Genomic DNA, 72,089 nt, shown 5'->3' on the forward strand with positions numbered 1-72,089 from the left:
CAAGACCTTCATCTGCAACAGCAACAGACCACAGCTCTGGAAATTGCTTCAGAGGAGGAGGAAGAGAGATGGAATAAGGTGCCTTCTTCAAAACTTAGGGACATTTGTTCAAAGTGGAATGAGGTGCAAACATTTATGGAGGAACATCACCCTGACAAAGCTGTTGCAAGCCATGTCGGCAACATGTACAATGACAATGTCTTGTCCTATTTGAGGCAAATTTTATAGAAATGCCAGAAACAGAGCTGTCTGCAACAATTTTTTGTGCAACAGGGGTCCAGTGATTCTCAAGCTGTTCCTAGTGGCATTAAAAAGCAAAAAAGGTAAGTAACCCTGGATAAGGACTTGGTACCTGAAGTCTTTATGGAAAGGGATTACCCTTCCAAACAGTAGTTGTACTTCTCCATCCTCTCCCTTCCTCCTGTCTTCCTACCACCAAGAAGAGTCTTCAATAAAGGTAAGTGTGATATTATTGCTTATACTTCATTTCTCATTCTTTTCTGTATATAAATCTATGTTTAATCTAAAAACTAAATATTTTTTGTTAACACTTTAAGGTGTATGGAACGGATTAATTGGATTTATATTATTGCTTATGGAGAAAATGGTTTTGAGTTTCGTGAATTTCGACTTTCGGCAGACTTTCTGGAGTGGATTAATCACAAAACTCTGGGGCCCACTGTATATACTGCAAAGCATGGTAAACAAGGCCTGCTGAAATGTGTCTCCTACAATGCATCACTGGCCCTCCAATTTTTTTTTTAATACTGCACACATTGACCACACAAACCCTTTCTTTCACATGTAGGTGTACCAGCTTTCTCCCCCTAGATTTGAAGCCACTAGAATTTTGGCGTATTAACCCGTAAACTGTCCAAGCAGATCTATGTTCACATGTGTAGTGCTACAAAAGTAGATCTATGTTTTTTTACATATTTTCAAATATAACAAAAAAAAAAAGTAGATCAAAGTTTTTTACACATTTTCAAATGTAAAAAAACAAAAAGAAGATCTATTTTTTTTACATACTTTCAAATGTTGAAAAAACATATACGTTTGGACCGTTTACGGGGGTTAATATGTCACCAACACTGGCTCGTAAGACGTATCTATATGGCACCGACAGTGAAAGGGTTAGAGTCAGACCTGTAGGTGACTTGTGGCTCAAGGTTCAGTTGGGGTACCTTGGACTCAATTGAAGTGCATGTATTTGGGTTTGATCCTTGAGCAAGTGGTGATGGTGGATATGTGTCCTTATATCTGTTTACCTAGCAAGCCTACTGGGTAAGAGTGACATATAAAACTATGGAAAATATACCCCAATAATTGGTTTTCTTGGGTTATCTTGGGTTGCTAACCTTCAGGGTTAATTATTCCACCAAATACACACTCACTCAGTCACCCATCATCCAATCACCACCCACACCAGGCCACCGAGAACCACACCTTTCACCCACACTACTCCCCTACAGCTTCATGCCCACATGGCCCCACATCCACACCTTACCCATACTGTCACTCACCCACCCTCAACTTCAAGCCCATACAGACCCACTCTTACCAATGCTTTCACTCACACCACTTCCTCACAGGTTCGAGTCCATACAGCCTTACCCATACAGCCCCACTCCCATGCCCATGCCTTACCCATACAGTCCCACACCCATGCATCACCCATACAGCCCACTCCCATGCCAATACCTTACCCATACAGCTCCATGCCCATGCATTACCCATGCTTATGCCATACCCATGCTTCCACAGCCCACACACTAGTCATGTAGCCACCCACCACCCTCATTACTGCCCAAACTAGCAATCACACTTTCACCCACCCAGTCACCTGCCACCACACCAGGCCACCGACACTGCCACTCACACAGTCATCATCACATCACCTAGTTGCTTCCATCCCTCCACCACCCAGTATCCTCCACCTCTCAATGCCAGCTTCCAACTTCTGCCCCCATCCCTCCACAGTTCAGTCTTCACCAGTCCTCCATTCCCTTCCCCTTCTTTCCCCTCTCACTCACACCAAACCCTCTCAGCCCAACCACTTTAACACTTCCTATGTGCACCCCAACCACCCTAACCCCTCCCATGTGCACCCCAACTGCCCTCACCTCTCCCATGTGCACCTCAACCACTCTGACCCCTCCCACGTACACTACAATCATTCTAACTCTTCCATGTATACCCAACCACTCTAACCTCTCCTTTATAACTCCCATACAGTTGAAATGAGGACAGCCAAACAATACGGTACTTCAGTCTGTTAGCAGAGATGTGTTGTAGGATCTTTCATTGATGCACATTACATCGATCTACAATTACATTAAATTTTCTTTTACAATTTTAAAACCTATAATTTTTTTTTTTTTTTTTTTTGGGGGGGGGGGGGTAATGAACGTAATTTATTTTTTCCTTATGTTCTTCAGTTCCATTTATGCTCATTTTTTATTACATGCTGTTTCTACAAACTACTGTGTTATCTAATGGTCAACGATTTGAACAGAACTACAACTTTGATAAAAGACAATAATACAGCTGCCTCTTGCTTACACATGCTGCACCTATTTTATATTTTCCATAATTACTAACATATATGTTAATTTTTGAAGCTTAATTTTTTCCAAGACCTATGGTTGTCTTACATAATGGATATAAAAGATTAGGGTTTGGGTACAAGAGAATAGATTGGGTTATGTTATTAAATTTACTTAATCAAAACAAAGCTTCTTAATTTTTTGCAAAACCTACTTAATGACTAAGAGTTGACATAAATAATATTCTTATTTTGCTTATCACCTAAACAATTTCCAAGAATAAATCACCATTTTTCCATTAAATCGATAATATTCTCTTATAAAATCTGTTAAATAGAAATGACACCCAAATTTGCATGACAGTGTCATCCATCGATGATACTGCAAGACACCAAGTGAACATCAACCGAATCTTTAAATGGGCCACAGAAAACATGAAGTTACAATAAAGCACCTAAATTATGGATGAAGTCCCTTGATTTGTATTCCCTGAAATGCAGGCAAGAAAGATGCATGGTAATATACACTTGGAAAATCCTAGAGGGACTCGTCCCAAATTTGCACACGAAAATCACTCCCCATGAAAGTAAAAGACTGGGCAGGTGATGCAACATCTCCCCCTTTAAAAAGCAAAGCAGGGGCACCACGAGTATGCTAAGAGACAACACAGTAAGTATCAGGGTCCCAAGACTGTTCAACTGCCTCCCAGCATACGAAAGAGGGATTACCAATAGACCCCTGGCTGTCTTCAAGAGGGCCCTGGGCAAGAACCTGAAGTCAGTAACTGATCAGTCAGGCTGTGGTTCATACATCAGTTTGTGTATGACCAGCAGTAACAGACTGGTTGATCAGACCCTGATCCACCACAAGGCCTGGTCACAGACTGGTCAGTGGGGGCGTTGATCCCCTAAACCCTCTCCAGGTATAACTATAATATCCATTAAATGGATATTGTAATATAAAAAATAAGGAGATATTTACACCAGAAAAAGAAACAATGAAAAAAAATGTTAGGTACCTAAAAATATTACGAGTTTAATTACAATAATATGCACTCCTAAAAGTTCTTATGATTTCCTAGTTACACAGAATGTGGAAAAAATTAATAAGTTCTTTTTTACTTCTTAAAAGTTTTTTTTAGTAAAAAAGTAACTGATAATGGTATAAAAATTAAAGTAGATAATATTTCAATATTTCCCCCCTACAATCCGTATGTATGAATTTCCTTTAAAACAGTATGCTAAATTTTTTGTTCTTGCATGATCTTTCTTTATATTTCAGTGTATGAATAAATATATTTAGTTTAAAATGTAGGCAGGAACATTAATTTTGTATGGCTTTTGGACCAAGAAACCTAGAGCTAAGTATATCCCTAGGAATCTAAGAGCTAGAGTCCATCCTCTTTGTAAAAGATAAAAGCTGAGATCTTGTGAGGAAAAAATAAATTGACTGGGGGTAATATAAACTATTTAGTTTTCTGTGGCTAATAATATTTTAATAATATTATTAAAAATAATCAACAATAACAAGTTGTTTGGGAGGAAACATACAGACAGCATCAACTATACTAGAAATAACACACGGAAAGGATACATAGCACAGAGACATAAATCAGAAGAGGTAATATTACTGAAATTGTTAGCAGGACGAATTACATATACCAGTCGTTAAAAATGTCATTATTTTCCAAAACCTTCCCTGCTCACCTCCCAACAACTGTTTCATACACTGCTGTTGATGTGATTGGGTTTGCAGGTCTCATCTGCCCAAGGAGCTGGTACTGGTCTGGTACCCTACCATCACATGTACCCTTGATGCCGCCCCCATGAGGCCCAGGCTATGCTAACCCTGTTAGTGTTTAGTCATATGATTAAGGTACCTTGCAGGGTGCACCTTGCTACACTCATGGCTCCCATGCTCTAAATTAAGTTTCTATGAACAAGAATACATAGGTTGTACCCTAACCTAATTTGTACACAAATTTATGTTCTATAATATCACAAGAATACTCATATGCAGATACATCAACCACCTTTAACACCCTTCAATGAAAAGCTTGCTAACCTGTCAATCCTTCCCAATTGTCCCAGACCCACCAATACCCTCTGTAGCCCTGGCCTACCCATAGGATTTCCACAGTCGTCACCTTCACCTCTGCTAAAAGTTGAGGGTTTCTCAGTCTAATCTTCACTTCCTCTCACCGTATGGCAGCTCTGGGCCAGTTTAGTCATCTTCACTGGATTCTTACTTTCCTCATCTCCTGTGCTCAGTGGATAATTATAATCGAATTAATTAAGAACTAAACCTGTAAAGGTTATATAGTGCTGCAAGGAGGAATGTGGGAAAGGAGGAATGTGCAGAGGTGATGAGGGAGTGAAATATAAGTGTGCCAGGGTAGGGGAGAGAGCAAGCGTCAAAGTAAGATAGAAAGGAGGTCAGGGAGAGTTAGTGTTTTGGGGCAGTGAATTTTGTGTGCCTGCTAAAAGGCTGGACAATCTAATAAGATATGTTGAAGCTGACAGTACAACCCCGAAACTTCGACGTGTTGAGGTAACCAGCATACCTGAAGTCTTTGAAATTTTCTAGAATTACAGCATTACTAAATTTAAACTCAAAGGACGACGAAATCAAGGGGGACAAATTTTTGAATAGCCTGGAATACCCTGTAACTCAAGACATAGTGAATAAGCAAGTACACATCGATGTAATGTGCACAATACCTGGAGTTTACCTGGAGAGAGTTTCGGGGGTCAACGCCCCCGCGGCCCGGTCTGTGACCAGGCCTCCTGGTGGATCAGCGCCTGATCAACCAGGCTGTTGCTGCTGGCTGCACGCAAACCAACGTACGAGCCACAGCCCGGCTGATCAGGAACTGTCTTTAGGTGCTTGTCCAGTGCCAGCTTGAAGACTGCCAGGGGTCTGTTGGTAATCCCCCTTATGTGTGCTGGGAGGCAGTTGAACAGTCTCGGGCCCCTGACACTTATTGTATGGTCTCTTAACGTGCTAGTGACACCCCTGCTTTTCATTGGGGGGATGGTGCATCGTCTGCCAAGTCTTTTGCTTTCGTAGTGAGTGATTTTCGTGTGCAAGTTTGGTACTAGTCCCTCTAGGATTTTCCAGGTGTATATAATCATGTATCTCTCCCTCCTGCGTTCCAGGGAATACAGGTTTAGAAACCTCAAGCGCTCCCAGTAATTGAGGTGTTTTATCTCCGTTATGCGCGCCGTGAAAGTTCTCTGTACATTTTCTAGGTCGGCAATTTCACCTGCCTTGAAAGGTGCTGTTAGAGTGCAGCAATATTCCAGCCTAGATAGAACAAGTGACCTGAAGAGTGTCATCATGGGCTTGGCCTCCCTAGTTTTGAAGGTTCTCATTATCCATCCTGTCATTTTTCTAGCAGATGCGATTGATACAATGTTATGGTCCTTGAAGGTGAGATCCTCCGACATAATCACTCCTAGGTCTTTGACGTTGGTGTTTCGCTCTATTTTGTGGCCAGAATTTGTTTTGTACTCTGATGAAGATTTAATTTCCTCATGTTTACCATATCTGAGTAATTGAAATTTCTCATCGTTGAACTTCATATTGTTTTCTGCAGCCCACTGAAAGATTTGGTTGATGTCCGCCTGGAGCCTTGCAGTGTCTGCAATGGAAGACACTGTCATGCAGATTCGGGTGTCATCTGCAAAGGAAGACACGGTGCTGTGGCTGACATCCTTGTCTATGTCGGATATGAGGATGAGGAACAAGATGGGAGCTAGTACTGTGCCTTGTGGGACAGAGCTTTTCACCGTAGCTGCCTCGGACTTTACTCTGTTGACGACTACTCTCTGTGTTCTGTTAGTGAGGAAATTATAGATCCATCGACCGACTTTTCCTGTTATTCCTTTAGCGCGCATTTTGTGCGCTATTACGCCATGGTCACACTTGTCGAAGGCTTTTGCAAAGTCTGTATATATTACATCTGCATTCTTTTTGTCTTCTAGTGCATTTAGGACCTTGTCGTAGTGATCCAGTAGTTGAGACAGACAGGAGCGACCTGTTCTAAACCCATGTTGCCCTGGGTTGTGTAACTGATGGGTTTCTAGATGGGTGGTGATCTTGCTTCTTAGGACCCTTTCAAAGATTTTTATGATATGGGATGTTAGTGCTATTGGTCTGTAGTTCTTTGCTGTTGCTTTACTGCCCCCTTTGTGGAGTGGGGCTATGTCTGTTGTTTTTAGTAACTGAGGGACGACCCCCGTGTCCATGCTCCCTCTCCATAGGATGGAAAAGGCTCGTGATAGGGGCTTCTTGCAGTTCTTGATGAACACAGAGTTCCATGAGTCTGGCCCTGGGGCAGAGTGCATGGGCATGTCATTTATCGCCTGTTCGAAGTCATTTGGCGTCAGGATAACATCGGATAGGCTTGTGTTAGTCAAATTTTGTGGCTCTCTCATAAAAAATTCATTTTGGTCTTCGACTCTCAGTCTGGTTAGCGGCTTGCTAAAAACTGAGTCATATTGGGACTTGAGTAGCTCACTCATTTCCTTGCTGTCATCTGTGTAGGACCCATCTTGTTTAAGTAGGGGCCCAATACTGGACGTTGTTCTCGATTTTGATTTGGCATAGGAGAAGAAATACTTTGGGTTTCTTTCGATTTCATTTATGGCTTTTAGTTCTTCCCGCGATTCCTGACTCCTAAAGGATTCTTTTAGCTTAAGTTCGATGCTTGCTATTTCTCTGACCAGTGTCTCCCTGCGCATTTCAGATATATTGACCTCTTTTAGCCGCTCTGTTATTCTTTTCCGTCGCCTGTAAAGGGAGCGCCTGTCTCTTTCTATTTTACATCTACTCCTCCTTTTTCTTAGAGGAATAAGCCTTGTGCATACATCGAGTGCCACCGAGTTAATCTGTTCTAGGCATAAGTTTGGGTCTGTGTTGCTTAGTATATCTTCCCAGCTTATATCGGTTAGGACTTGGTTTACTTGGTCCCACTTTATGTTTTTGTTATTGAAGTTGAATTTGGTGAATGCTCCCTCATGACTAGTCTCATTTTGTCGGTCTGGGGCTCCATGCATACATGTCTGAACCTCAATTATGTTGTGATCTGAGTATATTGTTTTTGATATGGTGACATTTCTTATCAGATCATCATTGTTAGTGAAGATGAGGTCTAGTGTATTCTCCAGTCTTGTAGGCTCTATTATTTGCTGGTTTAAATTGAATTTTGTGCAGAGATTTAAAAGCTCGTGTGAGTGTGAGTTTTCATCAGAGCTGCCTCCTGGTGTTATTTCTGCAACAATATTATTTGCTATATTCCTCCATTTTAGGTGCCTTAAGTTGAAATCCCCCAGGAGCAAGATGTTGGGTGCAGGAGCTGGAAGATTTTCCAGACAGTGGTCAATTTTTAACAGCTGTTCCTGGAATTGCTGGGATGTTGCATCCGGAGGCTTGTAGACTACCACAATGACTAGGTTTTGGTTCTCGACCTTTACTGCTAAAACTTCCACTACGTCATTTGAGGCATTAAGCAGTTCTGTGCAAACAAGTGACTCTGCAATGTACAGGCCAACCCCCCCCTTTTGCCTGTTCACTCTGTCACATCTGTATAGGTTGTAACCTGGGATCCATACTTCGTTGTCCAAGTGATCCTTTATGTGGGTCTCAGTGAAAGCCGCGAACATTGCCTTTGCCTCTGCAAGCAGTCCACGGATGAAAGGTATTTTGTTGTTTGTAGCTGGCTTTAGACCCTGTATATTTGCAAAGAAGAATGTTATCGGACTGGTGGTATTGTTGGTACTGGGGGGGGATTTTTTTTCCGGCATTAGTATCTGTATCTGTTGGTTTGGAGTGGAGGCCATCGACTGTGGTTCCACTCCAGGAATGACTGGATTTGGTGTACGATTTCTGCCATTTCCTGCCAGTTTTTTTTCCTTCCTGGCACTAAAAAACCTCTCCCTCTTGAGTGGCTGTGGCTACCCAGGTTTTCCCCTGGCCTGGATGTTTTGTATCTTTTTGTCCCCTTTAGATGGTATGCCTGGCAATTTAAGTTATAGCACAGTCTTTCCTGTACTGAAGAGGTACACATTTCAGGGTGAAAAAGCTTACAGGAAGGGAGTTTGCATTTTCCTGTTTTCATATGGGCATGGCATTTTCTAGGGTGGTCATAGTTGCATGTCCCATCTGTTTTTCCAGATTTCCCATGCCAGCAGATACCAAGTGCATAGTATGTGCACAGGCTTGGTTTCCGCTTGCCTTGGGTTTCTGTGACTGTATTCCCTGTTGGTGCATGTTTCCCTGTCTTACTTCTATCCTCCCTAGCACCAACAATGGAGCTCCCACCAGTTGTTTTTGGTAATTTATCCTCACTATTGCTATTGGAGTCCTCTTGTTTGCTATTTCCTGCGGTATTTCTAGTTTGCAATATTGGTTTTATCTTATCTTTGACTACACTTGTTTCCCTACTATGGCTCCTGTCCCCTATGAGGTCATTTATATGTATTCCTTCCTGCGTATAATTCCCGACTCCCTGGACAATATCTCCAGCTTCACCATTTCTGTCTCCCAGGACAGTATCTCCAGCTTCACCATTTCTGTCTCCCAGGACAGCACCTCCAGCTTCACCATTACTGTCTCCCAGGACAGTATCTCCAGCTTCACCATTTCTGTCTCCCAGGACAGCACCTCCAGCTTCACCATTTCTGTCTCCCAGGACAGTATCTCCAGCTTCACCATTTCTGTCTCCCAGGACAGCACCTCCAGCTTCACCATTACTGTCTCCCAGGACAGCACCTCCAGCTTCACCATTACTGTCTCCCCGGACAGCACCTCCAGCTTCACCATTACTGTCTCCCAGGACAGCACCTCCAGCTTCACCATTACTGTCTCCCAGGACAGCACTATCAGCCCCACATTTACTGACTACCAGGACATCACCTCCAGCCTTACAGTTTATGACTACATGGCCAGTATCAAGGGCAGTACCATTCAGCCCAGACATTTTATGTTCCCATCTGTTGTAGAAAGCTTCCAGGTTTTCTATGAAAGCAGCTTTGATGTTGTCCTCTTTTAATACCCTTGTGATTTTAGTCCACAGTTTTTCCTCATTTGAGCATACCCAAAAACACTTCTCTGTTTTAATACTGCTTGTAGCTAGTTCTGGGATATCTGCACAAGGGGCGTGACACCAATTTCCACAAAAATGACAATTTATCCATGTGGAAGCCCGTTTGTTTGACTGACCACAGACTACACAGGGCTTCATAATGATTTGAATGGTTGATTTACTGCAATTCTACTAGCAACCTCTTGAAAATTCTATTGATAACCTTAAATGAAGCTCTAGCTATTTGTATTTCTGTTTCTAACTCTTTTTGTATATTGGACAGCTTACCGTCACGTTCCTGATTTTTAATGTTTGTGTTTATAGGGCGCCTACAACCCCATCCGTTTACAGTCTGCTTTATTGTCCAACGAAACTGTTTGAAACCAGTCCCGGGTTCGGACCAGTCAAGGGTTCGGACCAGGCAAGGGTTCGGGCCAGACGATCTGCTCTGATCAGTGGGTCACTTATTTAAAACATACTGGTCGGTGATTTGAGCTAACACATGAAGGATCTACTGGAAATTATCTACCCGAGTAATATGTGATTTGACTGATACAAAAGTATAACTTGCGTGTTGAAGAGCCGGTGATATCTGGCAGCTCCTACAATGACGAACGGTCACCTCCTTGTTTATCAATCGCTGTATCTGGCCATGATATTGCATATAACTCTGCTGTGAAAACACTGGCAGTCATGTAAACGACCTCGGATGATTTTGTCAGGAAAAACTGGAGCATATTCAACACTGTCAGGGGACTTGAAACCATTGGTGTACACTGCATAAGCATGAGTGTGAGAAATAACTTACCTGTATGACCCTCATTTCTGCATTCATGTAAATAATTTGATTAGAAAGCAACTCAGTAGAACTACTTACATTTTGTTGCACCTCTGAGGAAATAATAATATCCCCTCCAACACCCCTAACTCTCTATACACATCTACCGGGACCTAAAATAATTTATATTACAATTAAGAAACAGCCAGTAATTCTGATACTAATATTTATTGATGTGGACCGTTTGATTTGATGTTGACTTGCATGGGGGGGGGGGGGAGGTACACTCTCAATAACAATACTACAACAACTTAATTGACACTTACCAAATTTTCTCTGGAGGTCGCTTGACTGTTACTGCATCACCCACAACCTGCCTAAATACATAAGACACTAAACTGGCCAGTCAGCTATCTATTAGAAAGACGGCTATACTTAGCTGTGAGTATGAAGACAACATCCTCTATCTTCCCCCTACATCCATTCTCGAAATCCATGCGGTCGCACCTCATATTTCACCATATATCCACTCTGGTTTAGTGGTTTCTTCACAGTGTAGTGCACCACCGCATTATTTGCTGCTCATCTGAGGCCATTTCACCACAATTTGTCCTCGATGACACTTGATTTAATCCGACGGGTTATTACCCCACCCCCTCACTCTACCCGGCCGTACATGCAACACTCCCCAACACACCAAATTTCGAAGGGTCAAATCTGTATCATTTTTCTGCTCATTTGCATTATAAAAATTTATACAATATAAATTTGGGAAAATTACATCAAAATTTTCCACACAGAGAATAAGAATGGAAGTGATAAGGAGTGAGCATGCAGTTATAGCAGGCGAGTGAACTTTTGTGCATGGAAGAGAGGAAGAGCAAAATCACTGTGACTTCCCAGAGGGAGAAATGATTAAGACGCAGGATGAACGTAGAAGGGAGGTAAAATAAGGGAAGACAAGATAGAACGAATACGGAGAGGAAAGGGGCGTAATGAATGGAAACGATGATTAAGCAAAGAAGGTTTACTAACATATGGAAGGATTGTGAAGGTCGTGAAAACGGATAAAATGACCTGTAATGATAAATGTGATTAAGTTAGAAAGAGGAATGCGGGAAGATTAAATACGATGAGTGTAGAATGAAGGCGGAGAATGGCGCATCTATCAGTCCCTCAAAACAGGGGGACAAGAATTTAAAGAAAGTTCAGGCAGCTATGACATGCAGCCTTCATGGTGGTTATGAGGCTTGCAGGGTAAGCCTCATAACCACCATACTCTATTCAGTGATACTGGAACTATACAGGTATAGAACAGTGAGGGACAACATGACTTTTGTGAGAATAAGCTGATGTGTTTTAATAACATAAAATTAAAACCCATGAGAAGTGGCCCAGTGGAGACAGGCGGCTACAAGGTGACAGCGCTATAGCAAAATCGTCTATATAAACAGACAACCAAATATTGGACAGAAAAACAGAGGTAGTGCTAGAAATACAGCCTTGAGCATGGGTCAAGTCAGGAAAAAATATTAACGTGGGCACAGAAGTGCCACTCTGACAAGAATTCCTTAAGAAAAAACTGCAGATTACCTCGAAGACCTGAGGAATGGGCTTGGGACAAAATGCTGTAACGCCTGGTGATATAATTATTATTATCAAAAAGAAGTGCTAAGGTGATATCATAAGCGTTTACGAGATCAAAACAAGACTTCAGTAACCGAGTGATTATTAGCAAAGGTATTGAGAACATAAGTATTTAAGAGGATTAAGAAATCTATTGTAAAATGACCTCTACGAAAGCCTAACTGACGAGGGGGAGAGACAACAATGAGCTTCCAAGTACCATACTGTGCATGTTTACCAAGTATTCTAACAACTTATAAAAAGTGCACTAGTCAGATTATTATTATAATCAAGGGGGAAGCACTAAACCCGTAGGATTATACAGCGCCTATGGGGGGATGGAAGGCATTCAGGCTTAATTCAGGGAACTGGAGCACAGATCCAATTCCCTAGATCAAGAGCCCCTCACCAGCGTCAAGGAACCTTCCTTGAGGGGATCTGCACTAGTCAGAACAATGGGTTTGAATGAGAGGGATCATGGGCCAAAGTACCTGTCTTATGAAATGGGAGGACAAACGATATTGAAAAGGTCTACGGAGATTGAAGCATACAGACAGTTCCGGAACGTCATCAGGCTTAGCTGCTGTCGGGGTGACATGATAAATGCTGACGTAAGTTCACAGAGCGTGAAAAGAGCGTTATCAAGTTTCTCCTCAATGGGAGTAGTCCAATCCAGAGGGGACGACTTCCTCTCGGGTTTGGAGGAAAGAAATAACGGGGAGACATCGAGCCTTTAGGATAAATGGACAAGGTGATGCTCAGTTGCTGTAGCAACTCAACTGAGTCTACAATGTTAGCACCAGCAACCCTAAGAACAAATGCAGGGTTTCGAGAACCTGCCGGTCAATTGCGTACCTTTCTCCAGTCTGCACATAAAAGTAATGGAATTAACAGCGAACACTTAAGCTTGCCAGCAAGAACGTTTCGTCACTTTTAACACGATGGGCAAATACCCTCACCTGTTTAAAAGCCAGGAACCGGTTGGTGGTTCTGTTGTAAGGAGGCCTGGTCACAGACCGGGCCGCGGGGGCGTTGACCCCCGGAACTCGATCCAGGTAGAGCCCATACGAAGCACGTTTCACTCGCATAGCATGAGCAGTCAGATCATCAGGGTTGTGAGAAATTACCTGTGTGAACTTCACTATTACGTTCATACAAGTAATTTGGGTCGGATGCAACTACGATTAATATTATTTACCAATTGGTGTTGCACCTCTGAGGTAAGTGATATTTAAAACACTATAGGTCACAGGAGTGTCTCCTTCGATACCCACAACCTCAATTCGCTCTCACTAAGCCGGGACCTAAAATTATTTAATATTTAATATAACATAACCAGTAATTCTGGTATTATATTTAAAGTGTGGACTGTGTCAATTGGGTTCGACTTGATAAAAAAAGGAACGGGGGGGATGCGGGTCTTGTTACACCTCAACATTATACCAACATATGTTGAACATATTACATTACTTTTAATAATTAACACTTACCAGTTTTTCATCTGGAGGTCACTTAATGCAACTGGATCACCCACAACACCTGTCTTACTATATAGAAACTACACTGGCCAGCTAGAATCTACATAGGTAGGTGGTGGTGCCTTATCTTCCCCATTCACACGAAATTGTTTGCTGTCTTGTTAGTTTCTTGTCCTTATTTCTTCAGCAGGACCTTATCACCAAATTTCCATTACAATTTTTAGGCCTGTTCCCCATTTAGCCTCGGAAAATGCCGAATTTCTGACACAAATTACGAAGTGCCCCCACTCATTGAATTTCAATATGGCGTCCACCCTCTCCAACCCGGCCGTCCCCACAACACCCCTTCTTTTTCAAAAATTTCTCAAAGGGTCAAATCAGCATCATTTTAATACATAATTATTATGTACAAATTTGCACATGCTGACTTCAGGAAAATTCAAAATTTTCTACAAGGGTACAAACTTCATCCGATAATATCTACCTAAGATTTGGGAGATGGCAAGCGATGCTGTAGTAAGAACAATGGTGATAGAAATAACAACTCATTTGAAAAAAAAAACTGAAGAAAAGAAGTAAGGCGTGAATATAGTGCCCTGTCATGGAGGTGATCCAGCTGATGTAAATAACTATAGGTCACGATCTAACTTGCCATTGTTATCTAAAATCTTCGAAAAATTAATACGCAATATACACAATCCCTGCCACTTTGGTTTCAGGAAAACTAAAAACACAAACGATGCATTTATATAAATGCTAGACTTATTTTATGCAGCTCTTGAGAATAATGAATATCCACTGGGCCTCTTCATAGACCTTAGGAAAGCTTTCGCTACAGTAGAGCACAACTTCCTGCATCTTAAACTAGAACATTATAATATCAAAGGTCATGCACATGTTTTCCTAAAATTCTAGCTTAGGGCTACTGACTGCAAAAGCAGCCTTCACCTGATATACAACCCATCGGTCTTACTGATCTTTTGCTATATGAAGTCTATCTATGAGAAACAACCCTTCGCAGCTTGCTTCAGGATTCGAGACAAAATTATAAACAAGTAAACTACTCCAGCCCACTTGGTCTTGACACGCCTTTAAAATGCAATACATGAGGCTTGTAAACAGCTGCAAAAGCCCACACCACCCTGCTGGAAATATCCAGGTACTTTGGATCATGCCTAAATTGCTACAGACCCCTACAAGCCAAGCATGAGATAAAGGACAAAATGTTTAACTGAACATAATCAGACCCCCAACTCCACCACTGGATTCTCTCCCCACTTTCTGATTTATGATAGAGAGCCTAGATTGCCTATGTCTCTGTTGTTAGCCGAAGCAGAGGGGAATGATGGCTCTTGTGATGACTGGGTAACAGCCCAACGTGATGCCTTGCAGGGTGCAAGGCATCATTCTAGGGTTGATGCTGGGAAGTCAAGGTATGACAAGATTAGGAGACCAGTGGTTAAAGGAGGGCAACGGGTGCTTGTCAAGAACCTTCAAGATAATTGGCTGGAGAAGGCATCTGTAATCACCCATAACGTAAATGAAAAAGGGAATTGTATACAGGATTTCACCAGAATGTGAGAGGGAGGTCCCTGGGATGGCAAAGAGGCTCTTGATCCAAGGAATTAGGCCTCTCGTCTTCTTCGACGAGGAATCATACGAGAAATTATTTGACTCGGTGGCCCGTGGCCTGGAAGGCAACGCACTCGCTTCACACGCTGAGTGTTCGTGGTTCTATCCCCGGTAAGGGTGGAAACATTGGGTGTGTTTCCTTACACCTGTTATTCCGTTCACCTAGCAAGCAAGTAGTTACCTGGGTGTTATCCGATTGGTGTGGGTCGCATCCTGGGGGACAAGGTTGAGGATCCCAATGGAAATAAGTCAGTCCTCGATGACGCACTGCCTTTCTTGGGTTATCCTGGATGGCTAGTCCTTTGCGGTTAAAAATCTGAACAAAATTTTATCTTCCTCAGACTGAATCTAATTACTCTCCATTCAACCTTTACAGATATTTCCCCTGTAAATTCCAGCTTCTAGGTTGAAGGGGAAAAGGGATCGTTGTCTATTCCATTCCGTTGAGCCCCTCGGTGGTGGTGGTGTCTACTGTGGGAATTGGATTATCTGGCGATGTGTTGGGCCGCCTGGCCTCGTGTGTCCTTGGGTGACGGGAGTATCTCTGGAGGCTGATTGTTGATTCCAGGAGGTAGTGCCCAAGGGGGTATGATTCTTGGCGGGTGTCTGACCACCTATATCTCTTGTTGGCTGAGGTGGCTTGGTTGTTAAGAGAGGTATCATCCTGGATTCCAAACTAGCATTTGCCTACATTTTTTCTAAACCTAAACTTACTTTCATATCCTTTATTTATACCCATCTTCCACTTATACACTTCAGTCATGTCTTCACTCATTCTAAGACTTACAACAGAATGTAGGTTAAAGACTCTCAATCTCTCTTCGTATGTGAGATTTCTTATGCAGTGGATTAATTTTGTCATTCTTTTCTAAATGTTCTCCAATGAATTTATATCTATTCTATAGTATGGAGACCAGAAATGAGCTGCATAATCTAAGTGAGGCCTTACTAATGATGTGTATAGCTGCTGTTTAACCTCTGGACTACTTTTGCTTATACTTCTTGATAAAAATCCCAGTAATCTGTTAGCCTTATTAACATGCACAGACATTGCTTAATAAGGCAATGCCATAACTCCCAATACACATTATTATTATTATAATCAAGGGGGAAGCGCTAAACCCGGAGGATTATACAGCGCCTGGGGGGGGGATGTGGAAGGCATTCAGGCTTAATTCGGGGAACTGGAGCACAGATCTAATTCCCTAAATCAAGAGCCCCTCACCAACATCAAGGAACCTTCCTTGAGGGGTCCCAATACACAAATGACCCGCACGGGTTATTTGTGTATTGTTCCAGTTACCATAGTGTACCCTTTTATTTTTTCATAACTCCCAAGATCTTTTCACATTCTGCATGGCTAAGTTCTGTATTATTTAGTGTATAAGTTCTAGGATTATTTACGTTCCCGAGCTTGAGGACTTTGCATCTTAAGCTTAAGGAATCACACAGGAGCCAAAAACGCAGAACTTTAAGCCATTAATGAAATTGAAAAAAAAAATCATTTTCTTATGCGAAATATAGGGCAAAAACCACATCCAGATGGGACTTACACAGATGACAACAAAGAAATGTGAAATGAGCCGTTAATCAGACTAAGGATGGACAATCTAAATTAATTTTTATGACCGAGGCTCAAAATCTGGTTAATTCAAGAATTTCTGATTTAATCCTAACACCACAATAATCTAAAAAAAGCAATGAAAAACATACTTATGCACTCTGCCCAGGCCCAGACTCTTGGAACTCCGTGTTGATCAAGAACTGCAAGAAACCCCTTTCACGTGCCTTAAATATTCTGTGGAGAGAGAGCATAGACACAGTCACTAAAAACAACATATATAGCCCCACTCCACAAGGGTGGCAGAAAGCAATTGCAAAGAATTACAGGCCGATAGCACTAACGTACCACATAAAAATCTCTGAAAGGGTTCTAAGAAGTAAGATCGCCAACCACTTGGATACCCATCAATTGCACAACCCAGGGCGACATGGGTTTAGAGAAGGTCGTTCGTGCCTCTCACAGCTACTGGATCACTGTGACATGGTCGTGGACATACTGGAGGACAATCAAAATGCAGATGTAGTATACACATACTGTGCAAAAGCCTTTGACAAGTACAATCATGCCGTAGTAGCACACAAAATACAAGGTAAAGGAATAACAGGAAAAGTTGTTAGATGGATCTATAACTTCCTAACAAATCGAACACAAATATTAATAGCAGAGTGAAGTCAGAGGCGGCTACAGTGAAAAACTCTGTTCCACAAGGTACAATTACTCTGCAGTGGAAACCTGGAGGAAATAAAAGCCGTGTTGGAGTTAAAACAAATTCCAACCACACAACAGAGCGAAAAAAGCTAATGTGAGAGACCTGGGAGTGATAATGTGAGAGAATTTCACTTTCAAAGATCACAGCACTGTATCTACCTCATCTGCTAGAAAAATGAGAAGATGGATAATGAGAACATTCAAAACTAGGGATGTCTAGCCAATGATGATTCTCTTCAAACTGCCTGTTGTTTCTAGTCTGGAATACTGCTATGCATTAACAGCCCCTTTCAAGGTAGGTGAAGTTGTAGACCCGGAGAATAAGCAGAGAACTTTCACTGCATGTGTAAGTACCATAAAGCACCTAAGTAACTGGGAATGGTTGAAGTCCCTTAACCCTTATTCCTTGGAATGCAGGCAAGAAAGATACATGATAATATACATAAAAATCCAAAGGGACTAGTCCCCAATTTGCACACGGAAATCACTATCTATGAAATCAAAAGACTCAGCAGGTGGTGTACTCATGGTGCCCCAATGAAAAGTAGAGGCACCATGAGTACACTAAGAGACAACACAGTAAGTGTCAGGGGGCCCAAGACTGTTCAACTGACTCCAAGCATACATAAGGGGGATTACCAATACACACCTCATTGTCTTCAAGAGAGATCTGGACAGACACTTAAAGTCAGTACTTGACCAGCCGGGCTGTGGTTCGTACACTGGTTTATGTCCATCCAGCAGTAACAACCTGGTTGAGCAGGCTCTGATCCACTGCAAGGCTTGGTCACAGACCAGGCTGCAGGGGCGTTGATCTCTGCCTACAATTGGTATCCCTAAAACTCACAATATCGCTACTCTGACAATTCACACTGCCCACTATTTCAATGTTTTCCCACAAAAACCCAATACCTCTTAACTATTCCAGTTTAAAGCCCTAACAACTCCCTCTGAGCTAGCTAATGCCCTCTCCCCAGCCCTAGATGAATGAGCACCATTCCTGGCACAGATGGCATTTCTCTTGTAGAAGTGGTCCCAGTTGTCAGTGACTGGTACTGCTGTATCCTTAGTGTTCGACGAGTCAGCATTTAATAATAATAATAATAATAATAATAATAATAATAATAATAATAATAATAATAATAATAATACCTTTAATTCCACAAGTACATGTAAAAGGTATACAGGCCTAGCTGACATCATTGACATACTACTATACAGAAAATCGCTTGTATTTTGGACAAATTAGGTCAGTTTTGTCCCAGGATGCAACCCACACCAGTCGACTAATACCCAGGTACCCATTTTACCGATGAGGAACATAGACAACCAGTGTAAGGAAACACTCCCAATGTTTCTACCCTCGCCGGGAATCGAACCCAGACAATCACCATGTGAAGCGAGAGCTTTAGTCACCAGACTATGGGGCACCTTAACACCAATTGTCCTAGAGAACCATTCATTTCCTACTCCTCTTCTTGGAAAAATGCCACATATTACAGGGTGTTCTCCCTTCTTCCTAATTCTACTGTTGTCCTATACCTGGAAACCAGATTGTAACTTCTACACTTGCTGACATCATTGTCCCCAGCACTGAGGCAGCAGACAGAATTCCTTTATCATTTATGATGCAGTAAAAATGGCTAACAATATCCTCCATCCCAGCCCCAGGAAAGCAAACCCTTTATCTCTAGCTCCTATGATTAAGGAAAAACGCCCTATCTATAAACCTTATATAAGAACATAAGAAAGAAGGAACACTGCAGCAGGCCTGCTGGCCCATGCAACACAGGTCCAAGTCACCTCCCGGCTTCAACCAATGACCCACCTAATCAGGTCAGGTCACATCCACTTAAGGTACTAGCATGGCATCGGACTATTAGGATAAGCTAGTCAGGTCCAACTCACACCCACTCATGTATTTATCCAACCTATTTTTAAAACTACACAACGTCTTAGCTTCTATGACGGTACTCGTGAGTTTGTTCCACTCATCCAAAACTCTCAACCAGTGCTTTCCTATATCCTTCCTGAATCTGAATTTTTCCAACTTAAAACCATTGCTGCGAGTCCTGTCTTGGCTAGATATTTTTAGCACGGTATTTACGTCCCCTTTATTTATTCTTGCTTTCCATTTATACACCTCAATCACATCCCCCCTAATTCTACGCCTTTCTAGAGTGTGCAGATTTAGGGCCTTCAGTCTATCCTCATAGGGAAAATTTCTGATACATGGGATCAACTTTGTCACCCTCTTTTATATTTTCCAGTACATTTATATCCATTCTGTATTACGGTGACCAGAACTGTGCAGCATAATCTAAATGAAGCCTTACGAAAGCTATATAGAGTCGAAGAACAACCTGAGGACTCCTATTATTTATGCTCCTTGATGATATATTAAACACATGTGCAACATTTGGGTATCTTCAATGAGGAAAAGTTTTGCCACACAATGGCTTTATCAATCCATACAGAGGAGAATGGTGAAGAACAGGAAGAGTTTGAAGTAATCAGTTCCTCAACCTTGAGTCGATGTGATCAGTCCATCAGTCTTGAAAAGAATACAGCATATGTGCGAAGAAGTGGCTTATATACTTTAGACAGGAGAGGTGCAGCAGTCGTAGGTGGTGTCACATTTGACACCACCACCTAACCCTTGGGCATGACCTACTTCCACATTCGTCAAATGTGACACCACATAGGATTGATGCACCTCTCCTGCCTACAGTATATAAGCCACTTCGCACATATGCTGTATTCTTTTCAAGATTGATGGATTGATCACATTGACTCAAGGCTGAGGGACTGATTACCTATTTTAGGTTATTTTGTAGTCCGTTTTTACCATTTTTTTTTTGGGGGGGGGAGCACTATAAAGCACAAGACAGTTTAAGGGCTTTCGTGCCTCAGCAGGCATATAGATAGCACCGCTCTTATCTATAGAGCAGCGGTTCTCCCCCTGGGGGTCCTCAATGGTGATACTAGGGGTCTATAAGCCAAGTCCAAAATTTCATGAGGCTACAGTGTAAAATGTATAATTACTCACATTAAGTCTGATAAAGATAAATTGAATAAAAAAGCTTTTCATTCAGCACTTGCAAGGTTTGAAGAACAGTTTCAGGATTATTTTCCTCTTGCTGATGTCAGAAGTGGATTAGGTATCCATTTCATGTAGATATAAAAAATGTTCAAGATTTAACTACAAATGAAGAAAATGGTCTTGTCGAACTTTTGTGTGACACCTCGCTGAGACCTCACTGACATCTCACTGACACCTGACTGACACCTGGCTGACAGCTGGCTGACACCTCACTGACACCTGGCTGACAACTCAGTGACATCTTACCGACACCTCGCTGACACCTCGCTGACACCTCGCTGGCACCTCAGACTTTTGACAGCATGTGAAAATGAGTAGCCAGAACTGGCATCCAAAGCCCTGAAATATTTAATGCCATTCCCCGCTACATATTTATATAAGCAGGCTTTATCTGTCAGTGGCCCTATAAACCCAACAACAACAACAGCAGGCTTTATCTGTCAGTGGCCCTATAAACCCAACAACAACAACAGCAGGCTTTATCTGTCAGTGGCCCTATAAACCCAACAACAACAACAGCAGGCTTTATCTGTCAGTGGCCCTATAAACCCAACAACAACAACAGCAGGCTTTATCTGTCAGTGGCCCTATAAACCCAACAACAACAACAGCAGGCTTTATCTGTCAGTGGCCCTATAAACCCAACAACAACAGCAGGCTTTATCTGTCAGTGGCCCTATAAACCCAACAACAACAACAGCAGGCTTTCTCTGTCAGTAGCCCTATAAACGCCAACATCAACGACAGCAGACTTTCTCCCAGCTGTTTTGCTTGATAGTTTTTTAGTTAGTTTAATATGTTTATTATGCACCCCATACTCATCCTGTGGGCGGTAGTCAAAAGATTACAGAGGTACATAATTGGTCCAGGGACTGGACTCCAAAGTTTTGATAGCTGAGCAAGTTACAGAGGTAATGAACTCACAATTTACAAAGGTAATGAACTCACAATTTACAAAGGTAATGAACTCACAATTTACAAAGGTAATGAACTCCAGGTAGGTCTGGTCACAATCATGACAAGTTACAAAGGTATTTACAGATTACAGAGGTATGTAATGGGTCCAGGGACTGAGCCCCCAAAATTGAGTGATAGATTATTAAGTATTGCAAAGTCTATCCTAGCGTTAGCAACCGAAGAAAACGAAAATACTAACAATAACAAGCGAAGGCTGATACTGAGGAAACAGCACATCCTCACTCAGAGTTCTGAGCCAAGTGCAACATAAACCTGGTGCTCACGTTTGTTTAATTTATACCCAGTGCTCAAAAGTAAGTTATGCAACTTGTATACCTAGTGTTCAAAGCATCCTGTGATGACGCCTGGCTCAAGTGACAGCATATTTGACTCACAACTGAAAGACCCAGCAATAAGTAAGTATATAAGTAAGTTTTTATTCAGGTACAGGTACACATAAATACAGTTATACATAAATTTTCATACATAACAGCATATGTGTATATTACCTAGGATAACCCAAAAATAAGTCAGACGAGTAGGTACCTAGGTGTTAGCTGACTGTTTTATGTCACATTCCGATGATCCAAGTAAGTTTATTTAGGTATATGCAAATACAGTTACATAGATTATCCTACATAGCAGCATATGTGTAGAGAACCTAGGATAACCCAGAAAAGTCAGGTTAGGTTAGGTAAGGTTCGTCAGGAAACTGGACAAGTGCTTCCTGACGCGGGTCTCAGATGATGATCCGCTGTTGGAGTTTTTGGTCATCTGACCAAGGCCTTCCGCTGGCTTACCGGTCCACCCTTTAAAAAAATAAGGTTTTAAGTAGATTTATCCAAAAAAAGTGAGAGTGACTTATTTCCATCGTGGTCCTTTTGTTACCTTATCGATAATATTACATTATAAAAAATAAATGTGGTAGATAAGAAATTATGTAAAAATGACACACAAAACAAATTATATAAAATATGGAATAATAGATGATAAAGACAAGATAAGCAGAATACAAGAATTATGACCCACCCACTCTAAAACTTCCTTCCTCATCAGCAATCCTACTATATATATATATATATATATATATATATATATATATATATATATATATATATATATATATATATATATATATATATATGTATATATATATATATATAGGGAGGTACCACCTCTAGAACTGTTATAGGGACCCTCATCCTCAGAGAAAAGAATAAACTTGCTTCAGGGAAAACTCAAGATTCTCCCTGAAGCCGTTTGAGAATTTTCTCCTACCACCCCTATATATATATATATATATATATATATATATATATATATATATTATTTAAGGACAAAATACATTGACAAAACATTCACAAAAATATGATACAAAGTAAAACAACATAGGTAACTCAGAGCTACATCTCGAATACTTCGTCCAGCTCCCCGACGGTGGGCCGCGTGCCCAGAATGCTGCAGGCATTTCCTCTCTGGATCGCAACACTGAGTCTCTGAAAGAGGAAGCTGGTCGCCCTGTGGTCCTTGGTTTCTATGATGAGCTTTTCACCTAGCTCTTTGAGGAACTTTAGAACACACTTGCCCCATGCTCCAAGGGTCTCTGACCCTATTGGAATAAAGTTATAGCAAGGGGAGAGGTCTTCATATTTGCGGATCTTCTGAGTCTCCCTGTGGCTGGCAGCTATATATATATATATATATATATATATATATATATATATATATATATATATATATATATATATATATATATATATATATATATATATATATTATGAAGAATATTAAATTATAATAGATTTCACTCTGAAAATCAATTATTAATCTGTTGGAGTTGCAGGAACACAAAAAAGGAATAAATTTTAGAATGACTAGTAAAATTATGAATAATCACTGAAAAACAATGAAAAATAGAAGACAATGAATATATATCAGAAATTAATAATCATCTCTAGGGAAGGCATCTATTGCCCTAATAACAGATGTTGCTAGGAACTTGTTCCTCCTTGGTGGGACAACCAGACAACCATTGCAAATAGCTGTAGGTTGTGCCAGGAACCGCTTTTTGCAGTTTTTTTTTTAGTTTAATATATTTATTATGTACCCCATACCCATCCTGTGGGTGGTAGTCAAATGATTACAGAGGTACATAATCAGTCCAGGGACTGGACCCCAAAGTTTTGATAGATGGACAAGTTACAAAGGTAATGAACTCCAGGTAGATCTGGTCACAATCATGGCAAGTTACAACGGTATTTACAGATTACAGAGATACATAATGTTTGCAGGGGCATCATTGACCTTCTTCAAGAGGTCCTAATAGAAATAAACCACATCTATTAGCTTTCTGGAGTTATCCTGAATTACGAATTCTTCAGATTAATAACCAGAATATTTTTCTTTTACCAAAACATATTGAATGATTGTTATTAGGCCACGGGCCTGGCGGAAAAAACTCTCGCTTCACACGGTGAGTTTCCGGGTTTGATTCCCGGCAAGGGTTGAAACATTGGGCGTTTTTCCTTACACCAGTTGTCCCTTTTCACCCATCAGTAAAGTGGGTACCCGGATGTTAGTCGACTGGTGTGGGTCGCATCCTGGAACAAAATTGATCTAATCTGCCCGAAATGCTCTGCATGCAAGCGGCTTTCTATATAATAGTATGTCATTGATGTCAGCTAGGACTGTATACCTTGTACAAGTAGAAATAAATATATCATATTATTATAATTTGAATTTATTCAAATACAAAAGAAAAAGTTTTGGAGTGAGATTAACAAGTTGAGAAAGCCTAGGAAACGAATGGATTTGACAGTTGAAATAGGAGAGGAGAGTTATTATCGGGAAGATGGAGGGAATATTTTGAGCAACTGTTAAATGTTGATGAAAATAGGGAGGTATACAAATAACCCGCACATAGAAGAGAGGAGATTACGGCGACGTTTCGGTTCGACTTGGACCATTTACAAAGTCACACTAACGAAAAGGAGAGCAGGAAGGGTATATGTAGTCTTTGCATGGAATACTTCGAGACTGTTCTTCCTACTATCGATGTGCACCTTCACTCTGGCTCCGCTATGTGGATGACAGCTCTGGAAGAATGAGAAATAGAGCCCCTGGCCTCTCTGGAATAACAATGAAACAAATAAAGTACCTACCTAGAAATTGCAAACAGTCCTTGGTAAATATCTTTAATGCCATCTTGGCCTCAGGACATTTTCCAGTTGTTTTTAAGACTGCTAGAATGATCTTTCTTGCTAAGCCCAATAAAGACATCCACCAACCTGGGAACTATAGACCTATATCTTTACTTGAAGTCACTGGAAAAGTTCTTGAGAAAGTCATTTCCAACAGATTGAATTACTATATGGAGTTTAATCACTTGTTTACTGAAAAACAATTTGGCTTTAGAACACATAGAGGTACCAATCATGCAATAAATGTTATTTTTGACACTGTAGCAAGTCTAAAACAGCAGGGCAATCTTGCCTTAATTGCCACCAGAGATGTTCATAAAGCTTTTGATAGCTTATGGCATGATGTCCTTATATACAAACTCATTGACCTACCAGACCATAACTGGACTTTTCTCAGAGTAATTTATAATTTCTTAACTCAAAGAAAAATCATTCCCACTTTTCATGGCAAGTCGACAGAACCTTTTATACCGACGGCTGGTGTCCCACAAGGTTCTTGTCTCAGTCCACTTCTGTTTAACATTTATGTGAATGACCTTCCTCAACCAGAGTTTAATGACACAATTGTGACACAGTTTGCAGATGATGTTATTCATGTCGTCTCATCAACTCCAGTAACAGGAAAATACAAGTATGAGAGAGTCATAGAAAAAATGAATATTGAACTTCGTCGAACATCTAATTGGGAGAAGAAATGGAGAATTACGACTAATCCTGACAAGGTCCTTGTTAGCACGATAGGATGTTTTGCATCAACCATCGAAGATAAAGGAGGTATCTCCATCAGAGGTACACCTGTAGCCATTAGAAACCCTAACAAGATCTTGGGATATGAAATAGACAGGCTGCTCCACTCAACATCTCATGTAACTAAAAAGATCAACACAGCCAAAGCCGGTCTTAGCAGACTCTTTCGATTCAATCAAGCCCCTCAACATGTCAAAAAACATCTGTATAAAATGATAATAAGACCTATACTTGAATACCCTTGTGTCCCAATGTCATTAACAACAAAGACCAACATGCTACGGTTACAAAGGGTCCAGAATAGAGCTCTTCGCTTTATTACCGATACCAGGAGGAGAGACAGAGTTAAAATGGCAGATTTACACACACACAACAAGACATTACTGCCATAAATGTACGCATTGACACTCTAAAAAAGAAACAACTTTATACAATGCAAGAACTATACATGCCAGATAGAGAACATCCTATACAAGTGATAAATACCACCGATTACACCATCAATACTCCGCCTCACAGGACTCAAAGAATGACTCCCACAGAGGGTTCGTCGTTTTATTCATAAAGATGATTACCCTCGACCCATGATTTTGAGTAACTTACCTGACGAAGAAGATTGGATACCACCAGAACCCTTCTATGTATACTGAGAAAATCATCGCCCCCAATTAGGGAGACATCTTAAATAACTTTCTAATGTAAAATTATGCTATTGACTATTGTTGGACACCACCATTAAGAAGCTATTGTCACGAGCTTAAATCCGGCCAGAAAATTATTGCCTTTCTTGTTGTATAAATATCCGTTGTGCAATTGCGAAAAAAAAAAAAAAAAAAAAAAAAAAAGCAATTGCACCTTGTATAACTACTACCAATTCAGAGTCATGTAGTTATATACCTATTATATCTATGTGACTCTGATGGGTTAGTATTATACCTCTTAAAGAATATCTTATTAATTCACATACACTTTTTAATTTGCACCAAAGTGGTTGGGCCACTTACCTTTTATATCCTACCTCTCCCCCCCCCTCCCACCCTTTTCCAATATTTCCATCCTTACCCATCCTTCTTCCTTACCCATCTTACCAAAGCTCTGGTCATCAGAAGAAGGATGACAGCTCCTTGGCCTCATGACTCTTGTCTTTTCCAACCATTTTTTGATGATGTTAATAATCTTGCCACTTCCATTAAGTTTAAAGCTGAATGGGAATCTAATTCTTTGCTTCCTTTCCTTGATGTTCATATCCACCGCTCAGATACAGGTTTTGCCTTTTCTGTGTACCACAAGCCTATGTACAGGGGCATGTACGTTCACTACTTTTCTTATCGTGCTTCCTCTGTCAACAGAAGTGTTATCTCCCTCTTTCTCTGTGCTCTCCGCATTTGTGATCCTCAGTTCCTTCAATCGGAAATTTCCACTCTTCATAATTCATTTTCCCCTTGGCTACCCTTCCCATTACGTGCTAAACGTAATTTCATCTCTCCCAAACTCTCTACTCCTGGGAACTCTTCTGTCCTCTGCCTTCCCTACATTTCCGGTCTTTCTAATCTCAACAACTCTCTCCGTTCCTTAGACATCAAACTTACTTTCCGCCAGACTAACACTCTTCGCACTAATCTCGTTCATACCTCTCCTCCCTCTACAGATGCTCCTGGTGTCTACTCTATTTCTTGTTCCTCCTGTCCTCTTCAATACTTTGGAGAAACTGGCCGATCTCTTTCTGACAGACTTAGGGAGCACAAAACTAGTGTTAGGCTTGCCGACGCTAACAATGCTCTCTTCTGTCATGTCAGAGATCACAGCCATCCTATTGACTGGTCCTCTGCTAAAACTGTTTTCCCTACTTCCAACTTTAACAGTCGCCGTCTGGTTGAATCCTCCCTTATACAGAACTTTCCTTGTATGAATCTTAGTCCTTTTCGTTAGTGTGACTTTGTAAATGGTCCAAGTCGGACCTAAACGTCGTCGTAAGCTCCTCTCTTCTATGTGCGGGTTATTTGTGTATCGTTCCAGTCACGGTATTGTGCCTTTTTTTTTTGTCATTTATAGGGAGGTATAACATCTTGAAGAAGTGAGAAAGGGCCACTTGTGAGTGTGGGGGAAGTGCGTGAGGCAGTAGGTAAAATGAAAGGGGGTAAAACAGCTGGGATTGATTGGATAAAGACAGAAATGTTAAAAGCAGGTGGGGATATAGTTTTGGAGTCGTTAGTGTTTTTATTTAATAAAGGTATGGAAGAGGGTAAGGTACCCAGGGATTGGCAGAGAGCATGCATAGTTCCTTTGTATGAAGGTAAAGGGGACAAGAGAGTGTAAGAATTATAGCGGAATAAGCCTATTGAGTATGCCTAGTAAAGTGTATGGTAGAGTAATGAAAGAATTAAGACGGTTAGCAGAGGAACGACGCCTTCGGGTAGGGGGTGTGTAGACCAAGTGTTTACAGTGAAACATATAGGTGAATAGTATTTAGATAAAGGTAAAGAAGTTTTTGTGGCATTTATGAATTTGGAAAAGGCGCATGATGGGGAAGGGGGTGCAATATGGCAGATGTTGCAAATGTATGGAATAGGAAGTAGGTTAATGAAAGCAGTGAAAAGTTTTTTACGAGTATAGTGAAGCTAAGATTAGTTTTGTAGGAAAGAGGGAGATTATTTTCCAGTAAAAGTAGCCCTTCGACAGGGATTATTGAACAACCATGGCCATGTCACCATGGTTCTTCAATATAAACCATACCCCGGCCGGGATTGAACCCGCGGTCATAGAGTCTCAAAACTCCAGCCCGTCGTTAGCCACTAGACCAGCTAGCCACAATAAGATTCGTCCAACTAGGTATATTTCTACACCATAGGAAGGTTAGCACAGGCACCACTGTGACCACAAATGCAAGTTTTTACAGACGAATCTCCAGCTAGCGTGGCCGTGACGAACTCTAGCTCAAGTCTCCTCACTGCCGTCAACATGACTCACGAAATCGTAATGACACGATTGCAAACAAACCATACCCCGTGTCATTACGATTTCGTGAGTCATGTTGACGGCAGTGAGGGGACTTGAGCTATAGTTCGTCACGGCCACGCTAGCTGGAGATTCGTCTGTAAAAACTTGCATTTGTGGTCACAGTGGTGCCTGTGCTAACCTTCCTATGGTGTAGAAATATACCTTGTTGGACGAATCTTATTGTGGCTAGCTGGTCTAGTGGCTAACACGACGGTCTGGAGTTTTGAGACTCTCTGACCGCGGGTTCAATCCCGGCCGGGGTATGGTTTGTTTGCAATCGTGTCATTACGATTTCTTCAATATATTTATAGATAGCGTTGTAAGAGAAGTTAATACTCGGGTTTTGGCAAGAGGTTTGGAGTTAAGAGATAAAGAATCTAACATAGATGGGAGTTGTCTCAGTTGCTCTTTGCTGATGACACTGTGTTTTTGGTTAATGGATGAGTTTGGTATGGTATGAAAAAGAAGGAAATTAAAAGTAAACATAGGAAATAGTAAGGTGATGAGTATAATAAAAAAAATAGGTAATGAAAGACTGGATATCAGATTAGAGGGAGTATGGGCGAAGTGAAAGTATTCAGATATCTGGGAGTGGACGTGTCAGCAGGTGGTTCTATGAAAGATGAGGTGAATCATGGAATTGATGAGGGAAAAAGCTGAGCGGTGCACTGTGGAGTCTGTGGAGACAAAGAACATTATCCATGGAAGCAAAAAGGGAAATATATATTAGTTAAATATCAGCAGCATCCTAATTATATATTCTATATTTATATCTGTCTTCCTCCTCACAAGAGTTCTGAGTGGGGCATTTCTTTGTGTGACCAATAATGTATCAGACCATTTATTATGTGAAACATTTCTCCACGAGTAGCATCATAAACTCTAATGAACATTTATTGAATGAAAAATTTCGTCATGAGTGGATTTATTAGTTTAGGATAAGCTCGAAAAAGAAAATGGAAACTGCAGCTTTGTGGAAGAGGATATCAAGAAGGAGGAGAGATGCTGGAATCTTCTTCTAAGGTGAATTGTATTGAGGGTTCAGTACTGTTTTAAGTTCGATCTGTCTCTATCACACCCTGACCCCTGCGTCTCCACAGTACCCTGCCTCGGTGTCTCCACCACACCCTGGCCCTGTGTCTCCACAGTGCCCTGGCTCGGTGTCTCCACAACACCGTGGCCCTGTCTTTCTACCATACCCTGGCCCAAAGTCTCTACCACACCCTAGCTGTGTCTCTACCACACACTGGCCCTAGCCTCTACCACACCCTGGCCCTGGTCTCTACCACACCGTGGCCCCTGGTCTCTACCACACCCTGGCTAATGGTCTCTACTAAGAAGCAAGATCACCACCCATCTAGAAACCCATCAGTTACACAACCCAGGGCAACATGGGTTTAGAACAGGTCGCTCCTGTCTGTCTCAACTACTGGATCACTACGACAAGGTCCTAAATGCACTAGAAGACAAAAAGAATGCAGATGTAATATATACAGACTTTGCAAAAGCCTTCGACAAGTGTGACCATGGCGTAATAGCGCACAAAATGCGCGCTAAAGGAATAACAGGAAAAGTCGGTCGATGGATCTATAATTTCCTCACTAACAGAACACAGAGAGTAGTCGTCAACAGAGTAAAGTCCGAGGCAGCTACGGTGAAAAGCTCTGTTCCACAAGGCACAGTACTAGCTCCCATCTTGTTCCTCATCCTCATATCCGACATAGACAAGGATGTCAGCCACAGCACCGTGTCTTCCTTTGCAGATGACACCCGAATCTGCATGACAGTGTCTTCCATTGCAGACACTGCAAGGCTCCAGGCGGACATCAACCAAATCTTTCAGTGGGCTGCAGAAAACAATATGAAGTTCAACGATGAGAAATTTCAATTACTCAGATATGGTAAACATGAGGAAATTAAATCTTCATCAGAGTACAAAACAAATTCTGGCCACAAAATAGAGCGAAACACCAACGTCAAAGACCTGGGAGTGATTATGTCGGAGGATCTCACCTTCAAGGACCATAACATTGTATCAATCGCATCTGCTAGAAAAATGACAGGATGCATAATGAGAACCTTCAAAACTAGGGAGGCCAAGCCCATGATGACACTCTTCAGGTCACTTGTTCTATCTAGGCTGGAATATTGCTGCACTCTAACAGCACCTTTCAAGGCAGGTGAAATTGCCGACCTAGAAAATGTACAGAGAACTTTCACGGCGCGCATAACGGAGATAAAACACCTCAATTACTGGGAGCGCTTGAGGTTTCTAAACCTGTATTCCCTGGAACGCAGGAGGGAGAGATACATGATTATATACACCTGGAAAATCCTAGAGGGACTAGTACCGAACTTGCACACGAAAATCACTCACTACGAAAGCAAAAAACTTGGCAGACGATGCACCATCCCCCCAATGAAAAGCAGGGGTGTCACTAGCACGTTAAGAGACCATACATTAAGTGTCAGGGGCCCGAGACTGTTCAACTGCCTCCCAGCACACATAAGGGGGATTACCAACAGACCCCTGGCAGTCTTCAAGCTGGCACTGGACAAGCACCTAAAGTCAGTTCCTGATCAGCCGGGCTGTGGCTCGTACGTTGGTTTGCGTGCAGCCAGCAGCAACAGCATGGTTGATCAGGCGCTGATCCACCAGGAGGCCTGGTCACAGACCGGGCCGCGGGGGCGTTGACCCCCGAAACTCTCTCCAGGTAAACTCCAGGTAAACACCCTGGCTGTGTCTACCGCACCCTGGCCCCTGGTCTCTACCATACCCTGGCCCCTGGTCTCAACCACATCCTGGCCCCTGGTGTCAACGACACCCTGGCCCCTGGTGTCAACCACACCCTGGCCACTGGTCTCAACCACACCCTTCCCCATATCTCTCACTAATGACACCTGCTTCACTTCTCAGCTCACTGGCTATGTTGTGTTGTCAAATCACCAACAGTAGCTACTATGTACCAGCAATACTAATACATCACATTTGGTAGGTAAATGATGTGAAAGTTCTTTTTATCTATCCTAAGGGTTACCAAGCCAATGATGATCCTCTTTAAGGCTCTCGTTCTCTCTAGGCTGGAATACAGCTGTATACTAATCACCTCTTTCAAGGCAGGCGAAATTGCAGATCTTGAGAATTTGAAGAGAACCTTCCCTACAGGCAAACACTTTTTTCTGTGACCATTTGAAGTCCCTTGACCTGAACTCTTTGAAAGGCAGTCGAGAAAGATATATCATAATATACACCTTGAAAATCCTAGACGAAATCATTCCCTACGAAAGCAAGAGACACTGAAAGCGGTGCAACGTACCCCGTATGAAAAGGCAGATGTGCCATGATTACACTAAGAGAAAACACAAAGTGTCAGGAGCCCAAGATTATCCAGCTACCTCCCAGCATATATAAAGGTGATTCCCAATATACCCCTGGTTGTTTTCAAAACGGAGCTGGACAGATAACCGAAGTCAGTACTTGACCAACCGGACTGTGAATCGTATTTAGGTTTGCATACGGTCGGAAGTAACAGCCTGGTTGATCAGGCTCTGATCCCGTGTGAGGCCTGTTCATGTACCGCGCCGCGGGGGCGTTGAGCCCCGAAATCTCCCTCCAGGTAGGCCACCGATCAATGAGATTAAAACTGGAGGGAGAAGCGTCATAAACCTAGCCTACTGTGTTTAAAACGGAATAACGCTGACCAAATGGAAAATTATAATGCTGGCAGATGTAGAAAACAGGTTTCAGATGTTATGTCCATTGTACGACAGGACAGCCATGAGGCACATTGAATAATGGATTCTATAATTCGTACCCGGCTAGTCGAGGTTTTTGGTTGGAATTCATGGCTTCGTAAACACTTCTGAAATATCATGAAGGCGCAAGCAATATAATACTTCAAAATACATGTAATTACATACAACATAATGAGCACAAAGTCTGAAGAATAAGTCACAATATTGTGACCGGAACTATTAACAACTAACTCACAGGTCGGAGAGGATACAGTTGGTGTTCCAGTACTGATAAAATGAATCCAGACGGACGGAGAGAGATAGTTTCATTTCCAGTTTTTCGGTTATGAACAAAATCTGAATATATGATAAAGTCAATGAAATTATTCGGTGGACGAAAGTTAAAAAACAAAAAAAATATTCAATGATATAATCAAAGTCTTCAGTAAAAATAATTTCTGGGACTCACTGTCTACTTCATTATCTTTAAATAATTTTTGTTGAATAATTTTTATAGCTAATATAATTCGTTATATAAATATCGTCTCCAATTTAAGTATACCATACATAGCAATAATGCCGCGAGTCTGTTTTTTGGTAATATATGAAAATAAATACTGAATTCTTAAGTTAATCTATGAAAGCAAAGAACACACGAAATAAAATTTCACAGACTTTAAAAAAAAAATAACACGTAGGTAAAAAAGAATTTAGGTAGGAAACAATGACTCTCAAGAGAGGAACTAAAGTCAGTGATTGTCAAGTTAGTTTAATCATACAGTGCGACAACAGTGGGTGGAAATATGATTAAAATAGCTGATTTTCTTTTGTTTAAAGTTACTTGGCTGTGCACTGAGTTTAATGGTGAGAAACTCCAAGAGTTTCAGCTGTGCCAATTTCTTTTTCATGATTTATCAAGATGGCCACCTTGCGGCCATTCTGTGGCCATAACTCCTTTATGATATAGAATACAAAAAAGTTCTTTGTGTCTATAGTCATGTATTTCACCATGAGAAAATCAATAAAACCTTCAGAAATAAAATAAGAGGTACCCTTATTAACATAAATCCAACACTGTCGCAATTTTATTTGCCAAAGAAGCTGACTCTGTCATATTTAGCTGTTATTGAGGTTCAGATGTCGAATTTACACGTCCTCAGAGCTTACGATCATGTTTTGAAATATCGTGAAGTCGACTGATCCACTAGTATGTGTCCTAATTAACATCAACCCAAAGTATTCCACAACTCTTCGGGTAACCATAAAACCTGCTCTGAGTCTTATAAAATAAACTAAGAGACAAGAAAATGTTTTTAGTAAGTCACATAATAGTGTGACTGATACTACACGAGGGATCCTATTACATTACAGATATTTAGTTTTTAATTCTATTTTACTCAACGTATTGCATGGTTGATATATTATTCATGACATCACACAAGGCACAATAAAATGCGTGGGGCATGCTACACGTTTTATAAATCATATGACGGTGCTATTTTACTAATGACTAGTCAAAACTGATTCTCTTAGAGGTGAAAATTATGAGGATGAGAAAATTTTCAGTTGTGTGTCTAGATGGAAGACTCGGATACCTGGCTTATTAAAAAACCATTGGAAAGAGAATGCCCACATAGATGTGCAAGAAAAAACCTTTGTGGTTCTACTATCTTTTAGAACAGCCAGTCTTAGACCCACAATTGGTCATACGTAAAAACTTTTCAGGTGCTGTTGGTCTAGACAGAGCTCACCCCTCAAGGGAGGTTCCTTAACGCTGGTGAGGGGCTTTTGATCTAGGGAATTAGATCTGTGCTCCAGTCTCTTGAATTGAGCCTGAATACCTTCCATAACCCCCCACCACATTCGCTGTATAATCCTACGGGTTTAGCGAGAATGGGTTTAGTGAGAATGGCTGGATTTGAGAGGGACCTGACCTTCCAACGACTACATTCTTACCTCTACTAGTGGCCTACATCTCACCTCCTGGCGTTATATAAGGCTTCATCCTGTCACTTCAACTCCATATTGTTTCAGACTATGAAACAATACTCTTCACCAGACTGAGGGACTGACCACCTCAAAACTTCAAGGGTGATGGACTGATTACATCGTCTTCAAGTATCTTCTGCTTCTGTCAACTTTTCTGTACTCGACTGAAGAAGCCTACTGTGTAGGCGAAACGTTTCGAAATAAAGATACCTAACTGTTGCATATGTGTCTTACCTAACAACCTGTCGGTATTTTATACCATTTTAATGTTCAATCGAAAGAACTCACATACCATCCCGAGGATACTAATCCCAGCCTGTTTCATTCGTTTCATTGCCTAATCACTGGTGAATTTAAAAATATGCCCAGTGGGAATATTTGGCCTCAGCAGAAGTGACAGGAAGACGCTCATGCTGAAATTTTAAACATAAAATGCCTTTCGGCTAACACGTCTGGAGTGCATAATGTGAAGACTTGTCTCATGAAGACGTTTTGGTTCCATCCTTCAACCAGCGTATATCTTTTCTGTATGCTTTATTTCATCGTGGGTCGCTTAGCTTCATCTAAACACATCAAGTATTTTCCAGTACTCTTATGTTACTGTCGGAGACGATGGGTGTAACACCCTTCGGTGTGGCCTCTCAGGAGGGTAAGGATGGGGGGTGATAAAGTTTATCACCTGGTATCATCAAGATTGGAGTAGGGTTAGTGAGTGAGAAGGGAAGGCATGAAGTGGAGGAGCTGGTGTTTCCATGAGGGAATGTAGCGAGTGAGAGAGAGAGAGAGAGGTAGATAGTATGGAACAGCTGGGACAGTTCCCGTACTGAGCTCATCTATAAGATAATAATAGCAAGCGTCAGCGAGCTTGGTTGTCACTCGCCCGTTACTCTCAGGTCAGTTGGTATTGTTCTCTTGTGCTTCGTCTGGTGTTAACAACATAGCCTAGACACTAAACTGGGAGTAGGGAACATTTGTTTACCAATTGTGCGGTTAAAAAAATTAATACCTTTTTATTGCATAGCTCAGTAGTCTAATTTTAGAAGCATCCCTCAACAACAGTCGTAGTGGTCCATAAAAAAGCTCAACACTTCTCTTATATGCGGACCTGATGATCAATATGTAAATCAAATTAATCACAACATAATTTGTTGTAAAGAAAATTTGTGTTACCAACTAGTGATGAAGTTTTCTTATTTACTTGTAAGTTTAGATTAGAAGTTGGGATTAAGAAGACAAAAAATGAGTATAAATTGATTTTTCAGAGTGTGAAAAACTGGAACGTTCATATTACACCCAATTACTTTTTATGAATTCTGTTCATAACCACTGTTCAGAAACTTAAAATTTATTTTCTCATCAAATATTTAAATATATTTCTCAGGACTATTTTAAGAGCAAATTGCAAATCTGTGCTTATTTTCCCCAGTACGTCTAGTTCTCGAAATATGACGGTGTAATATATATATATTTTAATTTTAATATGATTTAGGACATATAAATCGCATATTAGGATAATCACAAACATAATTTTATACTGCAATTCACATCACGCAGTTATTAAACACCTCTTGAATACACTTATAAAAAAGAATGCGGAAGAACTTACAAACATTGACATTACGATTTTATCTAGCAGGTAAAAGCATCGATTTTTGCGTGTACGATTTAGCGAGTCATTTTTGTGTGTTTATGAATTCATAAACGAGGAATACTGGGTTATAGGGTGATCTTGGTCACTTGATTAATTGCAATATAGAAGGATAATTTAGTAGTTGATTACCTGGAGTATACTTGGAGAGAGTTCCGGGGGTCAACGCCCCCGCTGCCCGGTCTGTGACCAGGCCTCATGGTGGATCAGGGCCTGATCAACCTGGCCCTGATCATTAGGAATAATTGGAAATAGGATAACTGAATTTGGCGTGAGTTAAAAGACTAGAAATGAGGAGCTGACTGGTGTATTCTTGCCAATAATATTTGGTATAGAAGATTTTCTCCAGATTTGATGGAGATTTGATTAATTTGGGCTTTAAAAATGCCCCTAAATTGGCGCCAAATTGACGTGTGTTAGTGGTTAGGTTAGGTAAGATTCATGAGGAAACAGGACAAGTGTTTCCTGGTGCGGATCTTAATGTTGAAATGCGCCGAAAGGCCAAATTTGTGAGGACTTGATTGATGGAAACGGTCTTTTCGTTCGTTTCTCGTCACTGATCATTAGTACAGACTACTTGCTTGGGAAATAACCTTAATGTGGCTTTGTCTGAGCACTGGACGTGCATCAAAATAAGCGTCAAGGTGGCGAGAATCTGCTCTTTTTGCCGCATTTCCTCGGCTGGTTGTCCAGAAAATTCTAGGCTTCTGGCGGGCTCTACCGACCCTCCAGCAACACCTATAACGTTAACAGACATAAAAGTGTTTTATCTTGATTACCTATCCAATATTTAAACCAAAAAACGTGTTTGTAATTAGAAGAATTAGATAAATAACCAAGCCTACTGCTTACTCCAGAAAACTGAAAGAAGAATTTAACTGTAAATTATTTAAATAACGCAGGTTTCGTAAATATCTAAAGCTTCGTATGTTAGTAACAAATAAAACAATAAAGTGAAATATCTCTTTATTGAAGGTTGTTGACTTTGGGTGTAAAATAACCGAACCCTTACCATCAGCCAGAGTCGTGCGTACAAGATAAAAACCCAAAAACACTGGGAATCAACGTTAAAAAAAAAAAAAAAAAAAAAATCGATACAGCACCAAAAGTGGTCTTCCATGATTTTTTTTATAGGCAAATTATTATTATATCTGAATATTTCAAAAGAGAGACTTACATAATCTGTCACATACGACACTCCCATCTGTTACTTATGATGTTCCCTCCCATCTGTTACTTATGATGTTCCCTCCCATCTGTTACTTATGATGATCCCTCCCATCTGTTACTTATGATGTTCCCTCCCATCTGTTACTTATGATGTTCCCTCCCATCTGTTACTTATGATGTTCCCTCCCATCTGTTACTTATGATGCTCCCTCCCATCTGTTACTTATGATGCTCCCTCCCATCTGTTACTTATGATGCTCCCTCCCATCTGTTACTTATGATGCTCCCTCCCATCTGTTACTTATGATGCTCCCTCCCATCTGTTACTTATGATGCTCCCTCCCATCTGTTACTTATGATGTTCCCTCCCATCTGTTACTTATGATGCTCCCTCCCATCTGTTACTTATGATGCTCCCTCCCATCTGTTACTTATGATGTTCCCTCCCATCTGTTACTTATGATGCTCCCTCCCATCTGTTACTTATGATGTTCCCTCCCATCTGTTACTTATGATGCTCCCTCCCATCTGTTACTTATGATGCTCCCTCCCATCTGTTACTTATGATGTTCCCTCCACTCTGTTACTTATGATGCTCCCTCCAATCTGTTACTTATGATGCTCCCTCCCATCTGTTACTTATGATGCTCCCTCCCATCTGTTACTTATGATGCTCCCTCCCATCTGTTACTTATGATGTTCCCTCCCATCTGTTACTTATGATGCTCCCTCCCATCTGTTACTTATGATGCTCCCTCCCATCTGTTACTTATGATGTTCCCTCCCATCTGTTACTTATGATGCTCCCTCCCATCTGTTACTTATGATGTTCCCTCCCATCTGTTACTTATGATGCTCCCTCCCATCTGTTACTTATGATGCTCCCTCCCATCTGTTACTTATGATGTTCCCTCCACTCTGTTACTTATGATGCTCCCTCCAATCTGTTACTTATGATGCTCCCTCCCATCTGTTACTTATGATGCTCCCTCCCATCTGTTACTTATGATGCTCCCTCCCATCTGTTACTTATGATGTTCCCTCCACTCTGTTACTTATGATGTTCCCTCCCATCTGTTACTTATGATGCTCCCTCCCATCTGTTACTTATGATGCTCCCTCCCATCTGTTACTTATGATGTTCCCTCCACTCTGTTACTTATGATGCTCCCTCCCATCTTTTACTTATGATGCTCCCTCCCATCTGCTACTTATGATGTTCCCTCCCATCTGTTACTTATGATGTTCCCTCCCATCTGTTACTTATGATGTTCCCTCCACTCTGTTACTTATGATGTTCCCTCCCATCTGTTACTTATGATGCTCCCTCCCATCTGTTACTTATGATGCTCCCTCCCATCTGTTACTTATGATGCTCCCTTCCGTCTGTTACTTATGATGCTCCCTTCCATCTGTTACTTATGATGTTCCCTCCACTCTGTTACTTATGATGTTCCCTCCCATCTGTTACTTATGATGCTCCCTCCCATCTGTTACTTATGATGCTCCCTCCCATCTGTTACTTATGATGTTCCCTCCACTCTGTTACTTATGATGTTCCCTCCCATCTGTTACTTATGATGCTCCCTCCCATCTGTTACTTATGATGCTCCATCCCATCTGTTACTTATGATGTTCCCTCCACTCTGTTACTTATGATGTTCCCTCCCATCTGTTACTTATGATGCTCCCTCCCATCTGTTACTTATGATGCTCCCTCCCATCTGTTACTTATGATGTTCCCTCCACTCTGTTACTTATGATGTTCCCTCCCATCTGTTACTTATGATGCTCCCTCCCATCTGTTACTTATGATGTTCCCTCCCATCTGTTACTTATGATGCTCCCTCCCATCTGTTACTTATGATGCTCCCTCCCATCTGTTACTTATGATGCTCCCTCCCATCTGTTACTTATGATGTTCCCTCCCATCTGTTACTTATGATGTTCCCTCCCATCTGTTACTTATGATGTTCCCTCCCATCTGTTACTTATGATGCTCCCTCCTATCTGCTACTTATGATGATCCCTCCCATCTGGTGCTTATGATGTTCCCTCCCATCTGTTAGTTATGATGTTCCCTCCCATCTGTTACTTATGATGTTCCCTCCCATCTGTTACTTATGATGCTCCCTCCCATCTGTTACTTATGATGCTCCCTCCCATCTGTTACTTATGATGTTCCCTCCCATCTGTTACTTATGATGTTCCCTCCCATCTGTTACTTATGATGTTCCCTCCCATCTGTTACTTATGATGCTCCCTCCTATCTGTTACTTATGATGTTCCCTCCCATCTGGTGCTTATGATGTTCCCTCCCATCTGTTACTTATGATGTTCCCTCCCATCTGGTGCTTATGATGTTCCCTCCCATCTGTTAGTTATGATGTTCCCTCCCATCTGTTACTTATGATGTTCCCTCCCATCTGTTACTTATGATGTTCCCTCCCATCTGTTACTTATGATGTTCCCTCCCATCTGTTACTTATGATGCTCCCTCCCATCTGTTACTTATGATGCTCCCTCCCATCTGTTACTTATGATGTTCCCTCCCATCTGTTACTTATGATGTTCCCTCCCATCTGTTACTTATGATGTTCCCTCCCATCTGTTACTTATGATGCTCCCTCCCATCTGTTACTTATGATGTTCCCTCCCATCTGTTACTTATGATGTTCCCTCCCATCTGTTACTTATGATGCTCCCTCCCATCTGTTACTGATGATGCTCCCTCCCATCTGTTACTTATGATGCTCCCTCCACTCGGTTACTTATGATGTTCCCTCCCATCTGTTACTTATGATGCTCTCCCCCATCTGTTACTTATGATGTTCCCTCCCATCTGTTACTTATGATGTTCCCTCCCATCTGTTACTTATGATGTTCCCTCCACTCTGTTACTTATGATGTTCCCTCCACTCTGTTACTTATGATGTTCCCTCCCATCTGTTACTTATGATGCTCTCTCCCATCTGTTACTTATGATGTTCCCTCCCATCTGTTACTTATGATGTTCCCTCCCATCTGTTACTTATGATGTTCCCTCCCATCTGTTACTTATGATGTTCCCTCCCATCTGTTACTTATGATGTTCCCTCCCATCTGTTAATTATGATGTTCCCTCCCATCTGTTACTTATGATGTTCCCTCCCATCTGTTACTTATGATGTTCCCTCCCATCTGTTACTTATGATGTTCCCTCCCATCTGTTACCTCCCATCTGTTACTCCCATCTGTTACTTATACTTCCTCTCATCTGATGCTCCCTCCCATCTGTTACTTATGTTCCCTCCCATCTGTTACTTATGATGCTCCCTCCCATCTGTTACTTATGATGTTCCCTCCCATCTGTTACTTATGATGCTCCCTCCCATCTGTTACTTATGATGCTCCCTCCCATCTGTTACTTATGATGTTCCCTCCCATCTGTTACTTATGATGCTCCCTCCCATCTGTTACTTATGATGTTCCCTCCCATCTGTTACTTATGATGCTCCCTCCCATCTGTTACTTATGATGTTCCCTCCCATCTGTTACTTATGATGCTCCCTCCCATCTGTTACTTATGATGTTCCCTCCCATCTGTTACTTATGATGCTCCCTCCCATCTGTTACTTATGATGCTCCCTCCCATCTGTTACTTATGATGCTCCCTCCCATCTGTTACTTATGATGCTCCCTCCCATCTGTTACTTATGATGTTCCCTCCCATCTGTTACTTATGATGTTCCCTCCCATCTGTTACTTATGATGTTCCCTCCCATCTGTTACTTATGATGCTCCCTCCCATCTGTTACTTATGATGTTCCCTCCCATCTGTTACTTATGATGCTCCCTCCCATCTGTTACTTATGATGCTCCCTCCCATCTGTTACTTATGATGCTCCCTCCCATCTGTTACTTATGATGCTCCCTCCCATCTGTTACTTATGATGCTCCCTCCCATCTGTTACTTATGATGCTCCCTCCCATCTGTTACTTATGATGTTCCCTCCCATCTGTTACTTATGATGCTCCCTCCCATCTGTTACTTATGATGTTCCCTCCCATCTGTTACTTATGATGCTCCCTCCCATCTGTTACTTATGATGTTCCCTCCCATCTGGTACTTATGATGCTCCCTCCCTCCCATCTGTTACTTATGATGCTCCCTCCCATCTGTTACTGATGATGCTCCCTCCCATCTGTTACTTATGATGCTCCCTCCCATCTGTTACTTATGATGTTCCCTCCCATCTGTTACTTATGATGCTCCCTCCCATCTGTTACTTATGATGCTCCCTCCCATCTGTTACTTATGATGCTCCCTCCCATCTGTTACTTATGATGTTCCCTCCCATCTGTTACTTATGATGCTCCCTCCCATCTGTTACTTATGATGCTCCCTCCCATCTGTTACTTATGATGCTCCCTCCCATCTGTTACTTATGATGTTCCCTCCCATCTGTTACTTATGATGCTCCCTCCCATCTGTTACTTATGATGCTCCCTCCCATCTGTTACTTATGATGCTCCCTCCCATCTGTTACTTATGATGCTCCCTCCCATCTGTTACTTATGATGTTTCCTCTCATCTGTTTCTTATGATGCTCCCTCCCATCTGTTACTTATGTTCCCTCCCATTTGTTACTTATGATGCTCCCTCCCATCTGTTACTTACGATGTTCCCTCCCATCTGTTACTTATGATGCTCCCTCCCATCTGTTACTTATGTTCCCTCCCATCTGTTACTTATGATGCTCCCTCCCATCTGTTACTTATGATGCTCCCTCCCATCTGTTACTTATGATGCTCCCTCCCATCTGTTACTTATGATGCTCCCTCCCATCTGTTACTTATGATGCTCTCTCTCATCTGTTACTTATGATGCTCCCTCCCATCTGTTACTTATGATGCTCCCTCCCATCTGTTACTTATGATGCTCCCTCCCATCTGTTACTTATGATGCTCCCTCCTATCTGTTACTTATGATGCTCCCTCCCATCTGTTACTTATGATGCTCCCTCCCATCTGTTACTTATGTTCCCTCCCATCTGTTACTTATGATGTTCCCTCCCATCTGTTACTTATGATGTTCCCTCCCATCTGTTACTTATGATGTTCCCTCCCATCTGTTACTTATGATGTTCCCTCCCATCTGTTACTTATGATGTTCCCTCCCATCTGTTACTTATATGTTCCCTCCCATCTGTTACTTATGATGTTCCCTCCCATCTGTTACTTATGATGCTCCCTCCCATCTGTTACTTATGATGCTCCCTCCCATCTGTTACTTATGATGCTCCCTCCCATCTGTTACTTATGATGCTCCCTCCCATCTGTTACTTATGATGATCCCTCCCATCTGTTACCCTCCCATCTGTTACTTATGATGCTCCCTCCCATCTGTTACTTATGATCTGTTACTTATGATGTTCCCTCCCATCTGTTACTTATGATGCTCCCTCCCATCTGTTACTTATGATGCTCCCTCCCATCTGTTACTTATGATGCTCCCTCCCATCTGTTACTTATGATGCTCCCTCCCATCTGTTACTTATGATGTTCCCTCCCATCTGTTACTTATGATGCTCCCTCCCATCTGTTACTTATGATGCTCCCTCCCATCTGTTACTTATGATGCTCCCTCCCATCTGTTACTTATGATGTTCCCTCCCATCTGTTACTTATGATGCTCCCTCCCATCTGTTACTTATGATGTTCCCTCCCATCTGTTACTTATGATGCTCCCTCCCATCTGTTACTTATGATGTTCCCTCCCATCTGTTACTTATGATGCTCCCTCCCATCTGTTACTTATGATGCTCCCTCCCATCTGTTACTTATGATGCTCCCTCCCATCTGTTACTTATGATGCTCCCTCCCATCTGTTACTTATGATGCTCCCTCCCATCTGTTACTTATGTTCCCTCCCATCTGTTACTTATGATGCTCCCTCCCATCTGTTACTTATGATGTTCCCTCCCATCTGTTACTTATGATGCTCCCTCCCATCTGTTACTTATGATGCTCCCTCCCATCTGTTACTTATGATGCTCCCTCCCATCTGTTACTTATGATGCTCCCTCCCATCTGTTACTTATGATGCTCCCTCCCATCTGTTACTTATGATGCTCCCTCCCATCTGTTACTTATGATGCTCCCTCCCATCTGTTACTTATGATGCTCCCTCCCATCTGTTACTTATGATGCTCCCTCCCATCTGTTACTTATGATGCTCCCTCCCATCTGTTACTTATGATGCTCCCTCCCATCTGTTACTTATGATGCTCCCTCCCATCTGTTACTTATGATGCTCCCTCCCATCTGTTACTTATGATGCTCCCTCCCATCTGTTACTTATGATACTCCCTCCCATCTGTTACTTATGATGCTCCCTCCCATCTGTTACTTATGATGCTCCCTCCCATCTGTTACTTATGATGCTCCCTCCCATCTGTTACTTATGATGCTCCCTCCCATCTGTTACTTATGATACTCCCTCCCATCTGTTACTTATCTGATGTTCCCTCCCATCTGTTACTTATGATGCTCCCTCCCATCTGTTACCTCCCTCCCATCTGTTACTTATGATGTTCCCTCCCATCTGTTACTTATGATGCTCCCTCCAATCTGTTACTTATGATGCTCCCTCCCATCTGTTACTTATGATGCTCCCTCCCATCTGTTACTTATGATGCTCCCTCCCATCTGTTACTTATGATGTTCCCTCCCATCTGTTACTCCCTCCCATCTGTTACTTATGATGTTCCCTCCCATCTGTTACTTATGATGCTCCCTCCCATCTGTTATGCTCCCTCCCATCTGTTACTTATGATGTTCCCTCCCATCTGTTACTTATGATGCTCCCTCCCATCTGTTACTTATGATGCTCCCTCCCATCTGTTACTTATGATGCTCCCTCCCATCTGTTACTTATGATGCTCCCACCCATCTGTTACTTATGATGTTCCCTCCCATCTGTTACTTATGATGCTCCCTCCCATCTGTTACTTATGATGCTCCCTCCCATCTGTTACTTATGATGCTCCCTCCCATCTGTTACTTACGATGTTCCCTCCCATCTGTTACTTATGATGCTCCCTCCCATCTGTTACTTATGATGTTCCCTCCCATCTGTTACTTATGATGCTCCCTCCCATCTGTTACTTATGATGTTCCCTCCCATCTGTTACTTATGATGCTCCCTCCCATCTGTTACTTATGATGCTCCCTCCCATCTGTTACTTATGATGCTCCCTCCCATCTGTTACTTATGATGCTCCCTCCCATCTGTTACTTATGATGTTTCCTCTCATCTGTTTCTTATGATGCTCCCTCCCATCTGTTACTTATGTTCCCTCCCATCTGTTACTTATGATGCTCCCTCCCATCTGTTACTTATGATGCTCCCTCCCATCTGTTACTTATGATGCTCCCTCCCATCTGTTACTTATGATGCTCCCTCCCATCTGTTACTTATGATGCTCCCTCCCATCTGTTACTTATGATGCTCCCTCCCATCTGTTACTTATGATGCTCCCTCCCATCTGTTACTTATGATGCTCCCTCCCATCTGTTACTTATGATGCTCCCTCCCATCTGTTACTTATGATGCTCCCTCCCATCTGTTACTTATGATGCTCCCTCCCATCTGTTACTTATGATGTTCCCTCCCATCTGTTAATTATGATCCTTCCTCCCATCTGTTACTTATGTTCCCTCCCATCTTATGATGTTACTTATGATGCTCCCTCCCATCTGTTACTTATGTTGCTCCCTCCCTTCTGTTACTTATGATGCTCCCTCCCATCTGTTACTTATGATGCTCCCTCCCATCTGTTACTTATGATGCTCCCTCCCATCTGTTACTCCCTCCCATCTGTTACTTATGATGCTCCCTCCCATCTGTTACTTATGATGCTCCCTCCCATCTGTTACTTATGATGCTCCCTCCCATCTGTTACTTATGATGCTCCCTCCCATCTGTTACTTATGATGCTCCCTCCCATCTGTTACTTATGATGCTCCCTCCCATCTGTTACTTATGATGTTCCCTCCCATCTGTTACTTATGATGTTCCCTCCCATCTGTTACTTATGATGTTCCCTCCCATCTGTTAATTATGATGTTTCCTCCCATCTGTTACTTATGATGCTCCCTCCCATCTGTTACTTATGATGTTTCCTCCCATCTGTTTCTTATGATGCTCCCATCTGTTACTTATGATGCTCCCTCCCATCTGTTACTTATGATGCTCCCTCCCATCTGTTACTTATGATGTTCCCTCCCATCTGTTACTTATGATGTTACTCCCTCCCATCTGTTACTTATGATGTTCCCTCCCATCTTCCCTCCCATCTGTTACTTATGATGTTCCCTCCCATCTGTTACTTATGATGCTCCCTCCCATCTGTTACTTATGATGCTCCCTCCCATCTGTTACTTATGATGTTCCCTCCCATCTGTTACTTATGATGCTCCCTCCCATCTGTTACTTATGATGCTCCCTCCCATCTGTTACTTATGATGTTCCCTCCCATCTGTTACTTATGATGTTCCCTCCCATCTGTTACTTATGATGCTCCCTCCCATCTGTTACTTATGATGTTCCCTCCCATCTGTTACTTATGATGCTCCCTCCCATCTGTTACTTATGATGCTCCCTCCCATCTGTTACTTATGATGTTCCCTCCCATCTGTTACTTATGATGCTCCCTCCCATCTGTTACTTATGATGTTCCCTCCCATCTGTTACTTATGATGCTCCCTCCCATCTGTTACTTATGATGCTCCCTCCCATCTGTTACTTATGATGTTCCCTCCCATCTGTTACTTATGATGCTCCCTCCCATCTGTTACTTATGATGCTCCCTCCCATCTGTTACTTATGATGTTCCCTCCCATCTGTTACTTATGATGTTCCCTCCCATCTGTTACTTATGATGGTCCCACCCATCTGTTACTTATGATGATCCCTCCCATCTGTTGATGCTCCCTCCCATCTGTTAGTTATGATGTTCCCTCCCATCTGTTACTTATGATGTTCCCTCCCATCTGTTACTTATGATGTTCCCTCCCATCTGTTACTTATGATGTTCCCTCCCATCTGTTACTTATGATGCTCCCTCCCATCTGTTACTTATGATGCTCCCTCCCATCTGTTACTTATGATGGTCCCTCCCATCTGTTACTTATGATGTTCCCTCCCATCTGTTACTTATGATGCTCCCTCCCATCTGTTACTTATGATGTTCCCTCCCATCTGTTACTTATGATGCTCCCTCCCATCTGTTACTTATGATGTTCCCTCCCATCTGTTACTTATGATGTTCCCTCCCATCTGTTACTTATGATGTTCCCTCCCATCTGTTACTTATGATGCTCCCTCCCATCTGTTACTTATGATGTTCCCTCCCATCTGTTACTTATGATGCTCCCTCCCATCTGTTACTTATGATGTTCCCTCCCATCTGTTACTTATGATGTTCCCTCCCATCTGTTACTTATGATGTTCCCTCCCATCTGTTACTTATGATGCTCCCTCCGATCTGTTACTTATGATGTTCCCTCCCATCTGTTACTTATGATGTTCCCTCCCATCTGTTACTTATGATGCTCCCTCCCATCTGTTACTTATGATGCTCCCTCCCATATGTTACTTATGATGTTCCCTACCATCTGTTACTTATGATGTTCCCTCCCATCTGTTACTTATGATGCTCCCTCCCATCTGTTACTTATGATGCTCCCTCCCATATGTTACTTATGATGCTCCCTCCCATCTGTTACTTATGATGCTCCCTCCCATATGTTACTTATGATGTTCCCTACCATCTGTTACTTATGATGTTCCCTCCCATCTGTTACTTATGATGCTCCCTCCCATCTGTTACTTATGATGCTCCCTCCCATATGTTACTTATGATGTTCCCTACCATCTGTTACTTATGATGCTCCCTCCCATCTGTTACTTATGATGCTCCCTCCCATCTGTTACTTATGATGTTCCCTCCCATCTGTTACTTATGATGTTCCCTTAAAGAATCTTTGAGGACAATTGGGAATGTTTTGTTTTAACAGAGTTATATACCATTCCTTTACTAATATTAATTTTAATTGAAAATAGTGACTGGACAAAGCACTCTAATAACAATTTTGTAATTAACTTATCAGATGAAATTTTAGACAAAAATACAACTGCTACTCTAGGTTTTGGCCTAAGTTTTGCAACTTCAAAAAAACTTAATAATGTTAAAATTGCAAAAGCCTTTTGTAATTTTGAAAATTTTTCTGATTTATCCTCTGATGAAATTAATATTAGTAAAGGAATGGTATACAGCTCTATGTTAAAACCAAACATTCCCAAGTGCCCTCAAAGATTCTTTAAGTCTTATGATACACTTAATAACAATAAAAATTTGCGCCTTACTAAAGCAGACAAAATAAATGCAATAGTAATTATGAAAGAAAAAGATTACCAAGAAAAAATGAATAATCTCTTAGATGATACTGAAACCTATTCTAAACTTAGAAAAAATCCCCTAGAAACCGTTAACAACAATTTCAATAAAACAATAAAACTTCTACTGAAAGGCAAAGATGAATTAGTCAAACAATTTACTTCAACTAATCCATCTTTACCTTACATGTATGGACTAATAAAAACACACAAACCAGGGAATCCAGTCAGACCAATTATTAGCTCCATAGGGTCAGTTTCATATAAATTATCCAAATGGCTTGTTGACATTTTAAGCCCTATTGTTGGCAAAATTTCTAACTTTAATGTTAAAAACAACATAGATTTAGTTGATAAATTTAGCTCCTTGACTGAGTTAAATGATTTTAACATGGTTAGTTTTGATGTTACTTCCTTGTTTACGAAAGTTCCTGTTGATGATTTATTAAGTTTCTTATCTGAAGAACTCGTTAACTATGATTTACCATTGCCAGTTCCTACTATCATTAAACTTATTAAACTTTTCATTGTTGATGCAAAATTTGTATTTAATGATAAGTTTTACACTCAGAAGTTTGGTATGGCAATGGGAAATCCTCTTTCACCTGTTCTTAGTAACCTATATATGGAATTTTTTGAAACAAGGTTACTTAACACAATCCTCCCTAATAGAGCTTGCCTTTTCTAGATGTTTTAATTATTAAGAGTAATAATGAATTCAAATTTAAAATTTACAGAAAAACCTACAAATAACTGTTCCTATGTCCACTATTATTCTCCACTGTCTGTTTTCTCATCAATGTTTTTGAGAGCTTTACGTGTTTGTAGTCCAGAGTTCATAGATGAGGAAATATCCAAAATTTATGAAATAGGTAATGATTTGAAATACCCAAGAAACGTAATTGATAAATCTTTTAAAGTTGCTAGAAATACTTTTTACAATCAAAAAAGGGACAACCAACCTTATTCAACTAAAAATATGTTGGTTCTTCCTTACCATGAAAACTTGGTTGATATGCCTTCTCTTCTTAAGACTTTTAATATCAAAGTTGTATTTAAAAATCTTGATACAGTAAAAAAAACTTTTGATAAAGAATTCCCCCCAAAATGCTGACGGATGTGTCTATAAGATCCCTTGTAAAATTTGCGACAAAGTTTATTACGGTCAAACTGGTAAAAGTCTCGAACTAAGATTAAAACAACATAAATATAGCATTAGAACTGGACAAGATTCCAATGCTCTATTTATGTGTGCGAGAGATTTTAACCATCCAATTGATTTTCAAAAAGTTGAGAAAGTAGTATCTAGCAAGTCCATGGTCGACAGGAATATAATTGAATCTTGTTTCATAAAAAGCAGTTTTGACAATAATATGAACATTTCCTTTGGTCTATATAAATTAGATCCATTTACAATTAATAGAATTTGGGAAGAATTTAATAATACATTGGACAAATAATAGATTTTAAAATTCTTAATTCTTGGGTAGAATAGTTTGTTGATGGGTTGTGTGAAGGACCTGTCTAATTGGGCCAGCGAGCCTGCTGCATTGTTCCCTTTCTTACGAACCGCGCGTCAGGTGTTGCTTTGTTGTGGGATGTGATAACGAGGTGTGGGCTAGACCCTTTATATGCCTTCCTTTGATGCATAACTTTCAGTGTTCCTTGATAATGTGAATAGTCACGAAAGCGCTTGGAATTTCTATATTCTTTCACAATGGTTGTTTTGCATATATATATATATATATATATATATATATATATATATATATATATATATATATATATATATATATATATATATATTATATATAAGGAAAACTAATAACGTATAATCTAGTTCCCCAGTATAGAATTACTTACATTTGGCAAGTTCACGTAAACACAAATACAGTTTACTTTATGACCATTGTACTGAAAACTACGTGCTTAACTCTACACTGAGAAATATTGAGATACATTCTATACCTTCTTAGCATATTTTCTAAAACATTTTTGTACATATGACTCTACATGTACAAATTGCAGTTTTGTAAATACAGCCTATGTTTTTTTAAACTTATCAAAGCCTACTTCGAAGTTATCTGTTATCCGGAAGCATTCCAATTATTGACCAAGGGATGTACGGTATACAGGGTACACAATAAACTATCATTTTTGTTGGCAAAATTCATATTCAATTTTTTACTCTAGTTAATTTATCTTCTTCAACACATTTATTTTGGCTAATGTGTCATTATTCTTCCTCAGAAGTCAGTGGTGAGATATCTTAAGACGACAGAGTAAGGCAGAGGATGCTACAGGGAGGCTGGGTGTACACAGTGGTGGTGTGGGTGAGCTTGTGGTGTGTCCTGGCCACTCAGGTCACCTCACAGTCATGGACGCTCACCAACGACAACGCTTGTGAGTGTTGTTTTACTGAGTTCACTTGACAGACAGAGACTATATTTGAGCTCAATTCAAAGTCCTTCCTTATTTATTATTTACTACCATCATCCAGGCTGCGACCCACACCAGTGGACCAACACTAGGGTACGACCCACACCAGTGGACCAACACTAGGGTGCGACCCACACCAGTGGACCAACACTAGGGTGCGACCCACACCAGTGGACCAACACTAATGTGCGACCCACACCAGTGGACCAACACTAGGGTGCGACCCACACCAGTGGACCAACACTAGGGTGCGACCCACACCAGTGGACCAACACTAGGGTGCGACCCACACCAGTGGACCAACACTAGGGTGCGACCCACACCAGTGGACCAACACTAGGGTGCGACCCACACCAGTGGACCAACACCAGGCTAGTTGCCTCAAATGATGGCAAATATGAATATCTGATTAGTATTGTGTCTCTCTGAGACGCTCAAAATTAAATGTATTAAAACAAAAATCTTGTCGACATCAAAAAAGCATTTATTTCCAAGAAATACAGATGTTTAAGCGTAACCCTCCCCATCCGAAGATTCATTCATGTCATATACATAGTAATACATGTTTATATTTCTGTCCATATACGAGCAATTATGCATCAGAAGAGCTGATAAAAAAATGTCAACACAAGAGAAGCATTTGAAGTATTGTTTTATACTATCCTGGCACATTTGAAATATTATTTTATACTATCCTGGCACATTTGAAGTATTGATTTATACTATCCTGGCACATTTGAAGTATTGTTTTATACTATCCTGGCACATTTGAAGTATTGTTTTATACTATCCTGGCACATTTGAAGTATTGTTTTATACTATCCTGGCACATTTGAAATATTGTTTTATACTATCCTGGCACATTTGAAGTATTGTTATACTATCCTGGCACATTTGAAGTATTGTTTTATACTATCCTGGCACATTTGAAGTATTGTTTTATACTATCCTGGCACATTTGAAAGCAAAATACAGTAGTCATGTAAATTCAAAACTGGAATATTTTAAATAAAAAAAAGTGAAGTTTGAAAATAGAACAAGAATCATTTCCTGGTTTTTGTGCACAAACTGCAGTCGTTATTCGTACTCTCCAAGCTAGTTGTGAAATTTTTTACTTACAGCAAAAACAGCAAAGAATCATATTGTTGATGAGGATTTAATTAAGCCAGTAATATCATTTTTTCTCGAAACAATTCTGCAAGAGGACGACAAAGATGTCAAAAGCTTGATGACATTAACTAACAATACTGTTTACAGCAGAAAAGATGTGAAGACAGATATTGAAGCACAGCTTTTTCAAACGTTAAAATCAAGAAAATACACGATAACAATTTACTGAAAGAGACAATGAGGACATAATGTTGGCATATATAAGGTATATTGATCATGAAAAATTTTCTGTGTTGTTGTTTTGTGAATCAAAAAGCACCACTACTGCCTTTGACATCTACAGTAAACAAAAACCATTTTTTTTATGAAATACTCGTGGAAAACATTGTAACTTGTGGTACAGGTGATGTTCCTGTTACGATGGTCAAGAAAAATGCCTGTTTAAAATAAATGAAGATTATAATCGAGAAATATTGTTTGTTTACTGTTTAATTTATAGAGAGAAAATTTAGTTGCCAAAAATAATTCACCTCTTCTAAATGATGATGAATCCATTAATAAATGTATCAACATTATCAAAGCTAATACTAAATAGTTTTGTGAAGTTAAAATGTAGACCATGTAAGGTTATTGTTTCACGCTAATGTAAGGCGGTTGTCTAAGGTCAACTGCCCCTCAAGGGAGGTTCCTGAAGGGAGGTTCCTTAACGCTGGTGAGGGGCTCTTGATCTATGGAATTGGATCTGTGCTTCAGTTCCCTGAATTAAGCTTGAATGCCTTCAATCCCCCCCATATAATCCTACAGGTTTAGCGCTTCTTCATGATTGTAATAATAATAATAATAATAATAATAATAATAATGTCAACTGCTTGAAAAAATTCATAGAACTAATTGATATTCTTAGTGATTTTTTAAAGGACAAACCTGAACAGAAGCTTCTGTTAACATTTGATGGCAACGATTTTGTTAGCTATATGACAGAGATTTTTGATAAACTGAATATATTAAATAAGCTAATATGACCCTTATTGATGGAAAGACCAAGATATTTGGCTTCATTACATTTCTGGAATTATGTCAAACGAATATTTCTGAAAAAAACCCAGTTGTATTGGCTAAATAAGTGTGAGGTTAAGTGATGCTGCTCCTGCACTTGCCACTGTGAATCATTAGAAAATACTAGCCTGTGATTTTAGTGGCAGATTTTCTGATCTAAAAGAAATGGGTTTTCCATCTTGGTTAACTCATCCATTGCTAGTGGATGTATCTGACGTTGGCATGAAGAACTGTCTCTGTGACCAGACTGCAATCATGATGTGTCTCTGAGACCTGACCACAATCATGATGTGACTCTGTGACCAGACTACAATCATGATGTGTCTCTGACACCAGACCACAATCATGATGTGACTCTGTGACCAGACTACAATCACGATGTGTCTCTGAGACCAGACCACAATCATGATGTGACTCTGTGACCAGACTACAATCATGATGTGTCTCTGTGACCAGACCACAATCATGATGTGTCTCTGTGACCAAACTACAATGATGTGTCTCTGTGGGTAGACCACAATCATGTTGTGTCTCTGTGACCAAACTACAATCATGATGTGCCTCTGTGACCAGACCACAATCATGATGTGTCTCTGTGACCAGACTACAATCATGATGTGTCTCTGTGACCAGACCACAATCATGATGTGTCTCTGTGACCAGACTACAATCATGATGTGTCTCTGTGACGAGACAACAATCATGATATGTCTCTGTGACGAGACAACAATCATGAAGTGTCTCTGTGACGAGACAACAATCATGATGTGGCTCTGTGACGAGACTACAATCATAATGTGGCTCTGTGACGAGACAACAATCATGATGTGGCTCTGTGACGAGACTACAATCATGACCTGGCTCTGTGATGAGACAGCATTCATGATGTGGCTCTGTGACGAGACAACAATCATGATGTGGCTCTGTGACGAGACTACAATCATGACCTGGCTCTGTGATGAGACAGCATTCATGATGTGGCTCTGTGACGAGACAACAATCATGATGTGGCTCTGTGACGAGACTACAATCATGATGTGGCTCTGTGACGAGACAACAATCATGGTGTGGCTCTGTGACGAGACAACAATCATGATGTGGCTCTGTGACGAGACAACAATCATGGTGGGGCTCTGTGACGAAACTACAATCATGATGTGGCTCTGTGACGAGACAACAATCATGATGTGGCTCTCTGACGAAACTACAATCATGATGTGGCTCTGTGACGAGACAACAATCATGTGGCTCTGTGACGAGACAACAATCATGATGGGACTCTGGGACGAGACAACAATCATGTGGCTCTGTGACGAGACAACAATCATGATGGGGCTCTGTGACGAGACATCATGATGTGGCTCTGTGACGAGACAACAATCATGATGTGGCTCTGTGACGAGACAACAATCATGATGGGGCTCTGTGACGAGACAACAATCATGATGGGGCTCTGTGACGAGACAACAATCATGGTGGGGCTCTGTGACGAGACAACAATCATGATGGGGCTCTGTGACGAGACAACAATCATGATGGGGCTCTGTGACGAGACAACAATCATGATGGGGCTCTGTGACGAGACAACAATCATGGTGGGGCTCTGTGACGAGACAACACTCATGATGTGGCTCTGTGACGAGACAACAATCATGATGGGGCTCTGTGACGAGACAACAATCATGATGGGGCTCTGTGACGAGACAACAATCATGATGGGGCTCTGTGACGAGACAACAATCATGATGGGGCTCTGTGACGAGACAACAATCATGATGTGGCTCTATGACGAGACAACAATCATGATGGGGCTCTGTGACGAGACAACGATCATGATGGGGCTCTGTGACGAGACAACAATCATGTGGCTCTGTGACGAGACAACAATCATGATGGGGCTCTGTGACGAGACAACAATCATGATGTGGCTCTGTGACAACATTCATGATGTGGCTCTGTGACGAGACAACAATCATGATATGGCTCTGTGACGAGACAACAATCATGATGGGGCTCAGTGACGAGACAACAATCATGATGGGGCTCTGTGACGAGACAACAATCATGATGGGGCTCTGTGACGAGACAACAATCATGATGGGGTCTGTGACGAGACAACAATCATGATGGGGCTCTGTGACGAGACAACAATCATGATGGGGCTCTGTGACGAGACAACAATCATGATGGGGCTCTGTGACGAGACAACAATCATGATGGGGCTCTGTGACGAGACAACAATCATGATGGGGCTCTGTGACGAGACAACAATCATGATGTGGCTCTGTGACGAGACAACAATCATGATGGGGCTCTGTGACGATACAACAATCATGATGGGGCTCTGTGACGAGACAACAATCATGTGGCTCTGTGACGAGACAACAATCATGATGGGGCTCTGTGACGAGACAACAATCATGATGGGGCTCTGTGACGAGACAACAATCATGTGGCTCTGTGACGAGACAACAATCATGATGGGGCTCTGTGACGAGACAACAATCATGATGTGGCTCTGTGACGAGACAACATTCATGATGTGGCTCTGTGACGAGACAACAATCATGATGGGGCTCTGTGACGAGACAACACTCATGATGTGGCTCTGTGACGAGACAACAATCATGATGGGGCTCTGTGACGAGACAACAATCATGATGGGGCTCTGTGACGAGACAACAATCATGATGGGGCTCTGTGACGAGACAACAATCATGATGGGGCTCTGTGACGAGACAACAATCATGATGTGGCTCTGTGACGAGACAACATTCATGATGTGGCTCTGTGACGAGACAACAATCATGATGTGGCTCTGTGACGAGACAACAATCATGATGGGGCTCTGTGACGAGACAACAATCATGATGGGGCTCTGTGACGAGACAACAATCATGATGGGGCTCTGTGACGAGACAACAATCATGATGGGGCTCTGTGACGAGACAACAATCATGATGGGGCTCTGTGACGAGACAACAATCGTGTGGGGGCTCTGTGACGAGACAACAATCATGTGGGGCTCTGTGACGAGACAACAATCATGATGGGGCTCTGTGACGAGACAACAATCATGATGTGGCTCTGTGACAACAGTCAAGAAGTGGCTCTGTGACGAGACAACAATCATGATATGGGGCTCTGTGACGACACAACAAACACGACGGGGCTCAGTGACGAGACAACAATCATGATGGGGCTCTGTGACGAGACAACAATCATGATGGGGCTCTGTGACGAGACAACAATCATGATGGGGCTCTGTGACGAGACAACAATCATGATGGGGCTCTGTGACGAGACAACAATCATGATGGGGCTCTGTGACGAGACAACAATCATGATGGGGCTCTGTGACGAGACAACAATCATGATGGGGCTCTGTGACGAGACAACAATCATGATGGGGCTCTGTGACGAGACAACAATCATGATGTGGCTCTGTGACGAGACAACAATCATGATGGGGCTCTGTGACGAGACAACAATCATGATGGGGCTCTGTGACGAGACAACAATCATGATGGGGCTCTGTGACGAGACAACAATCATGTGGGGCTCTGTGACGAGACAACAATCATGATGGGGCTCTGTGACGAGACAACAATCATGATGGGGCTCTGTGACGAGACAACAATCATGTGGCTCTGTGACGAGACAACAATCATGATGGGGCTCTGTGACGAGACAACAATCATGATGTGGCTCTGTGACGAGACAACATTCATGATGTGGCTCTGTGACGAGACAACAATCATGATGGGGCTCTGTGACGAGACAACACTCATGATGTGGCTCTGTGACGAGACAACAATCATGATGGGGTTCTGTGACGAGACAACAATCATGATGGGGCTCTGTGACGAGACAACAATCATGATGGGGCTCTGTGACGAGACAACAATCATGATGGGGCTCTGTGACGAGACAACAATCATGATGTGGCTCTGTGACGAGACAACAATCATGATGTGGCTCTGTGACGAGACAACAATCATGATGTGGCTCTGTGACGAGACAACAATCATGATGGGGCTCTGTGACGAGACAACAATCATGATGGGGCTCTGTGACGAGACAACAATCATGATGGGGCTCTGTGACGAGACAACAATCATGATGGGGCTCTGTGACGAGACAACAATCATGATGGGGCTCTGTGACGAGACAACAATCGTGATGTGGCTCTGTGACGAGACAACAATCATGATGGGGCTCTGTGACGAGACAACAATCATGATGGGGCTCTGTGACGAGACAACGATCATGATGTGGCTCTGTGACGAGACAACAATCATGATGGGGCTCTGTGACGAGACAACAATCATGATGGGGCTCTGTGACGAGACAACAATCATGATATGGCTCTGTGACGAGACAACAATCATGATGGGGCTCTGTGACGAGACAACAATCATGATGGGGCTCTGTGACGAGACAACAATCATGATGGGGCTCTGTGACGAGACAGCGATGAAATATCCAATTTCAACTTATTTGTGAAGACTTGATACCACAAAACAAGTAGACTTGATTTTTAAACTAATTTAGTTCCTGAACACTAAACCATTAGTAGCAAATATCAAGGTCATGGATCTCCCTAACTTGAGATTCTCTAATTTGATAAATCTAAACTTGAGTTTGGTGAATTACTAAAATAAATCTAAGTTTGCTATATTATATTTTTACCCTGTGTTATACCTCTGCAACACCCAAATTTGTTTTTATAACTGGGGGGGGGGGGAGGTGGCATCAAGTTTTTTGAGATGTCGAGGATGGTCATGATGTAAATAAGGCTGGGAACCACTGGAATAATCTGAGCAGTTTTGTCGAGGACAGTTGATGATTGATCAACCTGTTCTGTAGTAATAATATTGGCAATACTTGTTCATTGAGGCACTTTCGTAAAAACACCAATTTCATGGGGTTTAAGAACAGATTTGTTAGAGAAAACAGCAAAGGAAGAGGAAGGAAAAATCTAGAGAATTGGGATAAAAGTTGGCGAGTGGGATGCATTGTGCTGTAATCGTGAATGAGCAATATAAGAGGCAAAATAATCACAGGGGTCGTTGAATAGTAGCTCTAGGCTTTTCGTGTTACATTCAACACATCTGAAACTTGCAATGTTGCTGTATTCAAAATAACAGAAATGGGGAAGAATGCCAAGTGCAAGAAAATATAGATAGCAGAGTAAAGCACATAAGCATAAACCATATAAAGCCCATGAGCACTGAATATGTAGTAATGACCAAGCAACCACAACATAATGGTTGCTTGGTCAAACATCCCTTCTGACTCCAAATCATTTCGCTATAAAATTCATTAAATTATCATTCAAAATGTGTCTGGCAATTGTTTTCAGGAAATTTCCTATTGTATTAAAGAAAATTGAGTCTAAGGCCAACACACTTAAACAGGAGATGATCCTTAAAAAGACTAACCCCGCTCAGCTCTACCAAATGCCGGTCAGACATAAGAGAGGGCAGGGAATGCAGATCCTAAGTACCTCTCAGTTCGTCAGTGTGGAACTACATTTACGACAGTCCAAAGAATTCATATAGGAATAGGAATCCAGCTTCAGGTTATGTACAATGTCCAGAATGATAAAGGAGTCGAGGATTGAAACACTTATGCAACATATGGGAATCTTTATTCAGGAAACGTTTCGCCACACAGTGGATTCATCAATCCAATACAAAGTAGAAAGGCATAAGGAGAGGAGGAGTTTGAGGTAATCAGTCCCTCAGCTTGGAATCGATGTGTTCAGTCCATCAATCTTGTAGAATGTACAGCATAGGGCCGTAGACGTGGCTTATATACTGTAGTGAAGTGAGGCGAAGCAGGAGGAGGTGGGTTCATAGTGGTATCATCCACTAGTCGAAGTAGGTCTTCGTGCAAAGGTTGGACAAGTGTTGAAGAATTCTTTGTAACAAGATCCCATGATGCCATGATCCTCAACTTGTCGGTTTTTCAAACCATTCATCACAACTGTCAGACACTGCAGCATCATGGGATCTTGTTACAAAGAATTCTTCAACACTTGTCAAAACTTTGGACGAAGACCTACTTCGACTAGTGGATGATACCACTATGACCCCACCTCCTCCTGCTTGGTCTCACCTCACTACAGTATACAAGCCACGTCTACGGCCCTGTGCTGTACATTCTACAAGATTGATGGACTGAACACATCGACTCCAGGCTCTGACAGTTGTTATGCATAAGTATCTCAATCCTCAACTTGTCGGTTTTTCAAACCATTCATCATAAAGGAGTCGAGTTTGAACAAACCAAAATTATTATTATATAATGAACATTCATCATGTTTTATAACTTCCGATTCTTTGACCTGCGGTCTTCTCTGACCTTTCCCCAGTCTTCATGACTTTGCACTTGGTGGGGTTAAACTCCAGGAGCCAGTTGCTGGACCAGACTTGCAGCCTGTCCAGATCCCTTTGTAGTCCTACTTGATCCTCATTCGACTAAATTCTTCGCATTAGCTTAAAATCGTCTGCAAACAGGGACACCTCTGAATCTATCCTTTCTGTAATGTCACTCACACATACACCAAAAACAGCACCAGCCCTAGGACTGACCCCTGTGGAACCCTGCTCGTCACAGGCTCCCACTCTGACACCTAGCATACCATGACTTCTCATTTTCACCCTCTTACATATTCTTTGATCCATTGCAGTGCCCTTCCTGTTATACCTGCCTGCTCCTCTAGATTTTCCACGAATCTCTTGTGTGGAACTGTGTCAAAAGCGTTCTTACAATCCAGAAATATGTAATCTATCTCTTCCCTCCCCGGTCTCTCTCTTGTCTTATGTCATCTTGCTGTAAAACTCCATTAGGTTTGTGACACAGAATTTCCCTTCCCTGAAACCGTGCTGGTTATCATGTATAAGCTCATTCCTTTCTAGGTGCTCCACCACTCTTCTGATAATCTTCTTCATGACTTTGCATAATATGCATGTCAGTGACACTGGTCTGTAGTTTAGTGCTGTCTGTCTCTCTCTTTTTTAAAAATTGGGACTATATTTGCTGTCTTCCACACCTCATGTAGTTGCCCTGTTTCGATAGATGTGTTGAAGATTGTCAGTGGCACACACAGCGCTTCTGCTCCCTTTCTCAGGACTCACGGAGAGATGTTCAGTCTCACTGAACAACTGCTAGTTCACTTAGCAGTCTCTTCACCTTCTCGATTGTATGTATTGTGTCCAGCAGTTGTTGGTGAACCCCACCATACCGTTTTCTGAAGTCCTTTCTATTTCCACTGAAAACACTTCCTTAAGAGGCACATAAGTTCCCCCGTCCTAAAATAACATGTTCATTTTTGCATTATAATTTACCTTGTCCATACTTACTATCGCATTTGCTTTGCCTGTGTCGTAAGGTGAAGTCCAGGATCCTTCCTTAATTCATAGTATGACTTAATAAATCTTTGAGGACAGTTGTGTTACTGAGACCTGAGCGAAGCTCAGGTGTTTGATGTGAACAAAAATGTTTATCCTGACTTGTGCTAGGCGTATAAGAAGTATCGACACAGGAGACTGAAAATATACTAAATGGTTATAACTATGACCATAATTTTTAAAGTGGTGTACCGGTAAGCCAGCCTCGGTCAGATGAACGCAAGTTCCAACAGCGGGTCATCATCTCAGACCCACGTCAGGAAACACTTGTCCTGCTTCCTGACTAACCTTAACTAACCCAAGGAGACTGAAAATAGTGTCAACACACGGCGTGCAAGTGGAATATGTATCCGGAATAGGAGCTTAGCTGATCTATAGGTAATGGGAAGTTTGGATAAATATTTTGAAATCAGAAGAGACCATTATGTAGCGCCCCACAGGGACCTATACTAGGCTCCTTATTGTTGATAATTTAATTTAGCAGTAAAAATAATGCATTACATACTGACTTAAGTCTTTTTTGGCGTGACTAAACATGCTAAATATTCTATGTAGAAGTCATAACTTACTCTAGAATAAGTTACGATTCTTATACAAACACATTCACAACATTCAGCTGAGACTGTAATATAGCGTTTTAGTAAATGAATATGACCATATTGGTGGAATGTCTTGTGCGCCAGTGTGGAAGGTGGTGTCAGTATCATGAGATTACTCTGCTATCTTATCTTCCTCACCCTCAGTGCCATTTTCTGAGGACTGTTGTGGCACACATGTGCAACTAGTGTCCTCCAAGACTTATACACATGACTGTTGCGTTGTTCATAACTTAAACATGTGCACGTTACTTTGTTTATAACTTAAACATGTGTTTAAAACATTCCTAATGACTTAAACATGGTCGTGTAGTGTCGTGCATAATTTGCATAAGTGTTACTTTGTGGATAACGTACATATGTGCATGTGGAGTTGAAGATGTCTAACACATGTGCGTGTGGAGTCGTGGATCACTTATACAGGTGTATTTGACGCAGTGGATAACTTACACATGTGCGTGTTACGTGGCGGGTAACTTACACATGTGCGTGTTACGTAGCGGGTAATTTACACATGTGTGTGTGTTACGTAGGGGGTAACTTACACATGTGTGTGTTACGTAGCGGGTAACTTACACATGTGTGTGTTACGCAGCGGGTAACTTACACATGTGTGTGTTACGCAGCGGGTAACTTACACATGTGTGTGTTACGTAGCGGGTAACTTACACATGTGTGTGTTACGTAGCGGGTAACTTACACATGTGTGTGTTACGTAGCGGGTAACTTACACATGTGTGTTACGTAGCGGGTAACTTACACATGTGTGTGTTACGTAGCTGGTAACTTACACATGTGTGTGTAACATCTATAATGCCTCCATATAATTATATATAATAAAATTTGGGCGCATAACCGTAATCAGTATTGTTTTATGACTGTGAACAGTGACGTAAAGTGACTGTGAACAGTGATGTAAAGTGACTGTGAACAGTGATGTAAAGTGACTGTGAACAGTGATGTAAAGTGACTGTGAACAGTGATGTAAAGTGACTGTGACCAATATTATTGACTGTGACCAATGTTAGTGACTGTGACCAATGTTAGTGACTGTGACCAATGTTAGTGACTGTGGCCAATGTTAGTGACTGTGACCAATGTTAGTGACTGTGATCAATGTATGACTGTGACCAATGTTAGTGACTGTGACCAATGTTAGTGACTGTGACCAATGTTAGTGACTGTGACCAATGTTAGTGACTGTGACCAATGTTAGTGACTGTGACCAATGTTAGTGACTGTGACCAATGTTAGTGACTGTGACCAATGTTAGTGACTGTGGCCAATGTTAGTGACTGTGACCAATGTTAGTGACTGTGGCCAATGTTAGTGACTGTGACCAATGTTAGTGACTGTGGCCAATGTTAGTGGCTGTGGCCAATGTTAGTGATTGTGACCAATGTTAGTGACTGTGGCCAATGTTAGTGACTGTGGTCAATGTTAGTGACTGTGGCCAATGTTAGTGACTGTGACCAATGTTAGTGACTGTGACCAATGTTAGTGACTGTGGCCAATGTTAGTGACTGTGACCAATGTTAGTGACTGTGGCCAATGTTAGTGACTGTGACCAATGTTAGTGACTGTGACCAATGTTAGTGTATGACTGTGACCAATATTATTGACTGTGGCCAATGTTAGTGACTGTGACCAATGTTAGTGACTGTGACCAATATTGACTGTGGCCAATGTTAGTGACTGTGACCATTATTGACTGTGACCAATGTTAGTGACTGTGGCCAATGTTAGTGTATGACTGTGACCAATATTATTGACTGTGACCAATGTTAGTGACTGTGGCCAATGTTAGTGACTGTGGCTAATGTTAGTGACTGTGGCCAATGTTAGTGACTGTGGCCAATGTTAGTGACTGTGACCAATGTTAGTGACTGTGACCAATGTTAGTGACTGTGACCAATGTTAGTGACTGTGACCAATGTTAGTGACTGTGACCAATGTTAGTGTGTGACTATGACCAATGTTAGGGTGTGACTGTGATCAATGTAATTGTGACCAGTGTTAGTGACTGTGACCAATGTTAGTGTGTGACTGTGGAAAAGTTAGTGATTGTGACCAATGTTAGTGTGTGACTGTGACTGAAGTTAGTGTGTGACTCACCAATGTTAGTGTTTGGCAGTGACCAATTGTAGTGTGTGACTGTAACCAATGTTGTGTGACTGTGACCAGTGATAGTGTGTGACTGTGACCAATGACAGTGTGTGAGTGACTGTGGCCAGTGTTGTGTGAATGTGATCAGTGTTTATGTGTGACTGTGAAATGTTAGTGTGTGACTGTGACCACTGTTAGTAACTGTGACCACTGATAGTGTGTGGCTGTGACCAGGGATAGTATGTGACTGTGACAAGGGATAGTGTGTGACTGTGACCAGGGATAGTGGGTCACTGTGACCAGTGTTGTGTAACTGTGGCAAGTGTTGCAGTTTTAGTCCGATGCTGCGAAAAGTGTTGTGTGACTGTAACCAGTGTTGTTACGTCACTGTAATCACTGTTGGTGTGTTGCTGTAACCAATGTTGTTACGTGACTGTAATCATTGTGATCACTACTGTGATTACAAACGGTGAGGTAGCAGCCGCCACCTCTGCTTTGTTGTGTACACTGATGAACCATATGATACCACATGTTATGTTACCAGCGTCTCTAGGGTGGCTACCAACAGTACACGCTGTGTGTGTCACACGCTAGGTGTGTGACTCGCACTGGGTGTGTGTCACACGCTGGGTGTGTGTCACACGCTGGGTGTGTGACTCACACTAGGTGTGTGTCACACACTGGGTGTGTGACAGGATCAACACTCACACCATACACCACCTACACTCCTCTCGTCACTCAACACCATCATTATTGATAAGCACCACCTACACTACTACTAACTTCTACTATCTATTACTAATAACACAATATCACTATCACTAACTACTTCTTGCTACTAGTAGTACTACTGACGCAATATCACTGACTATCACTAATTACTACTATCTAACAGTACTACTAACACAATATCACTATTACTACCTACTAGTACCACAAATACTTATATCACTCACTATTACTAACTCCTCTTATCTACTGGTACCACTAACACAATATCATTCACTATCAATGCCCACTAATACCACTATCACTTCTCATATCACTCACCATAAACATCCACTTTCATCACCTTTGTAGCTTTAAACAACAACAGTGTCTCCACCACCACCACATACATCACTCACAACACCACCATCATCACCACATACATCACTCACAACACCGCCATCATCACCACATACATCACTCAACACCATCATCACCACATACATCACTCAACACCATCACCACATACATCACTCACAACACCACCATCATCACCACATACATCACTCACAACACCACCATCATCACCACATACATCACTCACAACACCACCATCATCACCACATACATCACTCACAACACCACCATCATCACATACATCACTCACAACACCACCATCATCACATACATCACTCACAACACCACCATCATCACCACATACATCACTCAACACCATCATCACCACATACATCACTCACAACACCACCATCATCATCACATACATCACTCACAACACCACCATCATCACATACATCACTCACAACACCACCATCATCACATACATCACTCACAACACCACCATCATCACCACATACATCACTCAACACCATCATCACCACATACATCACTCACAACACCACCATCATCATCACATACATCACTCACAACACCACCATCATCACATACATCACTCACAACACCACCATCATCACATACATCACTCACAACACCACCATCATCATCACATACATCACTCACAACACCACCATCATCACATACATCACTCACAACACCACCATCATCACATACATCACTCACAACACCACCATCATCACCACATACATCACTCAACACCATCATCACCACATACATCACTCACAACACCACCATCATCATCACATACATCACTCACAACACCACCATCATCACATACATCACTCACAACACCACCATCATCACATACATCACTCACAACACCACCATCATCACCACATACATCACTCAACACCATCATCACCACATACATCACTCACAACACCACCATCATCACCACATACATCACTCACAACACCACCATCATCACCACATACATCACTCACAACACCACCATCATCACCACATACATCACTCACAACACCACCATCATCACATACATCACTCACAACACCACCATCATCACCACATACATCACTCAACACCATCATCACCACATACGTCACTCACAACACCACCATCATCACCACATACATCACTCACAACACCACCATCATCACCACATACATCACTCACAACACCACCATCATCACCACATACATCACTCACAACACCACCATCATCACCACATACATCACTCAACACCATCATCACCACATACATCACTCAACACCATCATCACCACATACATCACTCACAACACCACCATCATCACCACATACATCACTCACAACACCACCATCATCACCACATACATCACTCACAACACCACCATCATCACCACATACATCACTCACAACACCACCATCATCACCACATACATCACTCAACACCATCATCACCACATACATCACTCAACACCATCATCACCACATACATCACTCACAACACCACCATCATCACCACATACATCACTCACAACACCACCATCATCACCACATACATCACTCACAACACCACCATCATCACCACATACATCACTCACAACACCACCATCATCACCACATACATCACTCAACACCATCATCAACACGTACACGTATGACACAACCACCACATACATCCCTCACCACTAACATACATCATACCACCACCACTATTACGGACACAGGTACATAAATAAAGTCCTGTTGTACCTGGTCATAAATCAAGTCTTTAGATAAGGAACAATCCAAGAAAATAATAGCAAAGGTAAACACAAGAGGTTGTTTTTTAGAACCTGTATATTCCCTTCACCAAGACAATTACAGTTTGTACACAGTGTATATCATCAACAGAACCACAATGAAATAGAGATCAAAGAACCACACATACTACACTTGGTTTTACACCTTAAGATAGAGCAGTACGTATGAATGTATTCGACCAGGATTAGTGAGTGTATTCCATTCGGTCAGGTGTAAAAACATAACCTCATATAACTTCATATAATCTCATATAACCTCAGCTGGGGCAAGCTCTCACACAGTTCAATACACAAATAACCCGCACGTAGAAGAGAGGAGCTTGCGACGACGTGACTTTGTAAATGGTCCAAGTCGGACCGGAACGTCGTCTTAAGCTTCTCTCTTCTATGTTCGGGTTATTTGTGTATTGTTCCAGTCACGGTATTGTGCCTTTTTGTTATTTATTCTCACACAGTTGGTTGGTATTTTGGACTTAACAGAGAATCAGAGCAGCGGGGCCCCTAAATAAACTGCTTTTATCCGACTGTCAGTTTGGCTGGTCTAGAAGGTGTGCACAAATACGTAAGATGAATGCTGAATAAATTGTAATTTATACAGTACCCCCCCCCACCCCCAGAGCACCATAACAGCTAGGAATATTGCATCCCTCAATTAGGAAGCGTGTTACCGTGGAACAAATTTAAGAAAAACTAGTTAACAGAACTGCCGTTCCGTTCATACCATCCTACCCAGTTGGCAGCGCTTCAACAAAAATTAAAAGGGACAATAAACAGTATGGCTAACAAAGGTCCAAGACAACTGCAGATGTGTGTCCTCACCAAAAGACATTATTGTGGGTTTTGTAAAGAATTCCTGTTATTAAAACATATAGATCACCCAGTAAGAGGAATAAAGGTATAAAACTACCTATCACTCTAATCCTAACCATACATATTCATATAATAAATCCTAGTAAGTAAGCCCTGGAGAGTGAGTCCACTACTGTGATGGCCTTTCCAGAGGTGTGCTTGATCAACATATTATATAGTTGGAGTCTTAACGCCCAGCACATTAAACGAACATTTCTATTCCATATAGAACTCAGATATTATGGTTGCCGAACACCTGAGCCACATGCGAGAGGATAACACACAGTAGAATAATGAACGAGAGAGCAAAGAGTTACACTGTATACTTAGCTTCACACCTTATGACTATATTCACACTTCCTCCATCACAACATACACGCCTCACATTTCCTCCATCACAACATACACGCCTCACACTTCCTCCATCACAACATACACGCCTCACATTTCCTCGATCACAATATACCTGCCTCACACTTCCTCCATCACAACATACACGCCTCACATTTCCTCCATCAAAATATACCTGCCTCACACTTCCTCCATCACAACATACACGCCTCACATTTCCTCCATCACAACATACACGCCTCACACTTCCTCCATCGCAACATACACGCCTCACACTTCCTCCATCACTACATACACGCCTCACACTTCCTCCATCACAACATACACTCCTCACAACACCTCCATCACATCACTCAGAGCATCGTCTATGACTCTCCTACCACCACCTTCAGACTAGATGGCTCCTAACCCACTCAGTCGTGAGAGAGAGGCACGCAGGGAGGGTGCTTGGTGGCGTGTGTACAGTCCCTCTCTGGTGTGTCTGGCTATCATGTGCCTAGCCACCATCTACCTCGCCTATGCTGCCTTCGCCTCCACCCACCTGCGACCATCAGACATCATCGTAAACTCACAGTGGTCTCTCTCCTCCAGCAACCACTGTAAGGCTCACTCCCTAGTCCCGTTATTGTCTAGTTCAAGTACCGTATTTTCCGGCATATAAGGCGCACTATCATATAACACTCTGTTTCCAAGCAGTTGTAACGTAACGTTAGTAAACAACTGCTAAAGCGTAACCCAAAGCCTACCCTTGACCCTGACCTTGAGCGTATAAGGCGCAGGGTAGTTTTCCAAGACCTTCTCGTGGAAAAAAGAGCGTGTTATACGCCGGAAAATACGCTGTGTTAGTCTGTATGATCGCTCGTTACACTGTATGTCTATACGATCGCTCGTTACACTGTATGATCGCTCGTTTCACTGTATGATCGCTCGTTACACTGTATGATCGCTCGTTACACTGTATGATCGCTCGTTACACTGTATGATCGCTCGTTTCACTGTATGATCGCTCGTTACACTGTATGATCGCTCGTTTCACTGTACGATCGCTCGTTTCACTGTATGATCGCTCGTTTCACTGTATGATCGCTCGTTACACTGTATGATCGCTCGTTACACAGTATGATCGCTCGTTACATTGTCTGTATGATTGTTCGTTACACTGTATGATCGCTCGTTACACTGTATGATCGCTCGTTACACTGTATGATCGCTCGTTTCACTGTACGATCGCTCGTTTCACTGTATGATCGCTCGTTACACTGTATTATCGCTCGTTACATTGTCTGTATGATCGCTCGTTACACTGTATGATCGCTCGTTACACTGTATGATCGCTCGTTACACTGTATGATCGCTCGTTACATTGTATGATCGCTCGTTACATTGTCTGTATGATCGCTCGTTACACTGTATGATCGCTCGTTACACTGTATGATCGCTCGTTACACTGTATGATCGCTCGTTACATTGTATGATCGCTCGTTACATTGTATGATCGCTCGTTACACTGTATGATCGCTCGTTACATTGTCTGTATGATCGCTCGTTACACTGTATGATCACTCGATACACTGTATGATCGCTCGTTACACTGTATGATCGCTCGTTACACTGTACGATCGCTCGTTACACTGTATGATCGCTCGTTACACTGTATGATCGCTCGTTACGCTGTATGGTCGCTCGTTACACTGTATGATCGCTCGTTACACTGTATGATCGCTCGTTACACTGTATGATCGCTCGTTACATTGTCTGTATGATCGCTCGTTACACTGTATGATCGCTCGTTACACTGTATGATCGCTCGTTACATTGTCTGTATGATCGCTCGTTACACTGTATGATCGCTCGTTACATTGTATGATCGCTCGTTACATTGTATGATCGCTCGTTACACTGTATGATCGCTCGTTACATTGTCTGTATGATCGCTCGTTACACTGTATGATCGCTCGTTGCATTGTCTGTATGATCGCTCGTTACACTGTATGATCGCTCGTTACACTGTATGATCGCTCGTTACACTGTATGTTCGCTCGTTACACTGTATGATCGCTCGTTACACTGTATGATCGCTCGTTACACTGTATGATCGCTCGTTACACTGTATGATCGCTCGTTACACTGTATGATCGCTCGTTACACTGTATGATCGCTCGTTACACTGTATGATCGCTCGTTACACTGTATGATCACTCGTTACACTGTATGATCGCTCGTTACACTGTATGATCGCTCGTTACATTGTATGATCGCTCGTTACACTGTATGATCGCTCGTTACATTGTCTGTATGATCGCTCGTTACACTGTATGATCGCTCGTTACATTGTCTGTATGATCGCTCGTTACATTGTCTGTATGAACATTAAAATGGTATAAAATACCGACAGGTTGTTAGGTAAGACACATATGCAACAGTTAGGTATCTTTATTTCGAAACGTTTCGCTTACACAGTAGGCTTCTTCAGTCGAGTACAGAAAAGTTGATAGAAGCAAAAGATACTTGAAGACGATGTAATCAGTCCATCACCCTTAAAGTTTTGAGGTTGTCAGTCCCTCAGTCTGGAGAAGAGCATTGTTCCATAGTATGAAACAATATGGAGATGAAACTGTTGTCCAGAGGGCTGAAGAAGGGTTGTTGAAGTGGTTCGGACATGTAGATAGAATGGAACAAAACAGAATGACTTCGAGAGTGTTTAAATCTGTAATGGAGGGAAGACCGGGTAGGGGTCGGCCTAGGACAGGTTGGAGGGAGGGGGTAAAGGAGATTTTGTGTGCAAGGGGCTTAGACTTCCAGCAAGCATGCGTGAGCGTGTTTGATAGGAGTGAATGGAGACAAATGGTTTTTAATACTTGACGTGCTGTTGGAGTGTGAGCAAAGTAACATTTATGAAGGGATTCAGGGAAACCGACAGGCCGGACTTGAGTCCTGGAGATGGGAAGTACAGTGTCTGCACTCTGAAGGAGGGGTGTTAATGTTACAGCTTATAACTGTAGTGTAAAGCACCCCTCTGGCAAGACAGTGATGGAGTGAATGATATAAGTTTTTCTTTTGTGAGCCTCCCTGCCTTAGTGGGAATCGGCCGATGTATTAATAAAATAAATCATATTCCCCCTAATTCTACGCTTTTTCAGAGAGTACAGACTCAGGGCCCTCAGTCAATCCTAATAGGGAAGATTTCTGATACGCTGGATAAACTTTGTCATCCTCCTTTGTACGTTTTCCAGTGTATTTATATCCATCCATCGTTCTTAATGTTGGTTTTTGTCGATTGTTTTCACGTTATTATAAAGTTATGAGCTCTTAAATGAATTTTTAAGTAACATCGAGCGGCGCTGTGCTTTGCTGATAGAAACATTTTCCAACGTGAAGCACGTAGTTACATGGGCCTGTTAAAAGTGCTCCTCCCTTGTAGGGTTGTTATGCAATGATTATCGCAATTATTATTATTATTGTTGTTGTTGTTGTTGTTGTTGTTGTTGTTGTTAAGGAAAGTCACCCAAAAGAGAGGAAGCCTTTAAAAAATAATTTACTAACTCTAAAATTTCAGTAAAATTGTAAGTATAAGAGTTGACGGTGTCTTCAACCTCCTGGAGATTAAAGAACCATTAAATTAAATTAAATATTATAACTATAAAGATTAATCACACGCACTATAATCAGAACCTGAGGTCTAGAACAAGGACTCTCCGATATATTTAATGAATATTAAAATGGTATACAAAACCGACTTATTGATAAGTAAGTCACATGTGCAACAGTTAGGTATCTTTATTACGAAACGTTTCGCCTACACAGTAGGCTTCTGTTGAGTACAAAAAAGTTGGCAGAAGCATTAGAGATGAGAAGACGATGTAATCAGTCCATTATCCTTGAAGTCGTAGTTTCCAGGTGGTCAGTCCCTCAGTCTGGAGAAGAGTTTTGTTCCATAGTATGAAACAATGTGAAGTTAAAGAGACAGTATGGAGACTTATATACTGTCAGAAGGAGAAGTGTAGTTCAACCATTCTCACTTGAAAAAGTTGCCCGAAGTGTTTTCTGTTCTGTACCAAGATACCATTGTGTTGCAGTGTCTGACAGTCCCTTTCTGACAGTATATAAGTCTCCATATTGTCGTTATGACCACATACACTCATCTCGACCCACCAGTGAAGAAAATGATCTTATTAGAACTGAGATGACTCCCAATAATTTGAAAATACGAGCCTGAGAGTGAATCAAATGCTGTAAAACTCGTTATTAAGAGAGATAAAAACTGGGGATACACATATTCTTTCATAGCTAATAATTTTAAAGTTCTCGTTGTTTCCCTGTCTCCACCTTCATCACTCATAGTCTGTACTTCAAGGGCTCACTAGTTTATTATTACCTTACAGCATTATAATAAGACCGATTCATCACTCTCATCACGTAAAAATTCATCGAAATCTTCACTTTTTATCTCTTCACTTGGTAAATCACTAACACATTTGGGATCCTATAAGAGGTGGGGGCTAAGAGACGAGACTTGAAAACTACATATACTCAGGCACATATATGCTACCATATATACACACGTACATATACGCTACCACGTACGTTACCACATATACACATGTACATAGAGGCTACCATATATACACACTTACATATGAGTTACTACAGTACACAGCCATATATGACTCAGCTAAGCTTCATTCAGAAAACTGTTTTTAAAATGACACAATTTCCTGAACCCTCACACAGCAGCACACATCACCAAGCTTACTCAAGATTTAATGCATGAATTCAACATAGCGTCTAAAATTCATTTTCTAGCACGGGATAATGCCATGTTTTGTATATACACTTCAGATGGCTCTCCATGATTGTATTCTGGGACAGAAGGATATAAAAGTTATTGTGAACCGATTCAGTCTTTTCTAACCTGCAGTAAACTAGAGATTTTTCAAGAACAATAACGTACAATTTTAATGAGAATAACTTTTACTGAGAATAACACTTACGTTAGATCACCTCTGTGGACAGATTTTTTTTTTTTGATTGGCGTAAACAGAATTTTATTGTTATGACATCTCTTTCTGTAAAAGAGTATTTCAGAAAACAATTTTATGTGTTGGTGAAAATAAATTGTGTGATCTCGGAAATACTGTGCCAAGTACAATATTTGAAATATTTCATAAAGCTTCAAGTGAACTAAGATTCTCAGGCTTGGGTAACACACTATCATCTCTCATAGTAAAGTAAAAGGACACAAGTGCAACTAATGTGACATTTATTGTGGCAACGTTTCGCTCTCCAGGAGCTTTATCAAGCCATTACGTAATGGTTTGATAAAGCTCCTGGAGAGCGAAACGTTGCCACAATAAATGTCACATTAGTTGCACTTGTGTCCTTTTACTTTACATATTGTCGGTAATTCTACCAACTTTATTACAATCTCTCATAGTGTCAGTGGTAATTAGGTTCGACAGTTACACCACTGACTACAACACGATATTCAACACAATTCTGTCTCCCGATAAAAGAACAACTTCTTCAGCGTCAATGCAACAGATGAGTTTTGTCAATCTAGGCTTCCTCATTTAAGAATTTGTCGCTTCCCTGTTATTATTATTATTATTATTATAATCACCTTGTGATAATGATAGCCACCCACCACTTTGTTCAAGCTATATTTCGTAGTAATGAGACGTTTTGTATTGTATAGCGGTGACGGTGAGCGGGACAGTACCTGGTGGGGTGTACTCAGACTTGCTCCTGGCTGACGTTCTCACCGGAGGTGACCTCTACTACCGCTACAATGACCTCGACTACCGCTGGGTCGCTGAAGAAAACTGGACCTACTCTACTCTTGTACAAGGTTGGTTGATTGCCAGGGTATTT

The 72,089-nt window shown here is 41.5% G+C and overlaps 1 protein-coding gene and 1 long non-coding RNA gene across 2 annotated transcripts in view; both read left to right on the forward strand.

Moving 5' to 3' along the window:
- The first annotated feature begins 21,671 nt into the window (after positions 1-21,671).
- On the forward strand, positions 21,672-51,426 carry LOC138854919 (uncharacterized). Its single transcript, XR_011394092.1, has 3 exons — positions 21,672-21,895; positions 49,657-49,809; positions 49,907-51,426. It is a non-coding gene; the product is annotated as an uncharacterized lncRNA (long non-coding RNA).
- An 8,767-nt stretch (positions 51,427-60,193) lies between these two features.
- The window catches only part of LOC128700225 (beta-mannosidase), a 143,161-nt gene continuing 131,265 nt past the window's right edge, over positions 60,194-72,089 (forward strand). Inside the window, 3 exon segments of the mRNA XM_070100814.1 lie at positions 60,194-60,479; positions 66,611-66,817; positions 71,914-72,066. Of these exon segments, the coding sequence (XP_069956915.1) occupies positions 66,616-66,817; positions 71,914-72,066 (355 nt within the window). The 5' untranslated portion in view covers positions 60,194-60,479; positions 66,611-66,615.

This window comes from Cherax quadricarinatus, chromosome 74 (genome assembly GCF_038502225.1).
Source record: "Cherax quadricarinatus isolate ZL_2023a chromosome 74, ASM3850222v1, whole genome shotgun sequence".
Taxonomy (NCBI): Eukaryota; Metazoa; Arthropoda; class Malacostraca; order Decapoda; family Parastacidae; genus Cherax; species Cherax quadricarinatus.